This window comes from Mchenga conophoros, linkage group LG2 (genome assembly GCF_057382185.1).
Source record: "Mchenga conophoros isolate Kocher_MC1m ecotype Shallow Benthic linkage group LG2, M_conophoros_male_GT1.1, whole genome shotgun sequence".
Lineage (NCBI taxonomy): Eukaryota > Metazoa > Chordata > Actinopteri > Cichliformes > Cichlidae > Mchenga > Mchenga conophoros.
Genome location: NC_140527.1, coordinates 18,384,102 through 18,455,810, shown reverse-complemented (window position 1 = coordinate 18,455,810; position 71,709 = coordinate 18,384,102). Strand labels below are relative to the sequence as shown.

At 43.0% G+C, this 71,709-nt stretch overlaps 3 protein-coding genes across 5 annotated transcripts; 2 read left to right on the top strand and 1 right to left on the bottom strand.

Annotated features, from left to right (window-relative positions):
- Window positions 1-2,266: 2,266 nt before the first annotated feature.
- Window positions 2,267-10,182, top strand: igfbp7 (insulin-like growth factor binding protein 7). The gene is made up of 5 exons (XM_085287206.1): window positions 2,267-2,728; window positions 3,126-3,235; window positions 6,086-6,190; window positions 6,265-6,391; window positions 9,871-10,182. The coding sequence occupies exons 1-5, from the start codon at window positions 2,308-2,310 to the stop codon at window positions 9,891-9,893; spliced, it is 786 nt and encodes a 261-aa protein (XP_085143332.1). The 5' UTR covers window positions 2,267-2,307; the 3' UTR covers window positions 9,894-10,182.
- A 3,802-nt stretch (window positions 10,183-13,984) lies between these two features.
- On the bottom strand, window positions 13,985-46,595 carry polr2b (RNA polymerase II subunit B). Of its 2 annotated transcripts, none has more exons than XM_085287193.1 (25): window positions 46,460-46,595; window positions 44,551-44,623; window positions 34,741-34,891; window positions 34,229-34,341; window positions 33,926-34,145; window positions 33,570-33,728; window positions 33,226-33,390; window positions 32,951-33,147; window positions 32,744-32,863; window positions 32,390-32,576; window positions 32,146-32,289; window positions 31,921-32,060; window positions 31,729-31,840; window positions 30,384-30,538; window positions 30,089-30,287; window positions 29,828-29,996; window positions 29,656-29,752; window positions 29,489-29,583; window positions 27,517-27,767; window positions 27,354-27,443; window positions 27,064-27,171; window positions 24,470-24,583; window positions 24,231-24,391; window positions 23,930-24,125; window positions 13,985-14,852 (listed from the first exon to the last, which is right to left on the bottom strand). In XM_085287193.1, exons 1-25 carry the CDS (start codon window positions 46,476-46,478, stop codon window positions 14,730-14,732), a joined length of 3,558 nt encoding a protein of 1,185 aa, XP_085143319.1. In that variant the 5' UTR covers window positions 46,479-46,595; the 3' UTR covers window positions 13,985-14,729. The 2 variants fall into 2 exon arrangements, with proteins under 2 accessions (XP_085143319.1, XP_085143309.1); XM_085287183.1 differs by having other exon boundaries at window positions 13,985-14,202.
- On the top strand, window positions 45,744-70,065 carry LOC146581824 (uncharacterized). 2 transcript variants are annotated; one of them, XM_085287217.1, is made up of 5 exons: window positions 45,744-45,871; window positions 49,285-49,553; window positions 68,853-69,025; window positions 69,190-69,367; window positions 69,742-70,065. In XM_085287217.1, exons 3-5 carry the CDS (start codon window positions 68,858-68,860, stop codon window positions 69,876-69,878), a joined length of 483 nt encoding a protein of 160 aa, XP_085143343.1. In that variant the 5' UTR covers window positions 45,744-45,871; window positions 49,285-49,553; window positions 68,853-68,857; the 3' UTR covers window positions 69,879-70,065. The 2 variants fall into 2 exon arrangements, with proteins under 2 accessions (XP_085143343.1, XP_085143352.1); XM_085287226.1 differs by lacking the exons at window positions 45,744-45,871; window positions 49,285-49,553 and adding an exon at window positions 53,236-53,391.
- Window positions 70,066-71,709: the final 1,644 nt, after the last annotated feature.

The window sequence follows — 71,709 nt, the reverse complement described above, 5'->3', positions numbered from 1 at the left end:
AAGAATGGGCAAAGATTTCAGTCTGTAGATGTGCAAAGCTGGTAGAGACGTACCCTAAAAGACTGGCAGCTGTAATTGCAGCAAAAGGTGGTTCTACAAAGACTCAGGGGGCTGAATAATTACGCACACCGACTTTGCAGTTATTTATTTGTAAAAAATGTTTGGAATCATGTATGATCTTCGTTCCACTTCTCACGTGTACACCACTTTGTGTTGGTCTTTCACGTGGAATTCCAATAAAATTGATTCATGTTTGTGGCTGTAATGTGACAAAATGTGGGAAAGTTCAAGGGGGCCGAATACTTTTGCGCTTTGTTGGATGGTGGAGGCTGTCATCTGGTGGTTAAATACTGGAGGTGATCAATCAATTATCTAATTATCAGAGACTCCACCCAACAACTCAGCAGACACGCCCAGGTATCCACCCCCTAAGAAAGAAAAGGGGAAAAAAAACCCACAGCTATCCTCTGGTGGGAGGAGTCACACATAAAACAAACACTGACAACATTGGATCATAACACAGTTAAAAGTTGAAATGTAAATGGTTGTTTTTTTATTATATAATTGATTTGTTTACATTTTATGTGGAGTGAATAAATAAAAGCATATTTATATATAAACATATAAATAAAAACATGTTGTTGTTGTTTTACATTAGTAATTCATTTTGTGCATAATTTTATATTACTGTTGATAATAAATTAATTAAACCAACAACTTGAAGAGCTGGTTGGGAGCCGGAATTCCCATCACTAGAGAAGGCGAACTCCCGGCACACCGTTTTCAGACCCCCCGCGATCTTTGGCTACTCAGGTTAAACATGATATATAAGTCACTCAGATAACTTAAAAATGTTATTGTTTGTTTTTTTCACTGTTTTATTTGTTCCTGAGTAAATCGGTTTGGCTGAAATTAAAATTCTAGTTTTCGCACAGCTGAATAAACGTCAAACAGAAAACTGATTAAACAGAAGTGTGAGATGATCGAGAGTTTGCTCCAGTGTCCTGTTATATTTTAGATAGCGAGGAGCAGACGGCTGAGTGTATTAAACCCCACCGAGACAGCGGTGACGCAAATCTGACGGCCAATTTCACAGCCACTCACTTCAGGCCTACCCGGTCTTTGGAGGACACGGCCCACGTAGACTACGAAGGACAGGTCCTCCAAAGGATGCAGCCTAGGAATTGGGACACAGCTATAGTCAGTCTCTGCTTGATTAAGGTGAAGGAGGAGAGGTAAGCTGTGTTACCGATTCCATGTGCGTTTGTTAAGTTTCACAAATAATGGAGGTCACTGTAAGTAAATTGCCCGTCTCTGGGAACCCAAAATGTCTGCTTACCTTACCCCCTTCCTTGATACTCGAGTGAGACTGCTTCCCACAGTAATACTATAACACAGAGTACAGCACAGTTGTAATAATCAGAATACTTTAATGATCCCTGAGGAAAGTATGTGGTGTCAGTTGTACAAAGTCAATAAGAACAGTAACAGACCAAACTAAATAATAATACACTATAATGCAAAGTTTACAAAATAAGAACTAGCTCTAATATATAAAAATAACTCAATTATAAATATCTAGAATAATACGTGATATATACGATTCACATTTTACTTTAAAATGTAAAACTTTGTTATTTACTGCAGAGCGTGTGCAAAGAGTATAACTACTGCACTGTGTGCTGATGGAGCTGTACAGAGATGGCCTCCATTCCCACAACATTACTGGCCTTGTGACCAGTTTATTTACCCTCAACCTGCTGTCCCAGCATGCAACAGCACAGAGGATAGCACTGACCACAGCAGGCTGATAGAAAAATCCTGAACATTGTCTGACAGATGTTGAAGGACCTCAGAGACTCTGGCCGTTCCTGTAGAGTGCAGTGGCATTTTTAACCCAGTCCAGCCTATTATCAGTGTGTCCTCTGAGGTATTTATGCTCCTCCACAATGTCCACATTGACCACCTGGATTGAAACGGGGGTCACGAGTTTCCTGGTCTTCCTAAAGTCCACAATCAGTTCTTTGGTCTTTGTCACGTTGAGCTGCAGATGATTCTGCTCGCATCACGTGACAAAGGAGTCATCAGAAATTTTCTGAAGGTGGCAGGTCTCTGTGCATGTAATACTGTATGGAAATAGTGTAAAGTACAGTAGTACACAGTACAGTAATGCAGTATTACTTTACAGGGTCGTATTATCTTCTAGGCTGAGGGTGGGATCAGCTGTGGGTGGAGGCGGAGTCCCACCCTTGGAGCAGCTGTGTTTCAGCCCCTCAGTTTCAGACTGACTCAGAGCTGCTCGCAAACATGAAGTCTTTCTGCCTCCTCTCTCTGATCCTCCCGGTCCTCTCAGTCCAGGACTCTGCCCCTTTGGGATGTGGATCTTGTGATCTGGCTCAGTGTGCTCCTCTCCCAGCGGAGGGCTGTGCTGCTGGCTCTCTGGTGGACTCCTGTGGCTGCTGCTCTGTCTGCGCTGCCGCAGAGGGTGAGCTGTGCGGAGGTCGCCGGTCGGCAGCTCGCCGCTGTGGCTCCGGTCTGGAGTGCGTGAGAAGCGGCGAGAACAAGAAGAACAAGATGGGAGTCTGTGTCTGTAAGAGCAAATACGAGGTCTGCGGGACAAACGGAGTGACCTACACGAACACCTGTGCACTGAAAACTGCAGGCCTGCGAGCCCAGAGTGAGGGAAAAGAATCTGTCAACATGCAGAACAAAGGTCGCTGTGGTTCAGGTGAGGTCGCAGGTCATGGTATCAATCTATGTAGCCTACAGCCTGCAGAAGGGGGTCACTTATTCTGATATGTGGCTTGATACAGTTGGAGAAATAACCTGCAGCTGACGTACATATATACGTATGTATTTATACGTTGCTGTGATGTAAATGTAGAGCAGTTAAAAAAACCTAAACGTCTCTTTCCCCTTCTGTGGTCCAGCGGACTATGAGGCAGTCTGTCAGTTACAGACTGATGTCGCCTCTGATAATCCTCCTCCATCCCAAACATCACATTCCTTTCTACATGAAAACACCCACTGAGTGTGCTCAGAGCAAACTGAATTCCTGTGAGGTCACTGAGGACTTCCTGTCTGGACCTGTTTCACCCACATTCATCTTTTCTTTCTGTCTGCAGCTCCACTCATTGTTACTCCTCCAGGTGAGGTGTACAACGTGAGTGGCTCTCAGGTGTACCTGAGTTGTGAGGTGGTGGGCGTGCCCACACCAGTGCTAACCTGGAAGAAGGTGAGTTTGTGTGCCATCATTCAGCAGTTTGTCACACATTTAAGATGTATTTTGTTTTTCTCCATAAAAAGAAACACTCAAAGGTTCAGGCGTGACTCCACAGAAGTGTTTGCCTTCCTCTTTGCTGCTGACTTCCTGTTTCCTGCCGCTGCCAATAGAAACAATCAAAGTTCTCCACCTGGAAACATAAAACAGGAAATTATCCTGATTTAAACATTTCCCTGAACAGCAGCTTACATCACTACTTAACAACAATAGTCACCTTGAGGTACTTTAACATGCAAGGAACAGACCCCGCAGTATTAGAGGGACGCCAAGCAAAAATTAAATTATATCAACAGTCTTTGACTTGAAGAAATTGCTTAACACTTAAACCTATGTTCCGCATATTCCAACATATAAAATAAAATCATATTTTGTCTTTACACTCTTTGAAATAGATGCAAGTAAAATGGCAGAAAATAAATAGAATCAAAGACTCAGCAGCTCTTAAATCTATTGTCAGCTGTTTATCAGGAGTGGGGCGGGTGGAGGTTTGCCCACAGCAGTCATGTCAGTGAGGGGATCTGGGGGTTTCTCTGTGAATGTCACATTCCCGTGGCAGCGTGCTCGCTCAGAAGTTTAGGGTTTTTTTCAACTGTAGAAAGAAGTTTTCTTCCCACGCAGAGTGAACAGCAGACGCTAATGTTTTTGTCACTTTTTATGAAAAAATGTTTACGCTTTAAACGCTGCATGGTCGTACTCTCTCCGTACGCACTCCATATTATCCATTGTTGATCGCCACACGTCTGTTACCACACGCTTACATCATTGTCATGAGACACTCTCACAAACAAAATCACAGGTTAGTACCACAGCAATGCAGCATGCTTAGGGGAAAGCAACAGTAATCTAATTACTTTTTTGCAATAGTAATCCCTTGCTTTACTCGTTACTTGCGAAAAGTAATCAGATTGCAGTAATGCATTACTGAAAATCTCTGGTGAGGATGTAACAGTATTAAAAGACAACCAACCTCTGTGGGAGTGGATGATATGCTTCTTCAATAACATGAGAGAATAACACGGATGAATTCTATCCTTAAACTTTGTTACTGCACCTTCAGAAGGACATGTAATGCAGTGTATTACCCACTGCTGTGTAATCTGTTACTGTAAACTTAAATGTTATTAAAAATGATCACGAAAGACAGTTTTCAAGAAATACAGTTAAATGTTCACTTTCTGTGGGATATGTCAGAACAAGGGTGTGAACTCAATTGAGTCTAATAATAGATTAAATTCCATGTTGTGGCTGTTATTTTCAGTAAAAGAGAAATGGTAGAGAAAGTCTGAGTATGGGTCAGCTGCATGATAGATAACAACAATTCAGTTTTTTGGTTAGCGTGTTATGAGGCTCAGAGTCGGCCTTTCAAAACTTAAATTGTTTTTGGCTCTATTGTTGATTGATAAGCTAGAGATGAAGATCGTCTTGGCCTGTGTCTCCAACATATCATTATGATAATCGTTGTTATCGTTGGAATCCGGTCTTTAAGTTATGACATGATGCTTCCGGGCCCAAACTACCCTGCGTTTAATAAGGCTTTTTGTGTTTTTAACATGTTTTAATGCTTTGTATCTTGTTGTATTTAATCTCAAAAAACCCTAAAAACAGTCTGTGATCACTGTCGGCCTCTCTTGGTTTTTATTACCGCTGTTCATTTTAAAACTCAGTTTTTAAACCCTTACGATGTAACTACAGCCCAGCCCAAGCAGCAGTAGAATGACTAACCTCATATTGTGGATGGATTATCTCAGTTGTTCTCCTGACTGAAGTTTGGTCCGTTTATAGCATCCTGCCATGCAATTGTATTTGTCTCTAACCATTGGGAACCCTCACGTTAACTTTTATGGAGTGGAAAAAAGTTAGTATTCATCCTCCAGCTTCACTGTGTTTATGCTATGCTAACATAGCTGTGTCGCTAGCGATCACGTAGCACAACATTATATACCAGCTAGCCCAACTTCAGTAACCCTTCAAACGTCACTGCTGTTTAGTTTTCTGTCTTCATTTATGTTGGAAGTGACAGCAGAGCTGTACGTTTGAATTTTTCAGAAATCTCTGTCAGAACATGCTATATCATGTTTAGGTGGAAACTAGTGAGCTAACTCCCTGCTAACTTCTAACTCTGTTAAATATCATAAATCCTGTTTTCATGGATGCCTGGATGTTAAACTTCATAGTTACACCTGGTAAAGCAGCAACGCTGATCATTTTATTACAGATGAAAGAATTTAGACGGTTTAAACTCTCAGTGATGCTGCAGTGTTTGTTTGGGACCTGCAGCGGAATTTGGGCCCAGACATGGCTAATAACGTCAGACTTAAAGACCGGATTGGCTATGTGAGGAGTTCAATTTAACTTCACAACAGCTGCTGCCTCAAGGCAGTAATATAATAAATAGGTTAATTTACAGCATTCAGAGATATCAGCATGTTTCATGAACTTTCTTTTTTTTTTTTTAATCAGGGCTTAAAAACTGATTCTGACGGCTTGTACACTAAGGGCTCAGGTATGTTCAGGTGTGTCTATCAGGGTGGCAAGTAACGGCCTGTTTGAAGAGAATTTACAGACCTTAAGCCCTAAGACCTGCTCAGAGCTGTGGTGAAGCAGGATGTCCAATCATCAGTCTCAGCTTCAGGTGGGGATGTCAGGTGGTTCCTCCACCACAGTCAGAGTATGAGTGAGAAACCCGTTAGAAGACCACAGGGGTTAGACAACTCTGTGATGACATCACAGAGTCAATAAGGTATTTGAAGTTGGATCTCTAAGATTAGAGTGATGATGATAATGATGGGTTTCTTCTTTCAGATCCTCAGTGGGAAGAAGATGGAGCTTCTTCCTGGAGACCGTGACAATCTGGCGATCCAGACTCGAGGAGGACCGGAGAAGCATGAAGTGACCGGCTGGGTGCTGGTCAGTACAAACACTATGTTATGTCACTGCTGCAGTGGGACCAATCAAAATAGACCATGGTGTTTGTGTTTCAGATCTCGCCTCTGACCAAAGAAGAAGAAGGATCGTACGAGTGTCACGCCACAAACACCAAAGGAGAAGCTTCAGCAGTTGGAGCAATTCATGTGGTTGAGTCCATCGATGAGCTCACTGCCAGGAAAGGTAACATCTAAAATTACCTTATGAAACATCCCCCATGGTCATCACTGACCTTGGTCTCTGGAGGATTTACCTCAGCCTTTGTCAGCCTTTCAAAAACACCATCAGACTCAGCTCAGTTTTTCAGGCGTAGATTCTTCCACTTCTTCCATAACTATAAACTGTTAAATGAAGAAAAATGTTTCTAGTCCAAGAAGCAGACTTATCCATGTCAGTGAAACACGCTTTAGGGCGGCAGTGGAATCAGAGCTCCTGTTACTGAAACTTTTAAAATGATAAATAAAACATTTGCAGAGGCATTATCCAGCTTTTATTACCTGAGGCCTGTTCTCTTCTTATCCCATTACAAAGTAAGCAGAAAAATGATCCAGAGATGATTCTAAGCATGCCCAGATCATCCAGTTACAGACTGCTGGGCTCCTGCCAATTTATTCTGATAATCAGTCTTTTTTTCTTCACTAATCACAGATATATCATACAGGAATGTGGGGTCTAGATGGAGAGCACTGCAACCTTACTGACAAAATAAAGCATAGCCATCAGAATCCAGCATTGCCAAAAGTCTCTAACATAAACGAATAATGAAGCAGCCCAGGCTGCTTCATTATTCTTCTAAATTCTTCATTCCAGATTTAGAAGTGACTGGTGATGGTTAAGTTACATACAAGTAACATGTGTTGTACATGACACGTCAAACAAATGCAAACAGAGAACGTAACATCACATTCACAAGGAGATGATGAAATGAACTGAATATACAGGAAAATCAAAAGATTGGGACCCTTTTAAAAAACAGAAATGTTAATAAACACTGTATGTGGGATGACGTGTATATGTCTATGTATGAAAGTATTACATTTATACATACATACATGTATATATGCCACCCAAGTGTTTGTGATCATTGCTAATGAGTCTTTTACACACTGTGGAGGAATTTTGGTCCACTCATCATATGAGAATTGTTCTTATCAGCATCACCCGCATTTTTGAGGTCATGCCACAGCATCTCATTCAGATTCAGGTCAGGACTTTGGCTACGTTCACACTGCAGGTCTTAATGCTCAATTCCGATTTTTTGTTCAAATCCGATTTTTTTGTCTGCTTGTTCACACTACGAATAAAATGCGACAGTAAACGCGCTCTAGTGTGAACACTCAAAGCGGCCCGCATGCACAAAAGAAGACGCAGTGTGAACGTAGCCTTTGACTAGGCCACTCCAAATTAAAGATGGACTTGCTGGTGTGCTTTGGATCATCATCCTGCTGCAGAACACAAGTGCACTTCAAGATGTTTTGGTAGAATTCACGACTCCATTAACAACAGCAAGACATACAGCTGCCAAAAAGTTTTGTCTTGCCAGAGCACAGAGTATGTTGGGGATCAAGATGTTTTCTTAGAAAACCGAGACAAGCCTTTCTGTTCCTTTTGCTAAGCAGTGGTTTTTGTCTTGGAACTCTGCCATGCAGGCCATTGTTGCCCAGTCTCTTTCTTATGGTGGAGTCATGAGCACTGGCCTTAACTAAGGCAAGTGAGGTGTGCAGTGTTTTGGATCTTGCTCTGGGGTCTTTTGTGACCTTTTGGATGTGCCGTTGCTCCACTCTTAGGGTAATTTATGTTATAAATTGGAGTGGGGCGATCACCTTTTTCACACATGGGTTTGGATTTTTTCCCCAAAGATGAACAAACACCTTTATTTAGAATATGCATGATGTTTTTAATTTTTTACTTGTGTTATCTTTCATGATCTGACATGAGCAGACCCACGAGCAAACATGTTTTCGCACCACTGTATATAAACAATATATCAAAAGATTGGGGGCCTGTTCTTCGTACCGCGCTAAGTGAGTTAGCTGGATGAGATTGTTGACGATTTCGCGTGATCCTGGATCGTTCGGTTCCCTGAAGCCCATCCGGGACTTGCTGTCATAGCAACAGAGCCGTAAGCGTAAACCTGCTGGGGAGCAGGTTTACTTTATGTAAACAGGATTAGATCGCGGCCACGCAGGTATGTCCGCGTCATTCATACGAAAGCAACAGCGATATTCCACCACTGTTTCACCATAAATAAATAACATCAATGTAACTAAAGATAATGCAGCACTTGATCCTTTTATTGATTTCACACAGATACATACAGGTCATTCCCTAAAAAAGGGAAATGTACTATTAACATTCTATTACATGTATGTGATTATTACAGATGTAATTCATATTTCAGAGTAGTAATTGTAAATTACTTCGTGTAATCAAGATGAGGGACCACGGCTATAAAAGCGAAGGTGGATTTGGGAAGTCTGTCGCAGTCATATCCTGTCCGTTTACGCGAGCAACCCATTGCGGAAGGTGCAAGATTGATAAGGAGAGTCCTCAGAATTCAGCGTATATTGCGGGACAGACAGGATCCTTTAGCTCAGCGCGACAGTGTGCTCATAGAGAGATATCGATTTTCCCGTGAGGGTATTATTCACTTAACCAACTTGTTGACGAGGGGGTGCAGGACCACCACCTGTCTTTTTTTTTGCTCTGCCCTTTTCTTGGTTGCTGTTATGAACAAACAAACAGAGTATTCCAGGGTCTCTTTCCAAGAGACGACAAGCAATATAAGTGATAAATATTACCATTCTGTAGAATATTCTTATATTTCACTTTTACTTGTTCCCATGTTCTAGTGGGTCCTGTTGCGGCTCTAATGTGAAAGGGGATATAATATAACATATTATAATATAATATAATGTAATATAATATTGGATAATATGGTGTGATATGATAAATCTACCCTACCGCCTACTGGTGTTGGCCAGAGGGGCCGATGGCGCAATATGGCAGCCTGGCTTCTGTCAGTCTGCCCCAGGGCAGCTGTGGCTACAACCGTAGCTGCCTCCACCAGTGTGTGAATGTGAGAGTGAATGAATAGTGGCATTGTAAAGCGCTTTGGGTGCCTTGAAAAGCGCTATATAAATCCACTCCATTATTAATGTTATTATTGAATTACTTACGAGTTTGATTTGTCAGCAACTTTCTGCCAGCCCTCTCTCCTTGCTTTTGCAGCCTTTGCAGTGTTCCCTTGCGTTTTAATTAAACTCTGAAACTCCTGAAATCCCTCACTCAAGAGTTCTTGCTCTGCTGCCGAAAAATACCGAGCGCGCTCCTTCGACATTTTCACCGACCAATCAAAGGGTTGCCGATCAATGTTTCTACTATCGATGCGTAGCCCCTGTTGGGCCACCCAGTGATCTCACATTACTTCATCCAGCTATACTAATCGTCAACAACAAGTGTGTTCGGGGAACCGGAATAGCGAGCTCAGAGTTAGCGCGATGATTTGGTCTTGGATGTTTCATTTGATCTTGGATGTAGTAAGCGACGTACGAAGCACAGGGCCTGGGACACCGCCTTTACATTATTGACATTTTAAAATGATAATTTGTTGAACAAGAAAAGAAACATATCTGAAAGTAAATATGTCGTGTTTCTTTCAGTGACAAAGGAAGTCAACCTGTGATCAGCTGATCGTCTCAGGAATCCCAGACTTTTAACTTCCACTAAAACCTGAATTTGTTTCCTTTCAGTCGTTTTTAGTTTTAATCCAGCCTTTTTCAAACTTCAGTCTTTTGTTCTACATGTTATATCTTTTGTTATATTTGTAACTTTTAAAGTATTTTTCCTCCTCTGGGCACCAGCGGAAGTTTGAAATGGTGAAACAGGTGTATTTGTTTGTTGCAGTCTACACATTAAATATGAACCTTAAACTGCATGTTTTTCTTCTCAATTTAATAAACCATAATAATGTTTGTGTGTTGTTTGAATCTAATCAATATTTCAACTCTTTCAGTTAAATAATCAATGTTTTTACTGTGAAGGTCCCAGAAAAACATTATATTTTCAAAAATAAAAAGAGAAAAATGGAAAGATCAACTAATTCCTTGTGATCAATGTGAACTTTCATTAAATACAAACATGCATTCATCCATTTGCTTTTGCTTATCTGCGGCTGGGTCGTGGTGGCCGCAGGCTAAGCAGAGAAGCCCAGACCTCCCTCTCCCCAGCTGATCCAGTGGAACATCAAGCTGTTCCTAGGTCAGCTGAGAGGAGGCCCTGGGGCAGATCCTTTCACCTAGTCAACGGCGTACAAAGATCCTGCGCGATGAACCGTAGATTTCAAAGTTTGATTCCTCAGTCCATAAAACCTTCCAGTCTTCAGTAGTGCAATGGTGGCGTTTCATGGTCCAGACAAGCCTCGTTGGCTGTGTCCCAATTCAGGGTCTGCACGCTTGAAGTACGCGCACTACGCATACTACGTACGGTGCGTACTATAAGTACGAGAAGTGCGGAAGTGAGAGGCTTGTGAAATGGGACGGTATACGCTTTGTCGCGCTGTTCAGGTTGCCTAGCAACCATGATACTAACCGCGAGACACGTTACATACAGCTTTGTTTGACAGAAACGAAGGAGAAAAATGTTTTGTCAGTCATTCATTTTTGTCATGACATCACTTTGATTAGTTGAGTATCTGAGGCTGAGACCACGGGACTGTAAAACATGATTGTTGGGCTTCATTTCTGTGCTGAACAGTCATTTAAGATTAGTTAGTAAATAACAATTAGTTAATGTTGTTCATGAGACTAAAGTCATCTCACTGTGGTAATGTAAATATAATATGGCCAATATTATAGTATTGTCAGATTATTATGATATTGATTATGATATATATATATATATATATATATATATATATATATATATATATATATATATATATATATATATGTATATATATATATATATATATATATATACACACACACATATACATATATCACTGACTTTCAGCTTGTTGTGTTTGTGGATATATGACTGACTTTAATTATTAAACATTCGCACATAAATAAGTGACGTCATATTCAGTACTTTTGACAGTTCACTCTTCGGCCGCTCCATCTTATTAGGGAAATTCCACATACATAAATGTAAATTTCAAAACTCAACCCCATCATTTAATTTGTTTTTGATTGAAATTGAATATTACTTAAACTCTCTTAAATTAACTTCCAATAAAAAAGGTTTATCATTGATTGAAATTCATTCAGAAATGTTTAACGAATGAGCTGTCACAACTTTCAAATACAAAGTTGTTATGAAGTCTGTCACATTCCCCCCCCCTTTTTTTTCTTTTGTTTTTTTCCTTTATTTATTTATCCTTCTTATTTCATTGTACTGTATATTGTTACTCTTATTTGCCTTGTATGTCTGCTGTACAAACTGAACTGGAATGACTGACTTTTCGCTTTATAATTTCAATAAAGTTTGGGGAAAAAAAACCCCTCTTCGGCCGCTCCGTTCTGCCGTATTTTGCGGCAAAATTCTCCACATCCACCGCCGCGCTATGACTTGTGGGATATATGGGACCACGAAGCGTGCACTGGACCACGCTTGATATTTGGGGAAATCGACGGCGCATTTGGAGTATGCATTTGAAGTACACTTCGAATTGGGACAGCCGTCGTCGCGTGGCGGTGATGTAACTGCACTTAAAATGCGTACTTCAAGCATGCAGACCCTGAATTGGGACACAGCCTTTGTCTTATTCTGACGTCTGGCTTTCTTGCTGCAGCTCGTCCTGTCAAACCTGCAGCTCAAAGCCTTCTCTTCACACCTGAAACTGAGACTTGCTCACTACGACCACTATTAAGCTGTGTGGACGTAGCCTGATTCAGTCGTGTCTTTGGGTCTGCAGACCTCTTCCTGTCAGTTTGTTTCTGAGCCTTTGGATGCTAAAGGAAACTGGACTCACTGACATCTTGACTTTGTTTGCAGTTTCTCTGTCGGACAGACCGACATTTATGTGTTATGATGGTCTGTCTCTTTTCCACTGTTATTCTCGCCATGTTTGTATCAACACACTACAGTACAGTACTGTTCAGCTGATGCCCACGAGGGTATGGTACCACAGTGTGCTCCAACACTGCTTCATGCAGACAGAGGGGGACGTAATCCAGAACAGTTAGAACACCTGTAGGAATTAGTAGCACCAACTTTCAAGGCTGATCAATCTCCAATACTGCAGAACAGCTTTAACCTCCTAGGACCTGGCGACATCACATTTTGGGTATTTAGACCAAAACACTCAATTTCGCTCTACAAGGGCCAAATATCCACTTAGGAGGATATTATACTTGTAACAAGTGTCACCTGGCAGTTTGTTGCTCTCTACCAGGTGATTGGCTGAAGAGCTGTGAAAAGGTAGTGGGTTTGTGGGGTGAAGTCAGCGCTCTTCTGTGGAAAAAAACAGAGGCAATTAATTCACTCGAGTGCGAGTGGGTATACTGTCGGTAAGAGACTTTTGCCATTTTTGTTTGGATCATTTGCTATTGTATGTGCCTATTTTTAATGTGTTGTTGGACTTTTTTAGTGTGACCACGAATTTTAATAGAAGAATTGATCAAGCCCTAGATCGACGGCGCGCAGGGAAACTGATCAATATTGTAGGTATATTGAGTGTTTGTTTTGAATGGTTTCATAAAACTGATATTTTATTGGGTAATATTTTAATCGATAATCTCGATAGTCTCTGCTGTCCTTTCTTTGTTCTTTTGATTGATTTGTAATTTTGTTTTGGTTAGTTGTCCAGCCGTAAAGGCGGGTATTGATTGAGAGTGAGTTGTGTAAGGGCGGACTAACCTCCCTTTTTGTTTTTTGTTTAATTGTTTGTGCCACTTCCCTTTATCTCCCAGATCGCAGGTCATGCATAGCACTGATTCCCAGCTGCGCTGAGACCCGAATTGTTTGCAGTGCGTGCCACGATTGCAGTGTCGCTAAGCAGGGTGTGACGGGTTGCAGTGTTATTTTCGCACCGTTGGTGTGGTAAGTCTCATGTGCAGCTGGGATATCAGCAGAATGTGTTGTAAGTCCTGTCTAATTGATGTAATAAATAAATGATCAATTTATTTCTTTGCCCCATTTACTCATACCTTGTCCTCGGTTACATACTGCTACTGTTCTATCGAAATTTTAAACGGATATCCTCATATGTGGATCTCATTTTTCTTAGAAACAAAAATCACGTTAAAAATGGTTTTTACATTCATCAGGTCCCAATATGCCCAAATATCAAAGAGAAATTAAAAATGCGTGCCATGGAAGACTTTGGGTCTTAGGAGGTTAAATTGTTAACTCATGTTGTGTTCCCTGAAAAAGGTCTTTTTATATAATTCTGACATGTACGTGTTTTTCCAGTTTTGGGTAACCTTACCGTTTTTAACCTTTGGCAGTTCACCACTTACCTTTGTACCATTTCAAGCTGTTCACTGGACTTACACAATTTGAATTGCAACAAATAACTGGAAAAACTGGGTGTTCTAAAACTTAACTGGTAGTGTATATATTAATATTCTTATATGCAGGTAACATGACCCTTCAAATGCCTGTAACGTGAGCGTGCTCAGAGTGAGAGAGGATTCAGTTAACTTGATCATCTGAGTTTTTAAATCGATCACCTGACTCAAAAACATCTCTGATCAATACTGGAGACTCACCAGTTGTACCTTAAAGTCATAACCCGTCAGGATAGTCACATGAAGAACAAAACACAGATCATCACATGATCAGGAACTGATTTATTGACTTTTACAAAAAGCAAGACAAAAAAAACTAAAAAAAACAACTAAACTTCGACTTTCACTTTCTTGTGACGTCACAATGTTCTCTGCATCCGGTTGATTACTTTATGATGTCATCATACGAGGAGCAATGCTCATTGACATCAACTCCTGGAACAGAAGCTTACAGGCGTATGGCATCCGCACCAGAGAGATCTGACAACAACAAACAAAGTGAGGTAAACAACACATAAGAACAAAGACAACCAAAGCATCTCTTCAGCTGGTTTTCTGAAACATGCTTGGACCCTGACATAAAACTCTGGCTTTTCTGTTCTTGAAAAACAGTAAGCCTAGGGACTTCTGCTTCAGCCAATGGAGTAACCGGTCACGTTGAGGAGTTGCTCTCCCACCTTACCTTTAGTTATTCCTTCTAATCTCGTTATCTTGGATTGTTTTCTACTCACTCAACATCGAAAGAGTTATAACCCCTAAAATGCCTTAAGGGAGTGGGAGAATATGCCGAAACAACAAGATAGAAGCGCTTCGACCGCTAAAGCTAACTCTCAGCCGGACCAAGCTAATGCTAGCAGCAACGCAGCCGCTAGCAAAGACTCGGAGATACTCAAAGCTATAGTAAAGCCAAAAGCGGAGATTCGAGAGGACAGCAGACAAAATATGGGCAAACTGAGCCATGAAATTAATGCAAGCTGGATAACATTGCCTGGGACATACAGTGCCTATCAGAGCGGGTGGATGAGGCGGAGTCCAGGATCACCCAGCTGGAGAGCTGGGCTGAAGAGGTGACCATGGCCATGTGCACGAGTCTGGAGGAGCGGAAAAGTCTTCAGCAAAAGATTACTGATCTGGAATCAAGGTCACAGAGAAACAATATTCGTCTATTCGGTTTGTTGGAGGGGGGAGAAAAGAACCCGGTTCCATAATTCATGGACCCACCTGCAAATACCGGAGGATTTTGACATGAAAATTTAACGCGCACATCGCTCGCTGGCAAGTAAACCCCTACCGGGGGCACCTCCGGGACCTGTCATCAACTTTCAGGAATATTCAACAACATGGTCCTGAGAGCATGGAAAAAAAAAAAAAAAATCAAAGTAGGTGCCAGCTTCATCTATTTCGACCATGATTATCCATGTGAAATTGTCAAAAAAACGCAAAGAATACAGCCATAAAGAAGCTGCTCAAAGAGAAAAACATTTGGTTTCAGAGGAGGAAGATCAGCCGAATGCAGTGTCGCAACTTCGAGAGCTTCTGGGCTGGCAATCAGCAAAAGGCAACGGCCTAGCCACGGCAATGAGAGCAAAGGATAAGCTACAGGGTTTCCAAAGAGATCCAGTGGTTTAGTTTTAATGAGGAAGCTCCTTTCCGCTCCCTTTTGGCCTCACTTCATTCACCAGCCAGGTGGGAGAGTTGGTTCTCCGTTTACGTTCTTATACGTTGGGACTTTTAGGATGGTGGTGTTTATGTCTATAGACAGTTACTTTCCTTTCCAGGCCCTCTCACTTTGAGAGGCTTTCCCCCGACCCACCAACGGGGTCTTAGTTGGGGAGCAAGAGTCTCCTCTAGAAGTCAGTTCTTCATTGTTTCCCCTATATCTGTTTTGCTATGGTTTCGGGGGCCACTGTTCCAGTTTCACTTATTTTTACTGTCTTGTTCAATGTTGGATAGTTTTAAAATAGCCTCCCTGAATGTTAATGGTTTGGGCAATCCACTTAAAAGGAAAAAAAGGGTTCTGGAGAAATTGAAGAAAGGATGGCTCACACGTGGCTTTTCTAAAAGAGACACATTTGTCAAAAAAAGGAACACGCTAAATTTTAATTTCCCAGATATTCCACTTTTTTATAGCACCTGTAGCAATAGCAGACAAAGAGGAGTAACAACTCTTATTTCTAATCTATTAAACTTTGATTTCCTTGATGAGGTTGGTGACAAGGTGGGCAGATATCTATCAAAGGGAGAGTTAATAATATTGTTATCACACTAGCTAATGTGTATATTCCTCTCGAATGTGATAGAAAATTATTTAAGTCATTTTTTTTTATGCTTTAATTAGAGTGGGCGAAGGGATTTTATTCTGTGGTGGAGACTGGAATACAATTCTTAACGTCTCCCTGGATATGACAAGTTGTAAGAGACAAAAAACATAGTTCAAAGGATCTTAATATCTTGATGAAAGAAACTGGTCTGTTCGATGTTTGAAGAGCCCTCCATCCTAAAAACAGGGATTACACCCACTGCTCATTCTCGCACCAAATTCATTCCAGACTTGATTTCTTCCTAATGAACGTTGTTGACTGACATAGAGGAAAGGAGTGGTCGATCGGTACTTCAGATTTATCAGATCATAATATGATTTATTTATCTGTTCAATTATCAAGTTTTGCCAAATCTACAATATGGAACTTAGGTATCCTCAATAAAGAGTCTGCTATAAAGGAGTTAAAGGGGGAAATAACCAGTTGCACAGGAGATAATAACGATGGTCAGGTTAAGGCGATTGTGGTGTGGGACACGGTTAAGGCAGTGAGAGGGGTAGACTGATTTCAAGGGTGGCTCATCTATAAAAAAAAAAAAAAAAAAAAAAAAGGTAAAAGGGCAGCATATGATGATCTCGAAAAAGATCTGAGAAACGTAGAAATCAAACTACAACAAAACGGCAAAGATCAAAGCTTGGTCAACCAAATTAGAGTAACTAAAAACAAGATAAAAGTGTTAGTGCAAGACGAATTGGAAAAGAGATTAAGATTCTGCAAGCAATCCCTTTACGAATCATCCCCGAAAGCAACAAATTCTAGCTAGGCGGCTCCGGAAGCAGGAACAAAAGCATGCTGTCCTTCGGATCAGGGACCCCTCTAACGCTAACTTGATTTATGATCTGGTAGAAATTCACACAATTTTTAATGACTACTACCAATCGTTATATTCGTGTCTAGCTCCAATAGCAGAAATATTTATCCTCTTTAGCTCTTCCTTCTCTTGGATTATTACAGAATGAAGCTTTATGCACACATAACTAGAGAACAATTAGATACTGCAATCAGTAACTTTAAAGCAAATAAGTGCCCTGGTAGTGATGGATTTCCAAATGAGTGGTACAAAATATTTAAAGAGGAACTTGCCCCTACTTTACTCGAATCCTTTAACTTGACCCTCGACAATGCTAAAATATCTCCATCCTGGCGTGAGGCAGTAATATCTGTCCTACCTAAAGAGGGTAAAGATAAAGAATACTGTGAATCTTACCACCCCATTTCTATTTTGAATGTAGACTATAAATTATTTACGTCAATAATTTCTAGACTAGAAGTCCATTTGCTGGATTTAATACACGAAGATCAGATAGGCTTCATAAAAGGGCGTCAAACACATGACAGTATCAGAAGAACGCTTCATATTATAGAAGAAGCAAAGAATCAGAAACTGAATATGGCACTAGTAAGCCTAGACGCAGAAAAAGCTTTTGACCTGGTCAGCTGGCCCTTTCTTTATAAGGTACTAGAGTGTCTAGGATTCAACAAGATCATTAAATGTATACAATCATTATACAGTAGCCCAGTGGCCAGGTTAAAGATCAATGGACATCTATCCTCTAGTTTTCAATTGAATAGAGACACCCGGCAAGGATGCTCAGCCCCTCGCTCTTCGCTTTGTTTATTGAGCCTGAATCCTGATATGTCACCCCCTGAGCTCATGTCAACTCTGAAAGAGTTTGGGGCCCTGTCTAGTTATAAATTAAATATTACTAAAACACAAGTCCTGAACTTTGATAATCTGCTGAACTCAATTCAGGAGGACACAACTCGCTGGTCTTCACTGACTCCGGACTTTAGTGCAAGAATAGAGATTGTGAAGATGAATCTGTTGTCCAGATTCTTATATCTCTTTATGGCTCTTCCCATTAAAATCCCAGATGTTCAATTCAAATCCTGAGACAAGTTAATATCACACTTTATATGCGCAGGAGCTGGACCAAGGATACAATTTAAAACCCTTCAAATTGATAGAGATCATGGCGGACTGGCCCTCCCCAACTTATTACTTGGCAGCAACATTGTTTGTTGATGTTCCCCGGCAGTGGGGACCCAATGGAAACAAATTGAGTTTAGCATGTCTCCTCCCCAAACACGGTTGGTAGAAAAATCAAGGATAAGTAACTTAGATAACCATATAGTGGAAAACACTCTTTTAATTTGGCATGAAGTTATTAACAAATACAATCTGGGGAGCAATATTAACATTTTGTCATGGCCTTCCTACTTACAGAAGTTCCCACCTGGAAGGTTAGATCCAACATTCTTGGGTTGTATTGGAAAACGTTTAACTGCTCTGTGTCTGTTTGTAGAAGCAGGCACCTTTAAATCATTTAAAAAAAATTGAAAACAGAATTCAATCTGGAAAATACGGATCTGTTGCGATATCTGCAGGTTCGTCATTTTTTTCCAATACAGAAATAAAGGGCCCCTCCTCCCCAGAAATTGATCTTGTCAAAGTCTTTACAAATGCCTACAAATGTCTGCCCACCAAAACAGTGTCTAAACACTAGAAAGGGCTACAAAAACAATATGGCAACAACACACTATATGTGAAGTCAAAATGGGAAGCAGAGTTGAAAATTGGATTGTCAGAGGGTGATTGGCTCTAAATGTGTACCACACAACAAACATCAACTAGCTCCTAGAGGTGGAGGGAATTCAGGTGGAAAACTTTTAGATTCTTTATTTCTCCACATATTACTAACAATTTTCAAGGGCACCGGCAACAATGTTGGAGACAGTGTGGCCACCCGAACGCCAATCACTCTCATATTTTTTGGACATGTACACAATTGACTTCCTTTTGGGACAGTATATCCAAGTTAACAGATAACATCATGTCCTATGCCATCCCTAAGGATCCCAGAATCTTATTACTGGGCTTGCTACCCAGAGATTTGATTCTAAAAAATGACAGATATATTTTTAAAATCCAGTTGATCGCATCTAAAAAGGCCATAACAAGGAATTGGCTTAAGACAGATCCTCCCTGAGTTAGTGCTAGAGATTATAGAGGAAATGCATCTTATGGAGAGACTGACTTTCCTTCTACGACTAAAAGGTCATCTCTTTCAACAACGTTGGACTAAATGGCATAAATATAAGCAAAGGCTTGAAAATTCTGTCACTTAATTTTGCTTATCTCTCTTTTTGTGTGATGATTGGAACATTTTGTTCCTCTTTTAATTTTGCTGTTTTTTTGTTTTTTTGTTTTTTGTCATACTCCTGTCAGAATGAAAATTCTAAATAAAAAGTTAAAAAAACAAAACAGTAAGCGCTTACTGTTTTGTAAGCCTACTACTGTGTTATATATAAAATGTATTCAGTGCTCAGACTGAATACATTTGCAGATGTTTCTATTGGTGGATTTATCGTGAGCTCAGGATTGAAATCTCTGTCACAGTGTGTGGGGAGATTGTGGCTCAAGAGTTGGCAGTTCGTCTTGTAATTGGAAGGTTTCCGGTTCGAGCCCCAGCTCCGACAGTAGGACTGGGCAATATATGGAATTTTTAAATATATCGATATATTTTTATATGAGATATGAGATGTGACAATATTGTTTATATCGATATAGTCTATGTTACGTTTGAACTATACTTGTGGAGCCGCAAGTTTGCCTCTCTTTCGTCCACTTTTGTCTCTACGCAACGTTAATCGGCCTCGCCTCTCCTTCACTGAACACAACTCCCCCTCCCCCATCGCTTCACCTGCAGGCAATGACGCATCAACGCATTAATGAGCTGACCGGGCTAAAATCCTTTCATTTTCTCAAAAATCGACAGTGCGCCTTATGTATGAATTCTGGTTGTGCTTACTGACCGCAAACCGATTGTATGTGGCACACGGCGCTCAGAAACCTTTCAAAAATGTTTTGGTACGACTTTGGTAAGCTACGAAACTGCTTGATGGATTGTTGGAGCATTACAGAGGAGCCTTGCAGAGTTATACGTACTCTGCTTCAACGTAATATTACCGTAATGTGTGTGTATAAGGACCAGTGTTGGTCAAGTTACTTGAAAAAAGTAATCAGTAACTAATTACTGATTACTTCCCCGAAAGTAATCCCGTTACTTTACTGATTACTTATTTTCAAAAGTAATTAATTACTTAGTTACTTTTTAAAAACACAATTGATAGAAGTGATAGATCTTTCAGCCCAATTCTACTTTTCTGCATAACCCATCATACAAAATGTAACCAAATGGAAGTCTCTTTTTAAAACTTTTAAAAAACGTTTTATCAGTTTTAATCTTTTAACTTTATGCACCAAGCAAAAATTTTATTATATGCACCATTCTCTGACTGGAAGAAATTTGTTGAACATTTAAACCCATTTTCTGCACATTCCAGCACATAAAATAAAATATTTGTGTTTACACTCAGTCTTTCAAATAGATGCAAGTAAAACACAGCTGAAAATAAATAAAATCAAAGACTCAGCGGTCCTGTTGCTCTATTTTCTCCTGTATAGCAGGAGTGGGTTAGGCGGAGGTTTACCCTGGTGCAGGTCTGCCGCATTGGTCAGTGGAAGAATCCGCGAGTTTCTCTGAATTTCCCATTACGTCGTAGCGCACTCGGTGCTTGCTCGGAAGTTTAGGGGTTTTTTTTCGCTGTAAAAAGAAGTTTTCTTCCCACACAGTGAACAGCAGACGCTAATGTTTTTGTCACTTTTTATGGAATCAAACTCAAAGTAAGGTCAGTACTTCCACGCTTTAAACGCTACATGCTCATACTCTCTCCGCACTCAATATATTATCCATTGTTGATCTGCACACAGCTGTTGTCACGAACGTCACACTCGCAAAAAAGAAATCATGGTTTTAGTAACGCAGTGTGCTTACGGGAAAGTAACAGTAATCTAATTACCGTTTTTGCAACAGTAATCCCTTACTTTACTTGTTACTTGAAAAAAGTAATTGTAATCCAGTAAATGCTCATAATTTATTTCTGAGTAATTTTTTCTTGTACATCTACGCTGTATGTTAATAAAAGTGCCTGTGTGAAAGCTGGGACACAGCTTTGACTAAGAACTCTTTTTGTTCTCACTTTATGGCTTTAAAAAAAAAATATTGACACATATCTTATATTGCCATCCAGCTAAAGAATATCGAGATAGGAATTTTGGGTCATATCGCCCAGGCCTATCCGACAGTCTCGGTCATTGTGTCTTTGGGCAAGACACTTCACCCGTTGCCTACTGGTGGTGGTCAGAGGGCCCGGTGGCGCCAGTGTCCGACAGCCTCGCTTCTGTCAGTGCGCCCCAGGGTGGCTGTGGCTACAATGTAGCTTGCCATCACCAGTGTTTGTGTGAATGACTGGATGTAGTGTAAAGCGCTTTGGGGTTCATAGGGACTAAGGCTACGTTCACACTGCAGGCGAAAGCGCATCAAATCAGATTTTTTTATTTATTTATTTATTTTTAACCCTATGCGACCCATATCCGATCATGGTATGACAGTGTGAACGGCACAAATCCGATATTTTCAAATTTGACCTGGGTCACTTTCGTATGTGGTACTGAATCCAATACATATCCGATGTTTTAGAAAGCGACTGCTGTTTGAACGGTCATGTCGCATTAAATCAGTCTTTTACGTCACTGACACAAGACAGACGCCAATTGTCAGCGCCCGAGAAGACATCGCGAACGCTTCCTGGCCATCCCGTGTAGATGTCAGTGAAACTGTTGGGAAGACAACGTTGGAGAAACGTGAACATTTTATTTGTACTGTATAATCTGCAGATTCTGACAAATCTGCAACTATCCTTTGAAGCACCGCTCCTCTAAAACAGCTATAAGGATCATTATTAGGTTATCTTAGAGCTGGGCGATAGAACGATAACGATATGTATCGCGATATAACTTTTACTCGATAGAGAAATTAAGCTATCGCGATAGACCTCGCCGCTCTTGTCCTCTTAAAAAAAAAAAAAAAAAAAAAAAAAAGGTCAGCCAATCCAAATTAAGTAGCGCAGAGCCAAACCAATCACAGCCGCAGCGTCACGTCGCGTGACTTGTTACGCTTTGAGCGTTCACACTAGAGAGCGTTTGCTGTCGCATTTTATTTGTAGTGTGAACAAGCAGACAAAAAATAGGATTTGATCAAAAAATCGGTATTGAGCATTTTGACCTGCAGTGTGAACGTAGCCTTAGTAAAGCGCTATACAAATACAGGCCATTTAAAGTAAAGCAAAGGTTAAAGGTCTGGCAACACTTTCAGTATGAACAACTTAATTAACTGAAGAACGTATTTAACTATAAACTACTCAACCCTGTAGCTGTGGTCTCATCAGGGTCATTGCAGATCTATCTAAAAAGCAGCCAATCAATAAATCCAACATACAGGGAGTGCAGAATTATTAGGCAAGTTGTATTTTTGAGGAATAATTTTATTATTGAACAACAACCATGTTCTCAATGAACCCAAAAATCTCATTAATATCAAAGCTGAATGTTTTTGGAAGTAGTTTTTAGTTTGTTTTTAGTTTTAGCTATTTTAGGGGGATATCTGTGTGTGCAGGTGACTATTACTGTGCATAATTATTAGGAAACTTAACAAAAAACAAATATATACCCATTTCAATTATTTATTTTTACCAGTGAAACCAATATAACATCTCCACATTCACAAATATACATTTCTGACATTCAAAAACAAAACAAAACCAAATCAGCGACCAATATAGCCACCTTTCTTTGCTCCTTTCATCCTCAACCCGAAAAGGCCCCACAAGCTCATCTTTGATGATACCAGCCCAAACCAGTACTCCACCTCCACCTTGCTGACGTCTGAGTCGGACTGGAGCTCTCTGCCCTTTACCAATCCAGCCACGGGCCCATCCATCTGGCCCATCAAGACTCACTCTCATGTCATCAGTCCATAAAACCTTAGAAAAATCAGTCTTGAGATATTTCTTGGCCCAGTCTTGACGATTCAGCTTGTGTGTCTTGTTCAGTGGTGGTCGTCTTTCAGCCTTTCTTACCTTGGCCATGTCTCTGAGTATTGCACACCTTGTGCTCTTGGGCACTCCAGTGATGTTGCAGCTCTGAAATATGGCCAAACTGGTGGCAAGTGGCATCTTGGCAGCTGCACGCCTGACTTTTCTCAGTTCATGGGCAGTTATTTTGCGCCTTGGTTTTTCCACACGCTTCTTGCGACCCTGTTGACTATTTTGAATGAAACGCTTGATTGTTCGATGATCACGCTTTCAGAAGCTTTGCAATTTTGAGACTGCTGCATCCCTCTGCAAGATATCTCACTATTTTTGACTTTTCTGAGCCTGTCAAGTCCTTCTTTTGACCCATTTTGCCAAAGGAAAGGAAGTTGCCTAATAATTATGCACACCTGATATAGGGTGTTGATGTCATTAGACCACACCCCTTCTCATTACAGAGATGCACATCACCTAATATGCTTAATAGGTTTTCGAGCCTATACAGCTTGGAGTAAGACAACATGCATGAAGAGGATGATGTGGACAAAATACTCATTTGCCTAATAATTCTGCACTCCCTGTATATATCCACCAATGAGGTACCGGCTGCGCATCTAGACACATGGTAAGAACCGATCGTTATGTCTAAATCAAGCACTTAAACAGCATTTCTATGGTACCATGGCTGCTCTGTTGTGTCACACAAAGCACAACTCAGGGCAAACACGCATGCTGATGACCTCTACCCGCAGCAAAGTGTCACATGAATTTACACGACCGGTAGAAATGCAGAAACACAGTACACGTGGAGACACAAGCAGCCATTTAAGAAAAGAAAAAAAAAAAAAAAAGTATAGGCAGAGCGCCGTGGACAGGTCAACACAAGTCTGAGACAGGTTGCTCAACACAGCTGTGCCAGAAACCTTGATGGACTTAATATTGATCATGCTTACCTGGGTTTTGTTGCGGCAACCACGACATTCGTACGTGTGTGTCCGTGTGTTGGCGATGGCCATCAGTCCGCACAGGTTACAAACGTGCACCTGGTAGGGATCAGATGCCTCGAACAGACGTTCCCTCAGGAACTGAGCTGCTCCGTGAGCAATCTGACAGTCACGCTCCATCTCGCCAAACCGCAAACCACCATCACTGAGGATGGACGGACGAGATCAGACATTAATCTCTTTTTACTGAGCACAGGCAGGCTGATGCCGGGCGCAGACATGCGCAGCCACGGACAGGTGCGTTACTCACCGTGAGCGCCCCTCCATGGGTTGTCGGTTGAGAATCTGGACCGGGCCGCGGGCTCTCGAGTGGATCTTATCGTCCACCATGTGCTTCAGGCGCTGGTAATAAGTTGGGCCGATGAAGATCTGAGACGTCAGCTTCCTCCCAGTGAAGCCGTTATACAGAACCTGATCACAAACCAGTACTCAATATAAATATTCAAAAGCATCAGACTCCGCCAATAGGAAGTGTGACCTTGCGCTGACCTCATTCCCTCTGAGATGGTATCCATATTCAGACAGCAAGTTTGACACCTTCTGCACGTTGACGGCATCGTTAAATGGCGTGGCGTCACCGATCTCACCTTTGTTGGCAGACACCTGAAACAAGACAGAGTCACCCGTCAGCCTGCAAGTCAAAAGCTCGGGTACATGTTTATCTTTGTTTGCACAACATAAGCAACAACGATGAGGCTCCATCACACCTACAGTCGTGGCCTAAAGTTTTGAGAATGACACAAATACTGGTTTTCACAAAGTTTGCTGCTTCAGTTTTTATGATAGCAATTTCATTGTACTCTAGAATGTTATGGAGAGTGATCAGATGAATTGCTAAATCCTTCTTTGCCATGAAAATGAACTTAATCTCAAAAATTCAATTTCCACTGCATTTCATCATTCAGCATTTCATGCCATAAAGGGACCTGCTGAGATAATTTCAATAATGTTCTCATCAACTCAGGTGAGAATGTTGACAAGCACAAGGCTGGAGATCATTATGTGCTGACTGAGTTAGAATAGAAGACTGGATGCATTAAAAGGAGGGTGATGCTTGAAATTGTTGTTCTTCCTATTAAACATGGTTACCTGCAAGGAAACACATCATTGTGTAGCATAAAAATGGCTTCACAGGCAAGGATGTTGTTGCTACTAAGACTGCACCTAAATCAACCATTTATCTGATCATCAAGAACTTCAAGGAAAGAGGTTCAATTATTGTGAAGACGGCTTCAGGGCGCTCAAGAAAGTCCAGCAAGCACCAGGACCGCCTCCTAAAGATGATTCAGCTGCAGTATCAGAGTGCCACCAGTGCAGAGCTTGCTCAGGAATGGTAGCAGGTAGGTGTGAGCGCATCTGTACGCACAGGCGAAGACTTTTGGCAGATGGCCTGGTGTCAAGAAGGGAAGCAAAGAAGCCACTTCTCTCCAAAAAAAAACACGAGGGACGAACTGATATTCTGCAAAAAGTACAGCGAGTGGACTGCTGAGGAGTGGGATAAAGTCATTTTCTCTGATGAAGCCCCTCTCCGATTGTTTGGGGCATCTGGAAAAAGGCTTGTCTGGAGAAGAAAAGGTGAGCGCTACCATCAGTCCTGTCTCATGCCAACAGTAAAGCATCCTGAGACCATTTATGTGTGGGGCTGCTTCTCATCCAAGGGAGTAGGCTCACTCACAATTTTGCCAAAAACAGCCATGAATAAAGAATGGAACCAAAACATCCTCTGAAAGCAACTTCTTCCAACCATCCAAGAACAGTCTGATGAAGAACAATGCATTTTCCAGCACGATGGATCACCATGCCATAAGGCCAAAGTGATACCTAAGTAGCTCGGGGAACAAATCATTTTGGGTCCATGGCCAGGGAACTCCCCAGACCTCAGTCCAATTGAGAACTTGCGGTCAATCCTCAAGAGGCAGGTGGACAAACAAAACCCCACTAATTCTGACAAACTCCAAGCATTGATTATGACAGAATGGGTTGACATCAGTTAGGATTTGGCCCAGAAGTTGATTGGCAACATGCAGAGGTCTTGAAAAAGAAGGGCCAACACTGCAAATATTCACTCTTTGCATAAACGTGATGTAATTCTCAATAAAAGCATTTGATACTTATGAAGTGCTTGTAATTATACTTCAATACATCATAGAAACAACTGACACAAAGATCCAAAAACACTGAAGCGGCAAACTTTGTGAAAACTAATATTCGTGTCATTCTCAAAACTTTTGGCCACGACTGTATGTGTGCACTTCACTTCATTTTCTGCCCAACATCAAGAGATTTTACTTAAACACAGAGCTGCTAACATAATTAGCAAACACTTTATTCACGCTTTCATCGCATCGTTTCATACGTTCTTTTCAATCGTTCTTGCAGAGATTTCTAATTATGAGGCCCACGAATGCACAGGTGTTTATTTTAACTGCACACCATCTTCAGTCCTCCACATCCAAATGAGCAGCGTTAGCTTCAAAACTCCACACCTGGTGCTCAGATGAGTCTTTACGGTGAAGTAAAAGTGTACTTGGGTACCTGAGCCTCTGATAGTGCAGAAGGCTTCATCAGCTAGCAGCTGATCCCCACAGTGTCAAAATGAAAGGTGTGAAATAACCCAAACTCTTCGCCTCTGTCAGTGCACCCCAGGGTGGCTGTGGCTACAATGTAGCTTGCCATCACCAGTGTGTGAATGTGTGTATGAATGGGTGGATGACTGGATGTGTAAAGCGCTTTGGGGTCCTTAGGGACTAGTAAAGCGCTATACAAATACAGGCCATTTTTTTTCTCTTCATTTACCTGTCATCAGGTAAGAGAAGCAAGAGATCTGAAATTGGGCTTTAAAGCTAGCACAGGGTTGCAGAGTAGCCTGAGCTAACAGCTTTCAGAAATCTTTTCAGGAAGACACACGCTAGCACAACTGTCAAAATAAAAGCCTTATTATGACAAAAACCTTGTACTTTGTCACAGAGTTAGACTTCTTTACCTTAAAGATCAGTTGTTATAAATTAATTAATGATCTGCTACAATTTGACTGTTGTTGTGACTGGCACTATGTGAATAAACTGATGTGTAATTATCGTTACCTTCCCCTGCAGACACTCAATCAAATGGCCGACTGTCATTCTGGACGGAATGGCGTGAGGGTTGATGATGATGTCAGGAGTGATCCCCTCACAGGTGAATGGCATGTCCTTCAAAATAAAGCAAATCAATGAGAGCCTTCAAAAATAAAATCTCAGTTTTGATTGTTTTTGTACTTTGAGCATCTTTGCTGTTTCCTTTCCTGTTGTGTTAAAAAATATAACTTTAATGAATCCTTCGTGTGTATGGGGAGCGGTGCCCTGATGATAGGTACGTGACCTGCTGGGATTACCTCCTGTCTGTACTGGATCCCACAGGTTCCCTTCTGTCCGTGTCGGCTGGCAAATTTGTCGCCGATCTGAGGAATTCGGACAGAGCGTACCTGCCGGAAACACGAAGCTGTTAAACTGTGGCCGTGTCATCTGACCTCTCAGGTGTCTCAGGTGTGCGCTCACCCTGATTTTGCAGAACTTGTAGCCCTCCTGATTCAGGGTCACCATGACCTGGTCCACGATGCCCGTCTCACTGGTCCTCAGAAACGTGCTGCAGTCTCTCTTCGTGTAGCGGCGGTTCGTGCTATCCAGCTCGTCGTCATTCTCTGGCAGTGTCACCGTCTTCCCAATGATCACGTCCTCGCCAGAAACACGGACGCCAGGTGCAATGAGTCCATCGTCATCCAGTTTGTCATAGATGGCATGTCGCATCCCTGGGCGTGATAAGAATATGATTAGCCCCGCCTCCTAAAACCTGACCGGTTGTCAGACCCGAGGTATTTTTCTGTAAATGGCACACTGGGTGTGGCTCTCTCTGCAGTAGAGTATCACTTCCTGTTCCAGTACACAGCTTGTATAGGTTATCTATGTAACCAATTTAATTAAAGCTTATAGAAAACTTCTTATTTCATACTGCATCTTCACATGATTTATCCAAAGCGCACTCTGTTGATTACATTCACAATGATACTTGTAGTGTTGTGTTTGCAGCTCTGTACCAAGGTAGCGAAGGCTCTGTTAGTTCTCCTCCAGCAGACAGTACCAAGCAGCTGGGAAAACATGATGGCTGGGTGACCGTGAGGAGGAAGCGTAGTGTTAAACAGAAGCCCTGGGTACACCACCAACCTATTTATGTGTCTAAATGTTTTTCCCCACACTGTGACACACACCCTGGGGAATAAACACTAGAGTAAGTGTTGATTTTGTTTTGAGACATGTCAAACTAGAAACCTGCAATCATAATCGATTGTCTTCCAGGGCCCATCACAGTAGATTTCTTTCTGAAAGCGCTGTACTAACACAGAGCAGAGCAGCTATATGAACGCTACTCCAACAGAGGTCGATCATCTTGTTAATAATTTCACCTCCTCACTAATAGTGCTGCAATAAACTATTATTTTGATAGTCGAATAGTCACCAATGGTTTTTTTTGGGATTAGTCGACTAATCAGATCATGCATCCATTGGACGTGAAACGTACAGCTTATTGCACCAGCAGCATCTGCTCTTATATAACTATCATTAGCTTACAGCTTTAAATGTTTAAGGTATGCGCTAGCTAAAAATAAAGACAAGATGATAATTTATTAAACTTTTAAGGAAATTTGCAGATTGTTTCGGTGGAGATTAATAAACTCAGCCGTCTGCTCCTTGCTATCTAAAATATAACAGGACACCGGGGTAAACTCTCGACCATCTCACACTTCTGTTTAATCAGCTGTGTAAAAACTATAACGTTAATCTCAGCCAAACCGATTTACTAAGGAACAATAACAGTTTTAAGTTATCTGAGTGACTTATATATCATGTTTAACCTGAGTAGAGAAAGACAGCGGGGGTTTGAAAATGATGTGCCCGGAGTTCGCTGTTCTTGCCGGCTCTAGTGAGCCTTGAACCCCGGCTAGCTATCCCACAGATGTAATATTATCTACAGCTACTTTTAGTACTGTTGATGTTAAGTTAGACTCTTTTTCTCCAATTGATCTTTCTGAGTTAACTTCCATAATTACTTCCTCCAAACCATCAACGTGTCTTTTAGACCCCATTCCTACAAAACTGCTCAAAGAAGTCCTGCCATTAATTAATGTCCCTGACCATCTCTGATTGATTTAGACCACAATATGGGCATAATGTGTGTCTGTTGTTGACGCTGAACACGCTGAATAAAGTAAAATAAAAAAAATTCTCTGCAACTCTGAAAGTGTCCAAGAGACTTTTTTTTTTTTTTTGAACAGTTGGTTGCACCGGTGCGACCTAAGACCAAATGGGTCGCACTCTAGAGCCCTGTAGGGGGTCATATGATTGTTGTTTTTTTCTGTATGTATTATTGTAGGGTCTACCTTATAATATAAAGCACCTTGAGGCAACTGTTGTTGTGATTTGGTGCTGTATAAATAAAACTGAATTGAACCAAGATGAATTAATGAGTTCTCACCTTGACAGGTTTCACGCGTCGGCTTCTCAAAGATCTCCTCCTGATCAAAGCCTTTCTTAGACTCCTGCTCTTTGTATGACCGATAGAACACAGACCTGCCAGGTGAAATCACACTTTTAACACTCCTGTCACACATGTGGTCACAGGTGCATCAGCCAACAACTTACCTGAAGAAGCCTCGATCCACGGCTGACCTGTTCATGATCACAGAGTCTTCCTGGTTGTAGCCAGTGTATGAGGCGATCGCCACAATCGAGTTAATACCTGAAAGGTGTGAGAACTTTTATACGTGAGCATCTCAGTGGACAGTTGAGCATCTCAGTGGGCAGTTGAGCATACCTGCGGGGAGCTCCCTGAAGCGCAGGTACTCCATGGAGCGGGTGGTGACGAGTGGTTTCTGAGGGTAGTACAGCACGTGAGCGAGCGTGTCCATTCGAACATGGAAGTTGGTGATGTAAACACCCATGGCCTGCTTCCCCATGGCGGACTGATATGTGTTCCTGGGAGACTGAAAACATGCGTGTTCAGGCCCAAGCTTCCTGTTTGCTTGCTTATCTATTTATCTGTTTGCTTGTTTATTAGTTTGTTTTGTCTGAGTACCTGGTTGTGATCAGGGAATGGGATGATGGACGCACACACTCCAAGGATCATAGATGGATGGATCTCACAGTGGGTGTAGGTGGAACAATAGGCCACGCCTTTCTCCTGGAGGTCATCTGGGGTCATAGCGAGCATGACGGTCTCCTCTTCTAGGGTGTCTATGTACTCCACCACACCGCTGGCCACTAAGTCCTGCCAGCTAAGTGCCAAAGAACATTTATGTCAACACCACCTGAAGCATCTGCAGCAATTGCCAACCTTCAGCACCATCTCAACTGTCTGTATTCTGCCTCACCTGTAGTTGTTATACTCGCGCTCCTTCAGCTGGTCGATGTGGCGTCTCTTCAGCAGCAGTTTCTGTTTCTCGACAATCAGCAGCGGTCGGCAGATTCGTCCAGCGTCCGTGTAAATTCTGATCTCACGCTCTCTAATGTCTCTGATCATCGACACCTGAAACGGTCAGGCGAGTTCTCAGTGATTGATCAACAGCCTGGTGGGCCTAACAAGGATTTCAATTAAATACCATCAAATATTTGATCAGGTAAACCGTTTGAATGACCAAGCGCTGCCCCGCCAATCAATAACTCAAATTCTGAAGGTTTGTGTTAACATCCTGTCTGCCACAGACGATTATTTTGATAGTCGACTAATCAGATCATGCATCCATTGGACGTGAAACGTACAGCTTATTGCACCAGCAGCATCTGCTCTTATACAACTATCATTAGCTTACAGCTTATAGTGTTTCAGGTATGTGCTAACTAAAAATAAAGACAAGAAGATAATTTATTAAACTTTCAATGAAGTTTGCAGATTGTTTTGGTGGAGTTTAATAAACTCAGCCGTCTGCTCCTTGCTATCTAAAATATAACAGGACACTGGAGTAAACTCTCGACCATTTCACACTTCTGTATAATCAGTTTTCTGTCTGACGTTTATTCAGCTGTGTAAAAACTATAACTTTAATCGCAGCCAAACTGATTTACTCAGGAACAAATAAAACTGAAAAAAACAAACAATAACATGTTTAAGTTATCTAAGTGACTCATATATCATGTTTAATCTGAGTAAATGCAGCCTCTTAAGGATGCGGTCCCCGAATTTGGACACAGCTTCTTCTTCAGGGTTTAACGGCAGCTGGCATCCTTGTACATGCAGTGCTGCCATCTTCTGTTTCAGTCCATTATTACACGCTTAAATCCTACTACTTATTCCTGCGTCTTTCGGGATCTTACAAAGCTTCAAACGACGCGGCGACTATTAAATTAGTCGTCAACGATTTTGATAGTCAACTAATCGTGGCAGCCCTACTGTCTACTTTTGATGTGTGATGGAAATCGGTGAAGTGTACTGTTCGGTATACACAACACACCGCTAAATCAATTGCATCCAGGCTGCATGAACAGGAAACAGTTATTGATTACTACAAGTCTCAGAGAGAATGACCAATGAGAGCAGAGAGCAGGGGGAGACAACCAGCTTACCTGTTCTATCAGGTAAAGCAGAGGCGGCAGCCGTAATCAAAGTGTTTGTGACGTCTCACAAGCAGAAAACAGATTTATGCCTTCTGTCACCATCCACCGTGTGAACATTCCAGTATTGATTACTGGTCGCGTGTGGATGTGTGCAACGGTGGTTACCTCAGAGACGATGATATCCATCTGTCTGCGGAGTTTCCTCAGTGTATTCATCAGCTGTTCTGGATCTTTGTGGATTCCCACCCAGCAGCCATTCACAAAGATTTTAGTGGCACTAAAATGTTAAAGCAGGACACACATTACACACCTGCAGGGTAATTAATAACCTCGTCTGACTATGAAATGGTCACGGACTCTGCAATGGCCGCAGGTGAGATCTCCTCCAGGTTCTCCATGCTCCACTCCTCCAGAAACTCCAGGATGGGCGATGGCTGCGAGCCCACAGAGATGTAGGCCATCAGGGCCAAGTTCTTCACCAGCCCCACAGCGTGACCCTGCAAACCATCAACTCCACAATCAATACGCTGGATAGCTGTGTTAAAGGTGAACCAATCTTACAACTTGCCAGGTGAGCGTTACCTCGGGCGTCTCGGCCGGACACACCATCCCCCATAGCGTGTTGTGCAGCTGTCGAGGTTTCGCCAGTTTTCCATCTCGACCGATAGGAGAGTTGACCCGGCGCAGGTGAGACAGTGTGGATGCGAAGGTGAGACGGTTCAACACCTGTGAACACAAAAATGATGAGCATCAGTGGAGGTAGAGCGGCAGGTGTCAGGCTCTCATTTGTATTTCAGAGTGAGCATCAGTTTACAGGTAGGCTTACCTGTGACACGCCGGCTCGGGCCTGGTGAGCCTTCTTCACGTCACCCCAGTTACCTGTGGCAAGAGAGTACTTGAGCCCGTCAGAGATGATACGCGTCTTAATGGCGAGCTCTAGGTTGAAATCCTTCCCGCGGTCGATGAACTTCTGAGCATAGATCCTGATTTCCTTCAGCAGGTTTTTAAACATGCTGATGAGGAGGAGAAGAAGAATGATGTCATTCCTTCATCCAATCAGATTGCGAGTTCCAAACAGAAAGCTGATTAACAATAACAGTGTCACACTGGAAAGCCTTCTTTGAGTAACAGAACCTGCGTGTACACAAAATCTGCATGGTCAACAACAGAGAGTCCTCACCCTCGGAACAGGAAGGCCAGTAATGGCCCGGCGAGGTCCAGCCTCTTGTTGCCATAGTGATCTCTGTCATCCAGTTCCCGCCTGCCGAGAGCGGCGAGCAGCAACCTGTGCACCATGTACCTGAAAACACAAACACAGAAGGATTCCTGTCAAGTGCGTGACTCAGGTCAGCCTCAGGTGCGACAGTCAGCCTCAGGTGTGACTCACCCTAAGAAGTAGGCCTTCTTGGTCTCGCAGAAATCGCTTACGCCGACATGTGGCAGCATCTCCTTTTGCAGGACTTCCTTTGCGTATTTAATCCGTCGCTCCTTCGTCACACCGGGTTTTGCGCCTCGTGAGCCAATGAAGTTCAACGCCACGTTCTGCTCCTGGATCACAAAAGCTTCGTCCAGAGAGGGCTTCACCTGAAGTAGGCGGGGTTAAAAGTTACTACCTGCAGACTGAGACAATCAAAAAAAATCATTAATGCGTCGCAGACTGACCATCTCCATCATCTCAGGGTCATCAAAGTCATAAATGATATGTTCCAGGATGTCTCTGTCCGATACGAAGCCCAGTGCCCGGAACACGATGATGATGGGAACTTCCTGTCGGATGTAGGGAAGCGTGGAGACGATCCTCTGACCTATGGCGCTCTTCTTCACTCCCTGAGAGATTAACAGCAATCAACAATCAGTGGTCTGGGTCAATTGGCAGACAACGTTCTGTTTCCAACAACAGAAATAAGAGCATCGCTCATCTCTCTAACTCAATGTTATGAGCTCTTCTCAGTTAATCGCAGCCCGGCTTGGGTGCTCACTTCACTTCCTGCTTCCAGGTAACTCACCTGCCCTCCTCGAGCCATCATGCTGACCCAGATCGTGCTGGTTGGGCGGGATGAATTCTCCAGGCAGGATCGGCACTCTGCGGTGTACGCATACTTCGAGTCCTTCTTGGCAAACACGTACACCGTGTTGGTGGCCATCTTTTCCTGAGCGATCAGCACCTGGAAACAGTGACACATCTGTTTACACGGCTGCCTGATGCTACTGATGCGGTATCAGTGTATGACGCTCCATGTAAAACAATGCAAAGACATGAATGTGCGCCTGTTAGCTTGTAAGCAGGACACGACGTGCGGGCGTAGCAGAATCATCGTTCTCTCGAGTAAGCAGCTCGCCACGCAATGATGTCAAAGCACACCTTTTCTGACCCATTGATGATGAAGTAACCTCCAGGGTCCAATGGGCACTCGTTGAGTTCGCACAGGTCTCGGTCAGTCAGGCCACTTAGCAGGCAGTACGTGGAGCGAAGCATGATGGGAATTTTCCCAATGAAGGTCTTCTGGTGCTGCGTCTGCAGCTGATCCTCTCCCTCCTTGATGATTGTCTTTGTGATGTCCACATACAGTGGCGCAGAGTACCTGAGGGGCAGGTGAAATGGGACAGGATATGAGAAGGGGTGAACAGGAAATGACAGCAAAGACAGGCGAGAGGTAAAACTCACGTCAGGTTCCTCAGCCGTGCCTCGTTGGGCATCATGGGAGATGGTGCTCCATCTCTCTCCCAGTGGGTGGGCTTAGACAGGTAGATCTGCTCAAACTTCAGGAGATACCGAGGCTACACCAAAAACACAGTGATGTCGGTGATGTAAATGGTAAATGGCCTGTATTTGTAAAGCGCTTAACTTAGTCCCTATGGACCCCAAAGTGCTTTACACATCCAGTCGTCCACCCATTCACACACTGGTGATGGCAGCTACATTGTAGCCACAGCCACCCTGGGGCGCACTGACAGAGGCGAGGCTGCCGGACACTGGCGCCACCGGGCCCTCTGACCACCACCAGTAGGCAGTAGTGTCTTGCCCGAGGACACAACAACCAAGACTGTCCAAGTTGGGGCTCGAACCGGCAACCTTCCGATTACAAGACGAACTGCCAACTCTTGAGCCACGTCGCCCCATGTGACAGAGCGACCCCCCCCCCCCCCCCATTCTCAGTCACACCTGGTGGTACTCACCGGCTCCTCCACCTCCCCTGAGGTGTGCTGAGCTTCAGCCTGCAGGTCGATGGGCGGAGCATCCTCCACGATCCTCTGAACAGACATCTGAATGAACTCATCGAAGGAATCTAGTTGCTGCCGCACCAGCCCTTTCTCGTCAAAATAAGAGCTGAGAAAGAGAGAGAGAGAGAGAGAGAGAGAGAGAGAGAGAGAGAGAGAGAGAGAGAGAGAGAGAGAGAGATATCAAAATAAGAGCTGTGCTGGCCCCGTCAGAACCTCACAGGCTCATGCCAGATTCTGCACTCAGTAAAAAAAATTAAAAAAAATACCCTGTCAGGCCATCGCATGACCCAAGCTTAACATCTACCTGTCCAGTCTCTGATCGATACTTCAATGTTGATCAGTGGACTGATCACTAGACCAGCGCTGGTCTGGTGTTGGTACAACTTTGATTCCTTACCTGCAGCTGAGTTCAAAATGGCAGACATGAACTGTTCTACAGAGCAGATGATCATTTAATTCAGTTTCAGATTTGTGGCAACAGATCTTCTTATAGCCTCTGACTTATCTCTGTGCTTGTCCTCAGTGCAGCGTTCGATACGCCCAACTATCTATCCATGAAGCCAGATAACACACGCTTATCCCTTTCAGGGTTCACAATGGCGGCGCCTATCCCAGCTGTCTTAGGGCGAGAGGCAGAGTACACCCTGGACAGGTTGCCAGTCTGTCGCAGGGCTGACAGATAGACACAGACAACCATTCACGCATACGGACAATTTAGAACTTCCAGTTAACCTATCCCCACTAGCTGGAGTACCCGGAGAGAACCCACGCAAACATGGGGAGAACATGCAGTCGTAGATATATAGGATCTAACCAGACTCTTATTCTGGATTAGGGCTGCAGCTATGAATTATTTTACTAATCCGGTAAGATAAGAAATAACTTTGTCTTATAAATGAGCAATAATAAATATTCAAAAGAGGGAAAAACAAGAATTTTCAATTTGAGCTGCTCATTGGTTTCCATTTCAGTAACTGCAGGGTTTTTAAATAGTTTACTGCATATAACAGCTGACAAAAAAATTAACTCTTTGATTGTAATTATGCAATATTAAAATTTAAAAAGGTCACACTAATAATATATTAATATATATATATTAATATTATTAGTGTGACCTTTTTAAATTTTAATATTGCACAATTACAATCAAAGATATACACACACACACACACACACACACACACACACACACACACACACACACACACACACACACACACGTGTCTCAGTCAATTATAGATGATGTGAGAGGGCGGGTGTGTGTGTTTAGGGCCCGGATGGCTTGGGTATAGAAGCTCCTCTTGAGTCTCTCTGTCCTTGTCTCTGTGCTGACTCCTTCTGAAGTCCACCACCAGCTCCTTGGTCTTGCCGACGTTCAGCTGGAGGTGATTGTCCTGGCACCATGATGCCAGAATCTTCACTTCATCCATGTAGGCCGCCTCATCGTTGTGGGAGATGGCACCCAACACCACTGTGTCGTCAGCAAACTTCACAATGGTGTTGGAGCCATGGGTGGCCACACAGTCTGAAGTGTAGAGGGAGTGGAGCAGTGGCGAGAGGACACATCCCTGAGGTGCTCCTGTGTTGATGGTGATGCTGTTAGAGACGCATCTACCCACCCTCACCACCTGAGTTCTGCCAGTGAGGAAGTCCAACACCCATGCACACAGACGGCTGTTAAGTCCCAGATCCCTGAGCTTTGTGAACAGTCTGCAGGGCACTATTGTGTTAAACGCTGAACTGTAATCAACAAACAGCATTCGCACATAGTTACCCTGTTTCTTGTCCACGTGGCTGAGAGTGGTGTGTAGTAGTGATGTGCGGATCGATCCTGAAATATAGATTCCTCCGATACCAGTCATTTATGTTCTAGAATCGATTCTCACATTAAAATATCGATATTTTTAGTAATTTAGGGTTAATTTGTAGTTTATCATTAACAGCAACACAGTGGAAGGAAACTATAACATTCGGATTGTCTACATTCAAAGGAACTACTTCCTCTTCTGCCTTTCATAGTCATGTGCGAAATACGGCTGTATAAATGACTCGCAGTCCCTTGGCGCGCGCACTCACAACAATGGCTGAGCCTAATTGTGCAGACGTATTTTACCTCCACAAACAGCTGAGACATGGTTTGCGATACATGTGGCAAAAAAGTGCTCCAAGAGTGAGGTGTTGTGGCTATACTTTCCCAACCTTGAGACCTCAGAATTAGGGAGACAATCAAAAGGACACATTTTACAGGGTTTATTTATCAGATAAAATACGTTAAATGTCACCGAAACAGCGGGGGTGTCCAAATTCAGAGGCTGCTTCCACCTGAGGACCCGCCCTTCCCGGTCTAAAGAAAGCCGGGTAGTACGTCTTGAGTTCCCTCGGTGGAGTGAAACTCAGCCGTCTGCTCCTTGCTATCTAAAATATAACCGGGCGCTGGCGTCTCACACTTTCTTTAATTAGTTTTCTGTTTGATGTTTATTCAGCAGTGTGAAAACCCCGGAGGAACACACCTGAGGGATTAATAAAGTTAAATTTAATTTAATCTAATAACTTTAATCTCAGCCAAACTGATTTACTCACGAACAAACAAAACACTGAAAAAGCCAAACAATAACATTTTTAAGTTATCAAAGTGACTTATATATCATGTTTAACCCAAGTAGTGAAAGCCTGCGGGGGTTTGAAGACGATGTGTTGATCGGCTCAGATATTTGAAGTTTACACAGCTACATTCTCACCTGAAAACATGTTAAAAGTTGGGGTTTTTTGCGACCCAGAAAGAGAAAGAAGAGTAATATTAAAACTAAGTAGCTGCCACCATTGTTGGAAACTGGAATTAGCTCGGCTGCGCTATGAATTCTGCAATATGGTTTTTCAATTTTGTTGTCCAGGTGGAAATCCGGGAGAATGGTGGCTCCGGGATTCTCCCGGAAAAATCGGGAGGGTTGGCATGTTTGGTTGTGGCAACATCACTAACCTTGTCAAACACCTCAGAGTAAATCATATCACAGAATATGAGGCGCGTATGTTGAGACGAACTGAAGAGGAGGAGAGGGACAGGTGCTGCTAGGGCGAGACACACGTCTCTCACAGAGTCCTTTAGTGCTGCAGGCAGGCAACGTGTTCAAATAGCGCATAACTTCAGTTTTTTTTTTTATTTCTATATGATGAACTCTGCATTATTAAGTGATAAGAACAAGTAATCTGATGTCCTGTAATCATTATGACGCTATAATTTGAGATACAATAAATAAAATAAGTTTTTTTGTATAAAGTATCGGTATCTGATCAGTATCGTCGATACCACCCTGAAAAGTACTTGGTATCGGATCGGAAAGGAAATCAGTGGTATCGCACATCACTAGTGTGTAGGACGTGGGCAATGGCATCCTCTGTGGATCTGTTGGATCTGTAGATGAACTGCAGCAGATCTGTGGTGTCTGGGATGGAGGAGGAGATGATGTTCTTCAGCAGCCTCTCAAATACCTTCATTACTACAGAGGTCAGTGCAACTGGCCGGTAATCGTTCAGGGATGATGGTTTGCTGTTCTTGGGCACAGGGATGATGGTGGATCTTTTGAAGCATGTGGGGACCACAGACTTCGCCAGGGACTCGTTGAAGATGTAAGCGAACACACCTGCTAGCTGGTCAGCACAGCAGCGCAGCAGACGGCCGGTGATGCCGTCTGGCCCCGCCGCTTTCCTTGTGTTCACTCTCCTCAATGCCACTCGAACGTCATGCTCCGCGATGCTGGTCACCGGTCTCTCGCTGATGACGTCACTGTCCTCGGTAGTTAGGCGGTAGATAGCATTAGCCGCCTGGCTAACCTCGAAACGGGCGTAGAACTGATTCAGCTCGTTGGTGAATGCAGAGTCGACGTTGATATTCTGTTTTCTTGGAAGGCTTTCTGACATTATTAAGGGAGGTTCTCACAGTATTTTATCTCCAGGATCAGGTATATTTGGTGTGACAAATACAGTGGGGCAAAAAAGTATTTAGTCAGCCACCGATTGTGCAAGTTCCCCCACCTAAAATGATGACAGAGGTCAGTAATTTGCACCAGAGGTACACTTCAACTGTGAGAGACAGAATGTGAAAAAAAAATCCATGAATCCACATGGTAGGATTTGTAAAGAATTTATTCGTAAATCAGGGTGGAAAATAAGTATTTGGTCAATAACAAAAATACAACTCAATACTTTGTAACATAACCTTTGTTGGCAATAACAGAGGTCAAACGTTTACTATAGGTCTTTACCAGGTTTGCACACACAGTAGCTGGTATTTTGGCCCATTCCTCCATGCAGATCTTCTCGAGAGCAGTGATGTTTTGGGGCTGTCGCCGAGCAACACGGACTTTCAACTCCCGCCACAGATTTTCTATGGGGTTGAGGTCTGGAGACTGGCTAGGCCACTCCAGGACTTTCAAATGCTTCTTACGGAGCCACTCCTTTGTTGCCCGGGCGGTGTGTTTTGGATCATTGTCATGTTGGAAGACCCAGCCTCGTTTCATCTTCAAAGTTCTCACTGATGGAAGGAGGTTTTGGCTCAAAATCTCACGATACATGGCCCCATTCATTCTGTCCTTAACACGGATCAGTCGTCCTGTCCCCTTGGCAGAAAAACAGCCCCATAGCATGATGTTTCCACCCCCATGCTTCACAGTAGGTATGGTGTTCTTGGGATGCAACTCAGTATTCTTCTTCCTCCAAACACGACGAGTTGAGTTTATACCAAAAAGTTCTACTTTGGTTTCATCTGACCACATGACATTCTCCCAATCCTCTGCTGTATCATCCATGTGCTCTCTGGCAAACTTCAGACGGGCCTGGACATGCACTGGCTTCAGCAGCGGAACACGTCTGGCACTGCGGGATTTGATTCCCTGCCGTTGTAGTGTGTTACTGATGGTGACCTTTGTTACTTTGGTCCCAGCTCTCTGCAGGTCATTCACCAGGTCCCCCCGTGTGGTTCTGGGATCTTTGCTCACCGTTCTCATGATCATTTTGACCCCACGGGATGAGATCTTGCGTGGAGCCCCAGATCGAGGGAGATTATCAGTGGTCTTGTATGTCTTCCATTTTCTGACGATTGCTCCCACAGTTGATTTTTTTCACACCAAGCTGCTTGCCTATTGTAGATTCACTCTTCCCAGTCTGGTGCAGGTCTACAATACTTTTCCTGGTGTCCTTCGAAAGCTCTTTGGTCTTGGCCATGGCGGAGTTTGGAGTCTGACTGTTTGAGGCTGTGGACAGGTGTCTTTTATACAGATGATGAGTTCAAACAGGTGCCATTCATACAGGTAACGAGTAGCGGACAGAAAAGCTTCTTACAGAAGACGTTACAGGTCTGTGAGAGCCAGAGATTTTCCTTGTTTGAGGTGACCAAATACTTATTTTCCACCCTAATTTACGAATAAATTCTTTACAAATCCTACCATGTGAATTCATGGATTTTTTTTTCACATTCTGTCTCTCACAGTTGAAGTGTACCTCTGGTGCAAATTACTGACCTCTGTCATCATTTTAAGTGGGGGAACTTGCACAATCGGTGGCTGACTAAATACTTTTTTGCCCCACTGTAAGTGCTACAGAGTTTAGATGAAGCACCAAAGCACAAAATTGGGGTGTAAATAGTTAAGGTGCCAATATATCCCCCCTGCAGTGGTGGCTTCACTCACCCCTGGGTCAGATGCAACCTTTTCTACCTGCTGTTAAGGCGCAGGAAGGTGCTGCAGTATTCTCCAAAACTATAGGTGTCGCCACTCAGACAATATTGCATCATACACCCTGATGAGGAGGAGAAGAAGTCAAAACTGGAAGCAGAGACTTTGTCAAATGTGTCTTTGCAAAGTTCTTTCCACAAACTCAAATCTTCAAACAGTTGCAACATCTCCATGTGTGTGTGAGTCTGTCTCTGAGCTTCTGTGCAGGATTATCATTAAAATAGCGGGGGGAAATGGCACGTTCGCATACTTGTGTCTACAAACCAGCTGCGACTGCTGCAGCGCAATCTGCCAGGTTAGCAAAAGACAGTGCCTTTGTTTTCATACGCAAATGGTGGAAAAAGCATGGCGGCGACGGAGAATGAGAAGGGGGAAAGCGGATCGTTAAATGAAACAGATGAACCAGAATTGGTTTGTAAAAATGCTGCAACTTCAGTGGTGTGTTACTGGTTTGGCTTTCATTCATCAGATACACAACAGAGCACAATTTTTGATAGAACATCCAAGCAGGCCAAAAACCTGAGGTTGCATGGCGTTAAAACGGCTGCTTGCAAAAAACCCCCAAAAAAAACAAAAAACCTAACACAGCAGCCGCCAGCGCTGTAAAAAACGGTAGACTGGTGAGCAATGTTCACTCTAATTTTTCATGTGTCTAAGCGAACACACAAACTCCCTGAGTAGTCCCTTGGACCACTGTGAGCAACAGCAGACGTGTGCACTGTGGTCACGCCAGCATCGAATCCATCCAAGTTACATGGTGTTACGAACTTGCATGTCCATGTGTTTGTTTTGTGCAGGTGTTGTGTCTTTTTATGTTAATTTAGCTGTGCCAGGGCCCTGCTCCGATTGGTGCGTGGATACACTGCCCCGACGTGACTGGTTCCAGCAGGAGGACCCGCCCATTAAAAGGAGGCTGGAGTGCTACAGTGGGAGAGGTCCTCGCGTTTCTCCTCATGACCCAGCAGTATTCCTGTGGCAGCCGCTGGCTGCAGTGCGCTTAAAAGTTGTGGAAGTGGAGTGGGTAGGGGTGAGCTGCCGTTTCTTTTGATCACCCGTTTTCTCCTGTTTTGAGTTAGTTAAGGAGGTCAGACTGTCTTTATTTTTGACTTTGTTTTGGTAAGGTCAGGGGTGCGGGATTTGTGTAGATTTGTTTTGTTTATTGCTTTGGCCCTGGCTCACCCTGAAGTGTTGACACTCCCGTTTTGGTTCCTTTATTTCACATTGTAAATAAACCACATTGTAACTAACGGATTTGTTTCTTGTGGCTGCTTGGGTCTTGGGGGGGGGGAAGCGAGTGCCTCACTCATGTTATTGCCTGGCCCTAGACGGGTCATAACAATGGTTTATTAAAATAATCAAATTACAGCATGTACATTTATGTTAGACTACTTTTAATTAACTGCTTTAGCCCACTTACAATGAAAATTAAAAAATTTATTTCATGACCTGTGTAGCATGTTAACACTATTGGAAGTAAAAATAACTTGAACTCCAATTTTGAAAACAAAACTTTCTTCTTTTTTACAAAGTTCTGACTTGTATTATGAGTCTGTGTCTGTGGTCTGGGAGAGAGTCCTGTAACTCTGTCTGCAAAATACAGTAAATAATGACCAATGTTGGGCTATTAATTATATAGTTACTTCTTTTAAAAAGTAACTGAGTTTTGCAAACAACAAAGATTTTTGCAGCTGTTTACCTAAAAATGCAGCCAAGGCGTTTTTTAAATAAACAAACTATTTACAGAACAATCAGCTGTTCTGCATCAAATCTAATGCCACACAAATTATTTGTGCCACTCCAAAAATAATTTCTGTCCACTATGAGATAAAGGAGAACAACAGCCTGATACCTGCAGGCCTGACAGCAGCAGATGTATCACTGCTGTAACACCTGTAACATTCAGTAGTCGCCTCATTGTTCTGACACACACAACAAAACTATTGACTACACTACACGCTAACTACACAAGATTTGAGCTAAACGTCGCAAATCTCTCACATCTCAAAACACCGCCGTCACTCCTAAAACTTCCCCCTTCCTAAACAACTAAATGCCATGTTGCCATATCATTTTTTGATTGGTCGACATGGTACTTTTTTCGACCAATAGGAAAGGGTGGGGTTTTTTTTGGTGTTGTCTTTGCTCACAGGCGGAAAGTGCTTTCGAGCGTTTTCCTTATAAAACGCCGTTTTTACCATTTCTTCCCGCAGTAAATATAAACAACGACAGTATTCAGGAAGAAAACCAAACATTGCAGATATTTTCATCATAATTCTGGTTTTACGTGGCCTATCAACACAAAATTAAAACTGGTATAAAGTCCACACACCGTCAATTGTTCCGTCTGTCCTGCTCACATCTCCAATGGTTGTACACTTTGTCATTAACGTGGCTTCACTCCACATCAGCCACGCCGCTTTGCTAGCTAAAACACCGGTGTCGGCCCATAAGGACGCTGTCATAGCCTGTCAACGATGTTGATTAGCTACGTATATATGAATGTGAATCACATCATTGGCTGGACTATGGGATAAGGTGGCATCGTTCAGTCACTCACTGACTAACACTGCAAAACAGAATTGTTAACGTATTTATTTTAATTTCAATTCAGGTTAGATTGTTTTCTGTGCACAGAGACCGTGCCAGCAGTGCGCAATTGCGCATGCGCTAGAGCTGGGTGATATAAGATTTTTTCATATCACGATAGGTTTTTTCCATTTCAGGCGATAACGATATATATCACGATATAAGCCAAATAACTATATTTGTAAGATTTAAATGTGCCGTTGCTCACAAGTAAAATGTGAAATAATCAGCAGCTTGTTTTTATTTTATATATTTATTTCCCATAATAAGTTCAACAGGGTAGATGTACTTAAGGAACATGAGACTTTTTCAGATAAATAAAGGCAAATATTGCAAACTACACAAAAGGCAGCCGCTGAAGCGTTTAAGTTTCAAAATAGAACAAACAAAACAGGCTACTAAATTGTCAATTCCACTTAGAAACAAAATATTAATTCTAAAAATAAATCTTAGTTTTACAGAAGAACAGACAAAATTGACTAACTTTTGTCAATATCAAATAAACTGAGAACTAAAAGGAAATTCTCAATCTCTCCTTGTTGTATAGCTGAGCTTTTCAACCAGTTTTAACAGTTACTTTAGTCTGACAAAAGCCGAATGACGAATTAGCGCTTCCAGTCAGAGATTGAGCATGCACCGCTTTATTGTATTTCCAGACTTGCTTTCGGCACAGTTTACAGTGAACGCTACTCTGTTTTTTGTCAGACTTGAAATAGCCGAAATACCTTCACACTACGGAACTTCTATGGCTCTTCCGTTCGACAATCTCTCCGGCATTGGAACCATCATCTGTTATCTCTTCGGTAACCTTCGGTCATGCTCGGTTGATTTTTCTCTAGTCGGCACACTCATTTCCTCCATTACCCAGCGGCACGGTGGCTGGCTGCTTCCCAAACAAATACACATGTGCGGCTTGGCACTTGTGCTGTACGTAACAAGTCACGTGACGTGACGCTGCGGCTGTGATTGGTTCGGCTCTGCTACTACTTAATTTGGATTGGCTGTTCTTTTTTTTCTTTTTCTTTTTAAAGAGGACAAGCGCGGCGAGGTCTATCGCAATAGTTTAATTTTTCTATCGAGAAAAAGTTATTTCGCAATACATATCGTTATCGTTCTATCGCCCAGCTCTAACATGCGCGCAGTTTAAAGGGAACATTGCTGTTGGGTGAATAATGCAAAAAACAGAGATCTGAGATGGAAAACTAGCCAAAGTCAGAGGGAATTAATAATGATGTTTATCAAACGAGAAACATAGTTTGATCTTCTTTTTCTGCTGGTTCAGAGAGAGACAACACCTGCAGCATCAGAGACCTTTGAGCTGTCAGCTTTGAACACCGATGGCGGGTCCGTGTACGTGCCGTTCGGTCCGCGCTTTGTGTGGACTCACCATAATATTTTTCCTGTAAGAACAGATGATCACTACATCTCCACAGGGACACACAGGTGAGTTTACCTGATGACGATCCAGCACGCTTCCTGCCACAGGTCAGGAGTGATCTCATCATCATCTTCATCATACTGATTATCTGACAGAGACAGCAGGGATAAATATACGTGAGCAATACACATACTGAGACGTTGAAGCTTCACTGATCAATCAATGACAGATTGTCGGTTCAGGTTACTTCCTTTTCACAGATAACTGCACATAGAGTTCAATGATCAGTTTAAACAACTGGTGAATTGATCAGATACATCAATAAAAACAGATAACAATCTCACAGGAAAGTTATTGATCGTTCTGTTTTTAACTCACTGGTTCTGATCACGCAAACTGATCAATCAGAAGCAACACATCTGATCTGTTAAGTCAACTTCCTGTTTGTGTGAGTCGAGTGTAATGACATCACTTCCTGTCTGAGTGCAGGCAAATGCAGCACATAGCCTGAAGCTGGTGATATCAGGAGAACTCTGTTGATATGAACTGTGAGAGGTCCTGAAGACTGAGCCTCAGGGTTCATCAGAGAGCTGATTCCAAACTGCTGACCGCACGATGGTAATGATTTACTGTCAGATCACAAGTGATGGAGGTGACACATGGCTAAATCCAACGTTCCGTGTTTTCCAGCCCACACAGAATCTAATTAACAGCTGCAGTCTGACAGACTTTCATTTGTCACACTACAGATGACACTCCCTGTGAGCTCAAACACAAGCTTGGCTTTTGAAACACTTAAGTGATGAGTCTTGGCCCTACTCTCACAGCTTTGAGCTGATTACAATTCTCTCGTCCCCCTCATTCCAATGAATCATAAATGATCAAATCAGCTATTACACTCTGCTTAACACACTATTTACTAAGAGTTAAAGTTTGTGGAACAAATCCAGTTATTGTGGCTCATTTAAATATTCTGCTCTTGAAAGTAATCTCTTACAAATACTTGTGTTGTTAGTCTACTGCAAAAACACTTTGTCCCTGTCTTTGAGTCCTAAACCTGAGCCTCTTCAGTTATTCCAGGAAATTTATAAAGACAGCTGAGTGTTTTGAGCTGCTGCAGACATCCTGTCCTGTCTTTGAAGGGACATTTTCATTATCACAACCTGTAAAACACCTGTGATGAAGGAAGACATTTTGTAGTCCATCTTCTGCACTTTGTAGTTTTAACACCGCAGCCCTTCAGCCTTACGTAATTAAGGAGACTAGTGTGTCTCAGCACACCACACGTCTATTTTTCTCATCATCTCTTTCATTTCATGACCTTTACAGGTTAAAAGGAGGAGAAGACAGGATGAACTGACCTGCTGCCTGTAGCTTTGCCTCCCTGAGAAACTGGGTAATGACCTCTCACCTTTAACTTAAAGATAGATCGGTCAATTATCTTGTGGTCAACATTTACTTCCATTGCTGATCAATCTCTGATCACGGTCCAGCTTTCTTTATGCAGTGTTTATACTGTGTAAATATGGCGGATTGTACACAGTTTTTATACCGCAGAATTTACACATAATATAAGTGTTCGCTTTTATACTGTGGTACTGTTTATATATTGTAGTATTTGTGGGTGTAGTGTCACAGTAACGCTGAGTGTAAACGTCTGCAGCGATAATCAAGTTAAATAAAGGGTCCTCGTGCATTAGCAGCATTTAGCCTGTTAGCTCACACAAAGCCCCGCTGCTTTTAGCTGATGTTAGCACACGAATCAGGTGAGGCTCGTGATCTGCGTGAGGCTGACGCGTACCTGTGTGACAGGTGTTTGTTTGGATGAGTGATACTAGCTTTTGTTCTCTCAGAAATTACTAAAATGGTTAGCTGTAGCACGGGTTAGCTCCTCTGTCACGTCCTGTTAATAAAATTACCAAATAAATGCAAATAAAATTATCCACCATATGACGTAATGACGTTTTACAGCTGTGCAGCTCACCTTCATCCTGGTCATACATGTTTATCTCCTGAAAACTTAAAACCACAACAACCACAAAACGTTGCGATCACCGCGCGCCCCGGAAACGTAGGTCACTTCTGCTTTGTTCTTCTTTGTTAGTAATAGGCAGAGGTGAAACACTACTGCCCCTCACAGGCTGGATGCTACAACTGCACAAATCCTCAGGCTTGCTCTCAAGTCAATGTCGTGTGTGTTTTTATTTGTTTGGTTTTCCAAAAAACGTTCTTTATTTATCTTCAAATATTTTATTGTGAAGCACAAGTAACAACTAGAAAAATTTGCATTTCCTGCGAAAATGCTGTGTGGATGCTTTAAAGCTGAAGCTGTATGCAAAAACTAGCTGAAAAAGCTGAAAAGTTGCAGAAATTGTAAAAACTTTGCAGAAGCAAAGGAACTTTGCTAAAATGTAATAACTTAGCAGAACTGCAATATCTTAGAGGAAACATAATACTTGGCAGAAATACAATAGCATAGCAGAACTTAGCAGAAATATTGTAACTTACCAGAAACATGATAACTTCTCAAAAATACAAGACTTTAGGAGAAATAGTATAAGATAACAGAAAGAATATATTTAGCCAAAAATACTTGAACATTACAGAAACACTATGATTTAGAAAAATAGTACAACATAGTAGAAATACTGTGATTTACCAGAGACACTGTGATGAAGTATGAATATTGTAATTTTAAATTAATACTATGTTTTAGCACAAATACTATCATTTGGCAGAAATACTATATTAAGCACAAATCCTATAAAAAGCACAAATAGTATGATTAAGCATAAATACTACATTTAGTAGAAATACTATGTTTTAGCACAAATATTATAAAAAGAAGAAAAACTATATTAAGCACAAATCCTATAAAAAGCACAAATACTATATTAAGCACAAATCTTATAAAAAGCACAAATACTATATTAAGCAATATAAATATCCCATAAAAATCCTTTAAAAAGCAAAAATACTGTACTATGATTTGGTAGAAAAACTATAATTAATCAGAAATACTATATTTGGCAGAAATACTATATTTAGCACAAATCTTATAAAATAGCAGAACTAGTAATAACTTAAACAGAAAAATTGGAAAAGCAAAATGGACAGCTGATTTTTGCAGTCTATTTCTCGTAGTGCGGACTCCCCTCAAACAAATGGCCGTAATTTCCTAACCGTAGAGGCTAGAACGGTCATTCTTAGACCATTTTGTTCAGAAGAGATGGGGGAATCTTCCAGTGTTGACAATTTATCATTAAAATCTGAATTATTAAAGATATTTGACTTGTAATGCACCATAACTGAGTAGAGGCGAAGCAAAAACTGCCTTGACTTGCCCTCAAACAACGCTTTCTAACTCTAAATCTATTTGGAGTATCAATATCATTCTTTCACCGTAAGAGACAGCAGGCTTTGGTGAACAGTCATGGAAATTTTCAGGTCTCTGTGGAAATCCAACAAAAAGTTATGACAAGAGAAAAAAGTGGTTCATTTCCAGAGTTTGAAATCTGAGCGAAGGACAAATTTCCTACCCTCAAACAAGTCTAACTCATTTCAGAACGGTAATAGGTGAGAAAGAAATTCTTGAATTGTGAGCGTCAGGAGTGTCTGAAGATATACTGGGACAAGCCTCATGTCTTAAGTTTGTTTCGTTAAGGAGATATGATGATTCGAATATGCCTCTCATTACAGAAATCAAGCGGTGATTTTGAACAAACTCTCCATTGACTTTCTATGGAGAGTTTTCCGACTTTGTGTTGGTCTGAGGAGATTTGCAAAGATCCTATAAGTCCCACAACAATGATAGTGACATTTCCTGAAAGCCAGCAAAAATACCTACATTTTGATGTATAATTTGTGGAAGTTGAGTGAAAATTGAGCAAGTAGCAAGAAGTTGTTCGGACATGAAGAGAAAACTGCACACTGGAAGCCAAGAGTATAGCAACCATAACAACGCATGTATTTTGTGAAAAATCACAATTTGGCAACTCAAAACTTTAAGAGGAATAAAAGTAAAACGGTAAAAGCTTTGAAAAAGCTGATTTATACCTGAATAGCCCAATAATTTGAGAACATTTTAAAGTTTGAATGGTTGTTCTACGTGAAAATATGAGGAAGTAGTTAAGTTTCAAAAACAAGCAAATTTTAGCAGAATTGCAGAAGTTTCCCATTCATTTCAAATTAAAGGAAAAAAGCTTAATATTTTAAAAAGTATAATAGTGAAAAATACCAAAAGATATAGCCATCATTAACAGAAATAGCAGAATAGTTTAAAATTTGAACGGTGAAAATAGCACAAAAATTGTGGAAGTAGATCCACGGCGAAAAGTGTACGGAAACACCAAGAAGGAACTCAATAGTGTGGAGCATCCACACAATTACAAATTGCCCCATAGGCTGACATTGCTTCCTTTTTATATTTTTATCATCAAGAAAGGGGGAAAACAAACAAAAAACAAAACACACAACCAAGAAAGTGGAAAGTAACAAAAAGGGTAGCCAAAAAACAAGGGGGAAAAACACCCCTCCCACACAATTACCTTATCCCAGAGTGCTATCAGCTTATTGTAACCTATGGTGAAGTCCACACAGTAGCTCTCACTTGTTCATAATTTCCAGATGCTCAATAAGTGGCCCCCAAATCTGATCCAAGTCCTCCAGTTTGTCCTTTATAACGAAGCGGTTCCTTTCCAGGTGAAGAGTATCTGTCAGCACGGAAATCCAGGCTTTCAAGGAGGGCACTTCTTTTCCCTTTCATAGCTTAACCTACCCATTCATTCACTTCCGCTTATTCCTTTTCAGGTTTGCTGGAGCCTATCCCAGCTGTCTTAGGGCGAAAAGGAGGGTACACCCAGGACAGGTCTCCAGTCGGTTGCAGGGCTGACACATAGACAGGGGACAACCAATCGCACTCACATTCACTCCCACATGTTGTGGGCCTGATCTCTGAGAACATCGAGAAGGCCTGCCCGGAGGAGATTAAGAACCTGGAGAACTGGTGCCAGGAGAACAACCTCCTCCTAAACGTCAGCAAGACTAAGGAGCTGATCATAGACTTCACTACAAAGCAGGCAAGGAATTATGAGCCCCTGATCATCAGTTTCCGGTACCTGTGTATCTACATCACTCTGTCATGGTCCTGTGACATCAATAGGGATGGGTATTGTTTAGGTTTTATCCGATACCAGTACCAAACCGGTACATTTGAAACGGTGCTGGTGCTTAAACGGTGCTTGAACTGGTGCTTAAAGAATGGAGAACACACACTTTGTCCAAAAACCTCTCATGTTCAGCTGTTTTTTTTTTTGTTTTGTTTTTTGTAAAAAGATAACAATGTTAGCCTTTTCTGCAGCTATAGGGGATTTATGGTATCACTCTTGGCTGGAAGCAGTGCTTAATCAATGGGGGAAAAAAACACCAACTTTGTCCAAAAACCTCTCATGTTTAGCTGTTTTCCACTTTTTCTTTGGTCATTTTAGCCTTTTTGGCCAGAGTGAAGGGAGCATCTGCCATCAAAAAAGAAGACAGGCGCATGTAACTACGACGGTGTTTGCTAGTTCACCTTACATGCATTAATGTAATAACGTGGTTAGCCTACTCAACGTAAATTACACACGAACAACATTAAGCTACTCACGCAGAGAAGAACGGCTGCTGCTGCCATCATCATCCGTCATCATTTCTGCTACACTGGCAGCGCTAGGGGTCAGGACTCTCCTCTTCGGGTTCTTGGGGGATGTTGCTAACTTCACATCTGATAACAGGCACCACACCCGCAGTAGATGTGCTCAGTGTGAGGTCTCGCAGCAAGCTATCAAATACGGTGCATTTCTCGGCTTTTAACAAAATGCTATACGTTGCCAGGTGTTTCATCAGATTCGAGGTGTTACCTCCTTTGCACAGTATCACCATAAAGCACTTGTTGCAGGCTGCTGAGTTTGCATCTTTTGCTGTGAAGTACAGACAGACTCTTAACTGCTTCGCCTTGGGCGTTTTTAATCTGTAGCTCTGCTCTAAAAGAACGTACGTACCTGGGCCCGCCTACTATCCTCGGAAAGGTAAAATGATTGGCTAGAATCTAAAGTGGATGACATCTCAGAAAAAAAAAAAAAGCACCAAAATAAAGCACTGAAATGTGTGTGCTTTTGGGTCTGGTTACTACAGTTTATGTCAGAACCGGTGCCATTACCGGTACCCATCCCTAAAGAGCAGCTCGCCTCGCAGCTATTTATTCCCATGATAGTTACAGTTTACACAATAAAACACAAACAACTCCCACCGTAGAACCCCCTTGGTTGCAAAAGACAAGGTACTGCGTGTGCGTGTGTGTGTGAGACCTCCTGCTCACCAAAAGGATCATAAAAGCAGGAAGCTTATACACAAGAAACAGATCTTTCAAATAGGATGTATCAATAATATACACATACAGTTCTTACACACACACTGGACATTCTGGACATTGTTTTCACTTCATCACTTAAATCACTTTAAGCATATTTGCACTGCAGAAGACATAATGTGGATTGCACAACACTGGACATTATATTCTTCATTTCCAGTTAATACTTGTACAGCTGCTGTTATTGTGTATATATATTTATTTATATTTCTTCATACATTCTTATATAGTTCTATATTGTGTATTTTGTTGTACAGTTATTTTATTTTCAACTTTAATTTATATATTTTATCTTATTCTTTCCCAGTTAAATTTACCCTTCATTCTAATTTGTGTTGTACAGTTATTTCCTTTTTAACCTTAATTTATATTTTATTCCTTCCTAGTAAAATTTACCCTTTTTAATTTTTCACATTTATTTCCCTTTTTAATTTTTCATATTTATTTCCTATCTTATTCATAGCCTTTTCCTTTTTTGTTTTCTTTAGGTCACGAGCAGTTGTCCAAGCATTTCACTGCATATCGTACTGTGTATGACTGTGTACGTGACAAATAAAATTTGAATTTGAATTTGAAAATTTTAATAAAACCTCACCCCAGCACCAGAGTGACTGGAGAGATGGTCAGAGACAAAAGAATGTCTTTGATCCTACTGCTTGAACCAAGACTTTACAAATTTAAGAAACTCAATGACAACATTCAACAATTTGACTTAACAGGAAGGTTGGAGATTGGCCTATAAATAGCTGAGACAGTCTAGAGATGGCTTTTTAAGTAAAGGTTTAACTACAGCCAGCTTGAAGGCCTGTGGTACATAGCCAATTATTAGAGATTTTATTGAGATCCTGTTTCTCTTTATTTCTCTTTTTCTAGTTGCTTCCGTACGTTTTGTGCCGCTTAACTAGTCCCTCAGTTTTTATGAGTGTGTGTGAATGTGTGTGAATGTGTGCGTGAATGGGTGGATGACTGGATATGTAAAGCGCTTTGGGGTCCTTAGGGACTAGTAAAGCGCTATATAAATACAGGCCATTTACCATTTACCATTTTATGCCCATTCAAATTTTTACAGTTTCTGTCAATTCTGCTCTTTCCAGCTATAAATTTTGGTGGTTATAACTGTTATATTTTTTGCTATGTTAATTTTTTCATGCAGTTTCTGCTCCCATTGAAGTGGATAGCAGACATCCCATAAAATGCTCTAAGTGGCATATTTTTGAAGCTTAACTGCTTCCACATACTTTCTCCTAGAACCACCATTCCACCTTTAAACTGTTCTCCTGTTCTTCTTTTACTACTGTCTAATTCAGCTTTTCTATAAGTTCTACCGTTTCCCTTAAATTAATTTTTAACTTTCGCATGAATTATGAGGTTCTCTAGCATATCGAGACCACACTGTTACATATTCCATATGTACGGGGTACGACCCCCCTTGGTCGTGGCGTGTGGATATTTCTTTAAGACACCCCGGCACGCCCGGCTACGTCCCACAGCTTACGTATAAAACAGCTGTGCAGACGTGACACCGGTGATCGTTGATCTCCACTTGTTGGCTGTCTCCCAGCCTTAAAGTACGCAGCCTCAACGATCCTCAAGGGCCGCGTACTCAAAGACCGCTAAGGCCGGAAGTGCGAGGCTTGTGAAATGGGACAGTCTAGCCTCCGTTGCGCTGATACTGTTGTTTGTCAATAAAGTTAAAAAAAAAAAAAGCCTCCGTTGCGCTGCGCAGGTTGCCTAGCAACCATGATACTAATCACTGGAAACGTGTCATACAGCTTTGTTTGACAGAAATGAAGGAGAAAATTGTTTGTTTGTTTCTACATGAGCTTTGATCATTGTCAGAGTATTTTTGTTTTTAAAGGTTTTATTATTCATATAATAATCAGCTAAGAGTGTTTATATTTCTGTTCTGTACTCAACCAGCTGCATATTTTAATTGCTGGCTCCCTACTCTATAACGGAAACTGTTTGCCTTCACATTATCAGTCTTTGCCTTCACATTGTCACTGTTTGCCTTCACACTAGCAGGAAACCGCCACCCACGAGTAAGAAACAACCTTGTAGAGAACACGAAGTTTTTTGATCAACCACACCTGTTTTCTTGACAAGATAAGGATGATATTTCCTTTTTTGTATGCTTCATGATGTGTATAAATAAAGCCAGACTGCACCAAGGAGGTGTGTGAGTCTCTCCCTGAGTCTCTCACCCGTGCACGTTTAAAACTGCTCTAAGTGTCTGAGTGATATTTCATTGCATCTGAGTACTTGATAAAAGAATATCTCTAACATTTAATTGGTCCTTCGAGCCGGAGGGACATTGATATTTTTTCAATGCTCCAATAGGAAACCTTCATCAAGTCCTGACGTTGTGAGAAGCCCACGCTGTCAACTCCTCTCCAGGCAGAGGATAAAGTCCAGAAACGTGACGTTCGGGTTCTGGCCAGCGTTCTTATAAGAGGTCCACGACTTCAGGGGTTGATGAAGGAAACCAAAGCAACCACACAATAACTCAGGTGAATATTTAGCACTCACTCACATCTTGCGAAAAACGACTGAGGCAACCTGTGGTCTGTACATAAAATAGTTTCCCGTCAAAATATGACAGCTTAGTAACAGTCTCGTCTGAAAAAGGACTGGTAGAAAAGTTACGCAGCTCGCCTGAAAGAGGGCTTGGAGCAAGCTTTATGTCAAAATACGACAGGATAGTAACATTCTCGTCTGAAAAAGGACTGGTAGAAAAGTTACACACAGCTCGCCTGAAAGAGGGCTTGGAGCAATGTAGAAAGACACAGTGTTGCCCAGAATAATACTCATTACGCGTATGATCTGTTGTTTTACTGTTTTGTTGGTGGAGTAAGTTGATTTTACAGCACATTAAGGAGGCTGAACTACTCCACCGAATTGTTTATCGTTGGTTGCTCGAGTTCTGGTGGAACGGGAAAAGGTTGCGTTTCATCACATAAAATTGACACCGCTTTCAAGGCTAGCTTGAAAGTAGAAGGCCGTGTCAATAGCCTCTCCCATTCCTCGTGCCAGAGAAAGCACCACGGGTGTGTATGTGTGTGTGTGTAAACGTAAATATATCTATGAGCTAATAAAAAATAATAAGAAAGAAAAATGGGTGGCTAGAGAAAAAATGTCCAGGCGCCGGACAAACTGCAGTGACTGATAAAACCCTTATTAAGTGTCTGAGTGATATTTCATTGCATCTGAGTACTTGATAAAAGAATATCTCTAACAATCATTCTCTGTAAGATTAAGCTCAGCTATTGAACGGTGTGTGGAGGTATGTAATAACGACAGGAGAGGTCTCAGTGTCTCACTCCAACTTTATTAACTGACTCTCAGAACTTCACATATAGTGAGCGCCAAAATCTCAACCCCAATACTTCCCTTCAACTTGGGTGTGAGTGGAGCCACCTGGTGGTCTGCCACACATACCCCCCCCCCCCCCCCTGAACACACAGTTAGGTCTCTATTCAGTCCAGGACCCTGGGTCTAAGCAAACGACCCGAACGACTGAACCTGGGAGGGAGAGAACAGGCAGAGGAAGGTCCATCCTGTGAATGAGGCTGATGAAGGCGAGCAGGAAAGGCAGATGGAGGCTCAAACGCCGGTGGTCCGGGGGTAGTCCTGGGGGGAAAACCAGAGTCTGTCAACCCCATCGAAGGAGGGCGGCCACGGCGAGGGGCCTGGGCCGGCACTACATTACTGTCCGGAAGAACATGTGCAGGTTTAAGTCTGTCAACACACACAGTCTCCCTTCGACCTCCAAAATTCAAAACAAAATGTTTCTGGCCCGGTTCAATAACCCTGAATGGGCCGTCATACAGCGGCCGCAGCGGTGTCCTGCGGGCATCGTGCCTGACAAAAACAAACTTAGCAGTCTCTAAAGTCTTTGGAACAAAGGTGTCAGGCACGGTGTCAGGAAAAGGATTTTCGGGCAAGAATTCTCCAGGCACGCGGAGGGGCTGACCAAACACTAGCTCAGCTGGGGAAGCACCGAGGTCCTCCTTAACCGCAGAGCGCAGCCCAAGCAAAACCCACGGGAGGCGGTCAACCCAATTGCCATCCTTTAAGGAGGCGCGAAAAGCAGCCTTAAGCGACCGGTGGAACCGTTCACACATCCCATTAGCTTGCGGGTTGTATGCGGTTGTGCGGTGGACTTTAGCCCCCAGTCCATCAGCCATGGCCGACCAAAGCACGGAAATGAACTGGGGGCCTCTGTCTGACGTAATGTCCGCAGGTGGGCCGAAACGCGAGACCCAGCTTGACAAAAACGCCTTGGCCACCACTGCTGCAGTAGTGGACGCCAGGGGGACCGCCTCCGGCCACCTGGTGGTCCGGTCAACAACAGTCAAAAGGTGCGTAAAACCTTGTGACTGCGGCAGAGGACCCACCAGATCGACATGCACATGATCGAAACGTTTGCCGGGTATGAAGAACGGCTCCAGGGGCGCCTTGGTGTGTTTATGAACCTTCGCACGCTGGCAGGGAATGCACGCCGACGCCCATTCCTTAACAGATTTGCGAAGGCCTGGCCAAACAAATTTAGAGCTGACCAGTTTAACAGAGGCCCGGACCCCTGGATGAGAGAGAGCATGTACCGAGTCAAAAACTTGACGACGCCAGGAAGCGGGAACCACTGGGCGAGGGCGGCCGGTGGAAACGTCACAGACGAGGAGGGGACCACCGTCCTGCACAGGTCTGTCCTCTAGTATGAGGCCTGTCTGGGTGGATTTAAGCGCGAGGATGTCCGGGTCACTGCTGTGATCGGCAGCCATGGCGGAGTAGTCTATGCCGAGAAAGACGGGAGAAACCAGCGCACGGGACAAACAGTCAACCACATGATTGGATTTACCAGCCACGTGCCGAATGTCCGTGGTAAACTCAGAAATGGCGTGCACTCCATGGATCAGAAACCTTGGACATGGCAAACGTCAAGGGTTTGTGGTCCACGTATGCGGTAAAGTGACGACCCTCGAGAAAAAAACAGAAATGACGAGTCGCCAGGTGGAGCGCCAGTAGCTCCCTGTCAAAAACACTGTAATTGCGTTCGCTGTCACGTAGCGTACGGCTGAAAAAGGCGAGCGGTTGCCAGACACCCGAGATTCGCTGTTCCAGCACTGCACCCACCACTATGTCCGACGCATCGGTGGTCAACGCAATCGGCGCTGAGGGGGATGGGTGGGCCAGAAGGGCAGCATTAGCATTAGAAAACGCTTGGATGCTTTCCGGAAACCAGTCAACGGAGTCATTAGCTTTCTTACCTTTTAACGCCCCATAAAGGGGCTTCAGCAGATGTGCCGCTTTGGGGAGAAAACGGTTGTAAAAATTCACCATCCCCAAAAATTCCTGCAGTGCCTTAACATTCGTGGGACGCGGAAATTCCGAAACAGCTCGGACTTTGTCAGGCAACGGAACCGCGCCCTCGGCGGAAATACGCTGCCCAAGAAAATCGAGAACGGGCAACCCAAACTGGCATTTAGACGGATTAATAATCAGTCCATGCTCCGCCAAACGCTGAAAAACCTGACGCAGATGGAACATGTGCTGCTCCTTCGAGCTGCTGGCCACCAGTATATCATCAAGATATACAAAAACAAAGGGCAGCCCGCGCAAGACCGAGTCCATCAACCGCTGGAAGGTTTGGGCGGCATCTTTCAGGCCAAACGGCATGTGCAGAAACTCGAAAAGGCCGAAAGGTGTAATTATGGCGGTTTTGGGGACATCCTCCGCGCGCACGGGAACCTGGTGATATCCCCGTACCAAATCGATCTTCGAAAATACCGAGGTCCCCGCAAGATGGGCGGAAAAATCTTGGATGTGGGGAATGGGATAACGATCGTTCTCTGTGACATTATTAAGACGACGGAAATCCCCACAAGTTCGCCACCGATCATCAGATTTAGGCACCATGTGTAACGGAGAAGCCCAGGCACTGTTCGAATGCTGCACGATGCCCAGACGCTCCATGGTGGCAAATTCTTCCCGAGCGACAGCCAGTTTGGCAGGGTCGAGGCGGCGCGCGCGTGCAAACACCGGGGGCCCTACTGTAGTTATGTAATGCTCCACCCCATGCTTCGTCACCGTGCTCGAGAAAGTGAGGACAGAGAGTGAGGGAAACTCAGAAAGCAAACACTGAAAAACGTCACCCGAATCTACTGAGTTAGCATGCACGACGGGCTGAGCACCCCGAGTCAAACAGGGTAATGAGGAAAATGACACAGCATCGATTAAACGTCTGTTAGCAACATCAACCAGCAGTCCGTGAGCACAAAGAAAATCAGCGCCTATTATAGGCACAGAGCTAGCAGCAACAACAAAGTTCCACTGAAAGTCACGGTCGTGAAAGCAAACAGTCGCCAACCTTTCACTGAAGGTTTTGATGGAAGAGCCATTAGCCGCTGTTAGCAATGGCCCGCAGCCCTCAGCTAGCCTGTCCGAGCCAGCCGGGGGAAGAAGGCTCTTCTGTGAGCCGGAGTCCACCAGGAAACGCCTCCCCGAGCGTGAGTCCTCTAAGGAAAGCAGCCTTTCCTTGTTGCCAGCAGTCGCGGCTGCTACAGAGTGCTGACATGCCCGTTTCCCTGGGTCTGGAAACTGCAAGGCGGGAGACAGCGCCGTGCCTTTGCTCCAAAACGCTGGTGATAAAAACAAAGCCCCTTTCCGCGGTGCCGCCGTGCAGCGATTCCGGCCACCGTGGACGAGTCGGAGGGCCCCTGGAGCATGGGTGAGGGGGCGGGGGAAAACGCTGGTGAGTCCTGAACAATCGCCTGGACGCCGAAAGTCCTGGTAGCCAGGAGGATGCGATCCGCCTCTTCTGCAAGGGAGCAGTAATCCTTCGTGGCCAATAGCGGGGAGTTGGCAAGGCCAGCGCGGACTGGAGCCGGCAGCTGTCGGAGAAAGAGGTGGGTGAAGAGAAATCCTCCGTCATCCGCGCCCAGCTCGAGAGCGGTGCCATCGCCCAAGCCCGCGAGGGAAAGGAGTTTCTCGGCCCGCTCAGCATCAGAGAGGGAGTAACGCCGCAGCAGCAGCGCCTTGAGGGCGGCGTACTTGCCTTGGGCTGGGGGGTCCCGGAGGAGAGTCATCGTGCGGCGGGTTGACAGCGGGTCAAGTGAGGCCACCACATGGTGGTATTTAGTATCGTCAGCTGACTCCACGAAGAGCAAACTGAGCTTCTACGTGCACGAACCATGAAGGAGGATCGTGAAGCCAAAAATCCGGCAATTTAAGCGCCACAGCAAATGCAGCCATCGGCGGAGGTGAAAGTCCGGCGGCAGCCGATGCTTCCAGGCTTCGTCGTCGAGCCTTAGCATGTTCGCTACAGGGGTCACCAATGTGGAGGTATGTAATAACGACAGGAGAGGTCTCAGTGTCTCACTCCAACTTTATTAACTGACTCTCAGAACTTCACATATAGTGAGCGCCAAAATCTCCACCCCAACACTTCCCTTCAACTTGGGTGTGAGTGGAGCCACCTGGTGGTCCTCCACAGGTGTATATTTTAAAGTAAAGGCTTTCAAACCAAGTTAGTACAAACGTCACTAATGTCACATAACTTTGCCGACATGTGGCCAACAATATTGTTTAATTTTCTTCGTTATTAAACATTTGCACATAAATAAGTGACATAATATTCAGTACTTACTTTTCACAGTTTACTCTTCGGCCGCTCCGCTTCTGCCGTCTGCGGCAGAATTCTCCACACCGACTGCCGCGCTATGAATTGTGGGATATACGGGACCACGAAGTCTACACTGCCACAGCCTTAAAATTCAGGGAAATGAAGGACGCATTTCAGGGCTGCATTTTGAATTGGGACAGCCTTGGGCGCGCCGCTGTGACGTAATCGGCCTTGAAATGCGTACTTTAAGGCTGCAGACCCTGAATTGGGAGACAGCCGTTGTATGTGTGTGCGAAAGAGTGCTTACCTTAAGAGTACTGTGTGTGTGTGCGTCTATTGGAGCGTGCTTCGGCATCCTCCGTGGGCGATGTATTTCTCTCTTCTAGGTCCCCTGGTAGCCCGCAAATGACTGTATAAAAGATGGACGACGTGACACCGCCTCCTCCCATTGTGCAAAAATGAAGCCAAAATATCCCGCCTGTGGAGGCTGCCTTCTTTCAAATTTGGAGCCAGAGTCTGCGCAGTAGTGACTTGAGGTGGAGCGACTGTGTAACGCTCCCGCCCACACACCCGCTGGATGTGACCGCAAACCCGCCCCTCTACACTTTTTACTTAGCCCAGCAACTCGAGTTTTTTGCTGGTTTATCGCGACTGACGACTTGTTTAATTAAGGTAAATACAACCATGTCACTCTTATAAAAAAGACACACAGCGTATAGTTCTAAAATCACTCTGTTGTTAATTCGTTCGCTAGATTAGCCGCTAGCATACGCACTGTGTTGGAGGCTTGTTGCTAGCTAGTTAGCGATGCTACACACCTGTTACTCTAATAGTCTGTGTTATTGAAGGATTCAGCACTTCTTAGGTTTTTTTTTTATCCATTTTTAGACAGCGATGAGATCAGCTGCACACTTTACAGAGGCCCAGCGTTGCTGTTAATATCAAAAATATAATGCTGTCCTTTGAGATTTTAACATAAGACTGTGAGTGTAATGGATCTAAAACTGTTTAAATCTTCAGAGCCCTCTACAGCCTGGTAACATGGAAACTTTAAAAACATCAGCAGAATGTTTCAGTAGTGTAGTGTAATTTGTTCTTTTCATTTCATAATAGAATCCATATTTTATCAACAGCTACATTCACCCTGGGGAGAAACTAGTGAGGGAGACCATCAGGACCAAGCTGGGTTTCCTGGGTCCAGAGGTTTGGAGAAACTTTTCTTTCATCACAGCTGTCCTGTGCCAGATGTTCTGTTGACCCACTGAGAGAGGCATCGTTTAAGAAACAACAGGAATACTGAAGCTCATTGCATTGATCAAGCAGGACTCATGATCTTCACCAGCAGCTCCCTCACAGGGAAATCTTCTGCATTCCTCCGTAGGCCCACCCCAGAAGATGGATAAACCCAGCATTTCATGAACACTGTGGTGGAGACTTTTGGTTTGTGTAATGTTATAAATACTCGGACACTCCCCAGAGGCTCTGGACTTTTACATAAAGATATTACATTCAGTCCTGTAGAAAGTTATATAATTATGTAGCCTGGGAAATGGTTAGCCACGCAGGACACAATTACTGGGGTTCTTAATGTGCAGTTTTATTGTCAATGACGACTGAATAAACAAAAAAAAAAAGTCCTTTGACCTTTACTTTTGTCAAACAGCGGCCATATGGACTTGTACTGAACATCTACAGCACGAGAGGTAACGTGGCAAAGTAACAGAATAACCTATTAAACAAAGATGCGCCACTACAATACAAGGAATAAAAGAAATGAAATGAAATACAAAATACAAAAATACGGCAGTGGCCTCTGTCTGTGCAGAACAAAATACAAAGAACTAAATCACACAAGGCTCCTTTAAAAAAATGTGGAAGGGTTACATACATGTTTATAAACACTTACATTCCACAGAAATCTCAGCTCACTTGCAATACTGGAGCACACAGATGATCTCGCAGCTTATCCCTTGCATGGAGAAAATGGCCGCTCCACGCTGCACATACAGGTCCTTTGCACCATACATTTAAGAAATACATCATCTTGTTAAAATACTGACGTTTTGCCACTGCACTACAATTATAACAATATGTTTCAATGAGTTATGTGCATATTTAACAATTCCTTACCAACAATTTAACTCCTTCACAACATTCCCGTTCCACATCCACAACAAAAAGAAAAGTAAACAGGAAGTCCCAAGATGCATTTCTTGTTAAGTTTTTTTTGGAAAACTGCAGTTAACCCTTAAGCACTGGCCCCCCCCAGTGACCACAATATGCAACTACACAAACCTATAAAATTAACAGCTTCAAGTGCACACAACATGCAGATAACCAAAGAAATAGCACAAGCAATAACATTAAATTACCCAATAACATTCTTGCCTTACCATACATGGAAACAAAGAAACAACATTTTAAGACCCCTTTTTGAACCTTAAATGGATATTTGTTTAACTGAAATCGAAAATATTATTATTAATTTACCACTCGGCTACATTCTCCCCTGCAATCAGTCAACGCCCTCGGTGACTACTAAACCTCGACTGAATGGAAAATCCCCCCGCAGTGTTGTGTTTTGTTTTGTTTTGTTTTTTTTTCCAAACAGAGCTGCCCCTAGACTTGTTCAAATCTGAGATGCCACGTCAGTGCTAATTGCTACAGCATTGCAGGCAGATTTGGGCAAATGAAACAGGTTTGAATGTGACCCTGCAGTACTCCGCTCACTTTTCCTGACAGCGGAAACAGGCTTAGAGCCTTTGCTACCCTCCACCTCAATCCTGGGCCTGAACTCTGGCCCAATGCAGTCGGAATCAGGGAAGTCACTGCCTCCGCCATCGGAACAAGTCCCCAAGTCTCTCTCTCTCTTAGTCATATCAGTAAAACTTGTTTCAGGTCCCTCTGGCCCGAGACCATCTGCCTGTGCTGACACTGGAAAAATGTCCCTCTCTGACCATAAGGACACTTGTGGCACATCTAACCGAGGTAGACGATCAACTTCCTCAACAATGACAAAATCTGGTTCAAATACCACTGGTTCCTCTCCAACCACTGGGTGAGCATTGGTTTGTAGTTTGGTTTGAGTTCTGGGCTTCTGACCCGGGGCTGCACATGGTCGCAGCTCTGACCTATGAACATTTTTCGTTGGCCCTCCTTCAAAAGGTTCCACAGTGTGTGTGGTGCCTTGGACATCCACTACTTTGTAAATAGTGGGCCCCCAAGCATCCTGGATTTTATGCCTCCCCAAGGGCCGATGGCGAAGAAAAACAAACTGCCCAATGTAAACGGGGGGGCAATGGACTTTCTTGTTTTGAAATGAAATCCGTTCTGCTGCTTTTTGTTCAGAATACTCTCTGGCTCGCGTGTGGGCCTGCTTAAGTCTCTCTTGGTGAACAGAGAGCCAGTTCTGACCGTTGTCTGATACACACTCACGGCCTAACAGTGCATCAACTGGAAGGCGAGGCTCAAAACCAAAAAGAAGATAGTAGGGTGAGTACCCTGTTGTTGAATGAGGAGTAGCATTATAAGCATACACAAGCTCAGGTAGATATTCTGGCCACCTTCTTTTCTTTTCAGGTGGAAGCGTTCTCAGTAAATCATGAAGAGTCCTGTTATATCTTTCACACTGAGCATTTCCTTGTGGTCTGTATGGAGTCATCCTGGTCTTTTTAACACCATACAACTTGCAAAGTTCTGCTATAATCTCGCTCTCAAAATTTCGTCCTTGATCTGAGTGGAGTCTTTCTGGCACTCCATACTTCATAAACCATTCCCTGAGCAAAACCTTAGCTGTAGTGTCGGCTTTCTGATCTTTAGTCGGAAATGCCTGTGTGAACTTTGTGAACACGTCAGTCACAACCAGCACACTTTCCCGACCATCTGATGCTGGTTCAAGGACAGTAAAGTCCACAGCTACTACCTCCAATGGCCTGGATGCCAGAAAGGCCTGCATGGGGCATTAATCTTTGGCTGCGGCATCTTAGACAAGACACACCTTTCACAGTTCTTAACCCAGTTCTCCACATCCTCATAGTAACCTACCCAAAAACACCTCCCCCTTAGCAGGTTCACTGTGCGCTCAATCCCCTGGTGCCCCATCTTGTTGTGGACACTCTCTAGGACCTGACCTTTGAGGCAAACAGGCAAAAGCAACTGCCATACTGGCCCATGGAGGGACTCTGGAACAACCCTGTACAACAAACCTTCCCTTTCCTGAATAAGGTTCCACTGTTTTAAAAGTCGTCTCACCAGGTTGGATAAGGCTGCCCTTTCCTTGTAACTAGGTTTCTTTCCACGATCCCAAAAGGTTCTGAACCCTGTGATGGTAGGATCACTGCCCTGAAATGCTAATAATTCCTCTCTGGTATAGCCTGGGAGCGTAGGAGTATTCCCTTGCTCTGTCACCACTCCTGAGCCTGACTCCCAAGCACGTATCTGTCTCACCTCATAGCATTCAAGACCTTTAGCTACAAGATCTGGTTCCAGAGCAGTCCCTCGCCTTACCAGGCTGCAGACAGGGACACAGTCATCAAATTCTGAATCTGGATCAACCTCCGGCTCCCCTGCAAACTTCTGCCTTGAGAGGGCATCTGCAGCAGCATTCGAACTCCCAGGTCGATACTTCACTTCAAAATCGAAAACTGACAACTGGGCGACCCATCTCTGCTCTACTGCGCCCAACTTAGCCGTTTTAAGATGGCAAAGGGGATTGTTGTTAGTGAGCACAACAAACTTCGAACCGAGTAAGTATCCCCTAAATTTCTCAGCAACAGCCCACTTCAAAGCTAGTAAGTCTAGCTTCATGCTGCTGTAATTACGGTCATTCCTCTCAGCCTGGCGTAGCCGACGACTGGCATAGGCTATGACTCGCTTTGTGTCACCCTGTTGCTGATACAATACCGCCCCTAAACCATTTTGACTGGCATCTGTTTCCAGTACGAAAGGCTGTGTGAAATCAGCAAAACCAAGAATAGGGGCAGAGGTAAGTTTTTCCTTCAACCCCTCAAAAGCTGAACTACACGTGGGAGTCCACATTGCATCAAAATGGCGGCCTGCCCATCCAGATTTCTTTGCACTTAAGCATTTGTTCACCAGGTCATGTAGTGGCCCTGCAGTCTGTGAGAAGCCTCTGATAAACCTCCGGTAATAGCTACAAAACCCTAAAAAAGACTGGAGCTCTTTGGCAGTGGTTGGAACCTTCCAGTCTTTAACAGCAGACACTTTGGATGGGTCCGTCCCCACCCCCTCAGCTGACACTTGGTGTCCCAGGAACTTCACTGTGTCCTGAAGAAAGGCACATTTTTTGAGCTTCACCTTAAGACCAGTTTCAGCCAAGCGTCTGAGTACAGTTTCAAGTCTTTGGAGATGTTCATCAAATGTTTCAGAAAAAACTAAAATGTCATCAAGATACACAAGTAGCATCTGGAAAATGAGGTCACTCATTGTTGCCTGCATGAGTCGCTGAAATGTTGCGGGCCCGTTACACACACCGAAGGGCATCCTTACGTACTCATAAAGGCCAAAAGGGGTTGTGAATGCTGTCTTGGGCCTATCACGTTCGTGCATGGCTACCTGGTGATACCCACTTGCTAAATCTATTGTGGAGAAGAACTTAGCACCCCTCAGCGCATCAAAGCTTTCATCGATTCTTGGGAGGGGAAAAGCATCCCGCCTGGTTTTTGAGTTGAGCTTCCTGTAGTCGACACACAGCCTCAGACTACCATCAACCTTTCTGACTAGCACTATTGGGGAAGCATATGGGCTAGAACTCGCTTTGATTACTCCCTTCCGTAACAACTTGCCAATGTGTTCTCTCACTTCATTGTATTGTGTGGGGGGAATCCGTCTGTAGGGCTGTGTCACAGGTATGTCATCTGTGAGGTGTATTTCATGTTGCACTTTGTCTGTGTACCCTAGGTCTTCATCTTCTGTTGCAAATACAAATGAATATTTTCCTAATAGCAAAGCTAGTTGTGCCTGCTCGTCTGTAGTACCACCAATCTTAAGTTTATGTAGAATGGATTGAACATCTGTGGGTGGTTCAGGCCGCGTGCTTACACTCACTTCATCTGTATCTGCTGAAATTCTCTGAAACTGAACTTTACACAACTGGTCATTGTCTACAGTGTCAACCTCAGTCAAAAGTCCAAGTCTAGTCCTGGGTTGCAACCAGATGTCTTCATCAGACAAGTTCATGACCTGAACAGGAAAAATATGCCTCTCTGATGTTATCAAGGTTGGCACAACTACCAAACCTCCAGGTAAAGGGGCATTGCCAGGTTCAAGAAGCATTAAAGGATCTTTTTCACTGACAGTTTTTAGCCCTTTGGCCATGATGGTAGCCGCAGATGAGGCTGGGACATGGACAGCATCTTTCCCAGCGAGCCTGGCACATGAAAGTCTGTTTGCTACACTAACCGTTTGTACTCGCTGAAAAGCCTGCCTCCAGTTACTGTCAAGGTTACCCTTCATTGTGGTTTCAAACTCTCCATGTACTAGTTCTTGGCACTTTTTAATTACATTCATTCCAAGGAGACAAGGCACAGAGCAAGACTGTGCTGAATCTCTGACTATAAGAAACCCCCTTTCTGGGATTGTCAGCCCCATCGCCTCTACTTCCAGCTCCACATAGCCTACATAAGGTATCTCCAGTCCATTAGCTGCCGTGATCTTCAGCCATTCAAAGGTAGAATGGATATTGGTGTCTTCTGCTGACCAGTGTTCGTTGAAAAACCCCTCTGAGATGGTACTCACTTGACTGCCAGTGTCGAGGAGACATGATACCTCCACTCCCTGTAGTTTGATTTCTACAGTCCTACATTCCCCAACGGCCCTCTCTAAAACTACATCTTTGTTCAGTGTTTTAGTTTGTGAGCCAGTTGCCTCCCCTCAAATTGTTTGGCTCATGACAACCGAGGGCTCCAGTTTTCCTGCCCTATTGGAGACACAGGAGCAGCATCACTAGACCCGAGTTTGATTTGTGGACATATCCTGGCAATATGCCCAACCCCTCTGCACTTAAAACAAATTGGCTGACCATCAGGTGTAAATGCAGGCTGTGGTTTAACTCTTGGCTTGGGGTCTGGGGGAGTCTGTGGGGCACGTCTACACAGTTCCGCTACAGCAGTTGATAGTGCAGTCAGTGCTTTTCCTAATTCTGCTAACTGCTCTCCCTGGTGGGCAACAGCCCGTTGCACTTCCTCTAACACTGAAGGGGGATCGTTGTTCGGAGCTGTTTTAGTTACCGAGCATTGGGCCTCTAAGGCTTCTGATTGAACCATGTGGCTTCTCAACCCTTTCGTGGAATGAGATCAGTAATCCTCCATTTCCCAAAGGAGAGCCTCATCCCTCACCTCTAGCAAACTAGAGTGTGGTTTCTCCCTGACCATTTTCCTTAGTTCACGCCTCAGAGTGGCATTCTTTAACCCTTCAATAAACTGATCCCTTAGGACAGTGTTCTCATCAGATATTGCATTTGTGGACTGTTTTACTACAGAGCTCAGTATCTGAGAAAGTGCATGGGAATAATCACGGAGATCTTCTCCATCTGCCTGCTTACGGTTGTAAAAAGACTGCAGAAGCTGTGTGACACTACGCCTCTCACCAAACGCATTTCTTAGATAGGCGAATAAATCACTTGGCCCAACTGATTGACCCCTCATACATAACCTCACTTCCTCAAGTGCTGGCCCACGCAACAATGAAAGTATAAAATCACACTGTTCCTCGGTGCTCTGTTCTCTGGACCTTGTCACTCTTTCAACCTCTTCAATAAATTCTTCAACAGACCTCCCGTCCTTTCCCAATTCCCCTGTAAAGACTTGGACCTGGCGTTCACGTGGAACACAAATGTATGAACGGTTAAGGGCACGACCAGCACTGTCCCTTTGAGCCCTTGTTTCATCAGTTAATCTGATAAGGTCATCCCTCAACCTCGTCAGCTCCTGAAGCTGGTTTTGTATCTCATCATCTGGAGCCCTACTTGGTCCTGCCGGCTCTAATGGGCCCTGACTGGATAAATCCCCACCACTGGCATTATCCCCAGCATCTGGAGCACTTGACATGGCGCTTCTAATTCAGTCCACAGTCCAAGCTTAAGCATAGATTAGCTATAATAAGGATGCTATGGGAAAAGTCCAGTTCAAGGAACAAGACTAATCTTGTTTGCTGCTATCCGATTGCCAGGTCCAGATGGGTTCTGTCCCAAGCGCCGCACCAGCAACTCTGCAGAATCACCACCTCCGCACGTCCTCCCGCAGTGATGGTTAATCCCTGTAGTCTTCACCACTGCCGTATTTTTTGTATTTTTAATAAAAAGGAAATAACATGCCACTGTGCCGCCAGTTAAAAGTTAGTGAACTAAAACTCTCCTTCTGCTGCACACCCCACTCCTGGTACCAAAATTATGTAGCCTGGGAAATGGTTAGCCACGCAGGACACAATTACTGGGGTTCTTAATGTGCAGTTTTATTGTCAATGACGACTGAATAAACTAAAAAAAATGTCCTTTGACCTTTACTTTTGTCAAACAGCGGCCATATGGACTTGTACTGAACATCTACAGCACGAGAGGTAACGTGGCAAAGTAACAGAATAACCTATTAAACAAAGATGCGCCACTACAATACAAGGAATAAAAGAAATGAAATGAAATACAAAATACAAAAATACGGCAGTGGCCTCTGTCTGTGCAGAACAAAATACAAAGAACTAAATCACACAAGGCTCCTTTAAAAAAATGTGGAAGGGTTACATACATGTTTATAAACACTTACATTCCACAGAAATCTCAGCTCACTTGCAATACTGGAGCACACAGATGATCTCGCAGCTTATCCCTTGCATGGAGAAAATGGCCGCTCCACGCTGCACATACAGGTCCTTTGCACCATACATTTAAGAAATACATCATCTTGTTAAAATACTGACGTTTTGCCACTGCACTACAATTATAACAATATGTTTCAATGAGTTATGTGCATATTTAACAATTCCTTACCAACAATTTAACTCCTTCACAACATTCCCATTCCACATCCACAACAAAAAGAAAAGTAAACAGGAAGTCCCAAGATGCATTTCTTGTTAAGTTTTTTTTGGAAAACTGCAGTTAACCCTTAAGCACTGGCCCCCCCCAGTGACCACAATATGCAACTACACAAACCTATAAAATTAACAGCTTCAAGTGCACACAACATGCAGATAACCAAAGAAATAGCACAAGCAATAACATTAAATTACCCAATAACATTCTTGCCTTACCATACATGGAAACAAAGAAACAACATTTTAAGACCCCTTTTTGAACCTTAAATGGATATTTGTTTAACTGAAATGGAAAATATTATTATTAATTTACCACTCGGCTACATATTTAAAAATATCTGATCCTCTCTGGTTACTCTGGTATGAATAACTCTGAATTACTTTATGGTAAATAACACACTATCTGCAAAAAACTGTGAAAGAATTCCAGATCACAAGTTTGTAGTTCAACACACAAGTGACGACCTTTGACCTTCATCAGGTTTTATTTAATTGTGTCAGAAAACTCAAACCTGCCCTTCATGCAGCTGAGTACATCAAGTGTTTAAAACGGAAGCTATGCAGGTCTGAGATCAGCAGCTCTGTGAAACACCAAACTGAGGTCCTGTTAATGCTGATATATAGTGACACAGTTACAGGGGTGATTAATCCTTTTGTTTTTTTGTCTTTAACTTTATTAATAAAACAGCTGCAGCTTTCACTATAGCACGTGTGGTACTTTAACCTTTGTATTGTTTTCATCAGTTCGTTTTGCAGTTAACATGTGAACATGTTGGATGATCTGTCTGCTGTCACTGGGTGGTGCTGAGGTCTGAATCTGAGGGCAGCTCCTGTAATCACAAAGAGAACAGAACCATCAAACTCAAATGTAAATTTTATCCCTCAAAATTGAAATAAAGCTGATTCTTCTGTCCTCACACACTCAGGATCTGAAGTTCTTCTCTTACAATTTTTTCAGTATTACAGTACACTACAGTACTTTAATCCATAGTTCCTGATTAATGAGGAGTTACTGAAGCACAAGCTTTTAAAAAAAATGTTACTGTCTTTACAGATGTGGCAAGAGACTGAAAACATGCTGTTGTTTGCACATATTTAATACTCAGCTCTGCACAGGAGCTGCAGCAGGGTGCGTCCTGTTGCTTTTACAGTATAATACTTGTAATAAAAGTACAGTAACAGTAATTAGTGACTGAGTAGTCCGGGGCGTTTCTCTTGATTTCTTTAGACAGGGTAAATTCATTCACCTGCACGGATCAGCTAAATTTAGCTTACTTAAAAAAAATTATCTTTTTCTGTCAGACCTGATGAGAGCTGTTAACGAACTCCGTGAGGAGGTCAGAGCCATCCGCAATACTGGCTGCAATGAATCGGTAGATGCTGGGGTACTGCCTCTGGATTTGCCCTTGCACAACATTGAGGAGCTAAACAATGCAGAGGCATCTCTTCAATCACAAGAGGCAAATAAGGCAATGGTAAGTATATAAAGGTTATGTACACTTTGTAACTATAAAGTATAATAGCTGTCAGATGTGATTTAAATACATAAAGACGGCCTGTTGATTAAAACACACAAGCACTTGTGTACACATTTAAGACATGAGACACGCTAATTCCATCTCTTAAAATGTGTCTATAGGTGAGACGCTTTGCCTTGATTGGAGGGACCACATTGGAGGTGCGAGTCCGCCGTGTAATGGCTTATGCCATTACAAACCAGCTGGCCTCGGTACTAAACTGGGCAGGGAAAAAAACCAAGGACCAGACAAAGCAAAAAATGGCATTTAAAGATACAGTGCTCTGCAGATGCATATTTGGTAAGCTTTACCGTTTTTTTGCTATATTACTTTGTCTTTCTCAATAACAAGACTTTCATGTCCGGTTAATCTGGAGATGGAGTCTTTGGTCTTTGGCTTGTTTAGTCCTCGGGTTGTAGTTTGTACAGCCCGAGGACCCCATGTTTATTTTGTTTTAAAGGATACACGGCACACCATGCTAAGACTTATCACTTTTTCCGCTCATAGCTCTTTGGGAATCAAATGCAGCAGTTTGTAGATTTACGCCTGGTGACTTTCATGTTTATCAGCCTAGAAGTTTACATACTTTCTCCCCGCTGAAGACAGTTAAAAAGAGCTTACTCATGTGCTCTAATTCACTTTTGTGTGTGTGTGTGTGTGTATTTTTGTCCTAGATGGCCTGACGCAGCAGTTAGGGGCAAACTCTATGTCCGAGTTTGTCTTTGCACAAGCAGTGCAGAAATGGCTCCGATACGCTTCAGATCGTTTGGGTGGCGCAGGACGCACATCATGCATCCCCATCCCAGAGTAAAAATTACAAACTTCTGTGAAACATATAAATGTAAATAGGAAACTGTCTTTTAATAAAGTATTCAGCAAATGAAACATGCCTATTGTCCTTTTTTTGTTTAGTTTGTTTCTCTGTTACATCACATGCAATGCTTTCTTATTTTAGGATATTAATATTGACATGATACATTGTGAGACATTTGGGGTTTTTTTTATTTATAAAGGGTGTCCAATTTGAGGAATAAGTACAATTATGTGTTTAGGTGGTTTAACTATTGATGGAAACATGCAGTAGTTTAGTATTGGTTAAAATACCTATAAAGAGAGGTAGATTTCCAGTCATGATTTAACTTTTGCTAGACGACTCAGACACACATGTTTATGGCTTCATCTTATAGAATTCAATATCCCCGTGCTGGGCAAACAGGTTTTGCAGCTGTTTGAGCTAAGATTTTCAAGTTATTCACATAATGAAAACTTATACTTTGTTTCGGGCGAGTTTCCCATTCAAATGCATGTAATCGTCAGAAACGCACTGTCTTGACGAAATAAAGCGTTTTTGTACAACTTCATATAAATAGCTGTAACTTTTGATAGAAGATTCAGATATACGTATTCATAGCTTCATCTTATAGAATTCAATATCCCCGTGCTGGGCAAACAGGTTTTGCAGCTGTTTGAGCTAAGATTTTCAAGTTATTCACATAATGAAAACCTATACTTTCTGTCGGACGAGTTCCCCATTCAAATGTATGTAATAGCGAGAAACCCCCTGCTTCAGGACACCTACACCAGGAGATGCCGGACTAGAGCAGCGCAGATACTGAAGGACCCGTCCCATCCAGGCAACAAACTGTTCCAACTTCTGCAATCTGGTAGAAGGTTCCGCATCTTCCGGGCAAGGACAGAGAGACTCAAGAGGAGCTTCTATCCCCAAGCCATCCGTGCCCTAAACACACACACCCGCCCTCTCACATCATCTATAATTGACTGAGACAGGACTCTTCCAGACACTAAACCAAGGCACAATGTACACTTCAATTCCTTTAATTTTAAATATGTTTATATTGTCTATCCTGTAAAATAGTCAGATGTCTATTCATATTAATGTACAGAATTCAGAGTTCCCCATTCAAATGTATGTAATAGCGAGAAACCCACTGTCTTGGTGAAAGAAAGCGTTCTTGTACAACTTCATATAAATAGCTGTAACTTTTGATAGAAGATTCAGATATACGTATTCATGGCTTCATCTTATAGAATTCAATATACCCGTGCTGGGCAAACAGGTTGATAGGTTTGTAGCTTGAACCTATCCGCTGGAACGTTGAGGACAATATAATTACACAGCAAAGCAAGACACGAGTAGGCAAAGTTCTTCATGTTTCTCGTGCACGGGAGAGAACCGGACAAACGCCGTTCCTTCGCTTGACCCCAGTTGCTCTCGTCCGTTCTCCCGTAACACTGCTCTTTTATTGAGGTTACATGATATGAATATGCATAGGTTCATTAACATATGACGTCTACATACACACAAAGAGTACTTTGCCTGTGTGTGTGTGTGTGTGTGTGTGTGTGTGTGTGTGTGTGTGTGTGGTCAAGATGTGACCCTGTGAAGACTCCCCAAAGCTGGTGCCAGGAGTCTAGGGCTCCATCTGAACAAAAGGCTCTTATACTTAAAGAAATACACGTGTGTTTGCTAAACCATATATCAGCAAGAGAAGATACGACCTCTCCTAGGAGGTGTGTGATCTATGCCAGAACACTCTGTAGAGGAGTGAACGCACTCCCCTCTTCATGCTACACAGAGTTGTTACAGACCTCCTAGGATGAGACATTCTTTCAATCTACAA

Bases quoted from the DNA above. Each gene is read 5' to 3' on its own strand.
- igfbp7 (XM_085287206.1), top strand. From the start codon at position 2,308: ATGAAGTCTTTCTGCCTCCTCTCTCTGATCCTCCCGGTCCTCTCAGTC. The intron at 2,729-3,125 runs GTGAGGTCGCAG...TTCTGTCTGCAG, and splicing joins CAAAGGTCGCTGTGGTTCAG to CTCCACTCATTGTTACTCCT. The intron at 3,236-6,085 runs GTGAGTTTGTGT...TTCTTCTTTCAG, and splicing joins CAGTGCTAACCTGGAAGAAG to ATCCTCAGTGGGAAGAAGAT.
- polr2b (XM_085287193.1), bottom strand. The intron at 33,729-33,925 runs GTGTGCTTTGAC...CACTGTTTCCAG, and splicing joins TCATCAATGGGTCAGAAAAG to GTGCTGATCGCTCAGGAAAA. The intron at 24,584-27,063 runs GTAACGATAATT...GTCTTGTTTCAG, and splicing joins TTGAGTGTCTGCAGGGGAAG to GTGTCTGCCAACAAAGGTGA.
- LOC146581824 (XM_085287217.1), top strand. From the start codon at position 68,858: ATGAGAGCTGTTAACGAACTCCGTGAGGAGGTCAGAGCCATCCGCAAT. The intron at 69,026-69,189 runs GTAAGTATATAA...ATGTGTCTATAG, and splicing joins AAGAGGCAAATAAGGCAATG to GTGAGACGCTTTGCCTTGAT. The intron at 69,368-69,741 runs GTAAGCTTTACC...TTTTTGTCCTAG, and splicing joins GCTCTGCAGATGCATATTTG to ATGGCCTGACGCAGCAGTTA.